General features: G+C 39.7%; 2 protein-coding genes across 2 annotated transcripts; one reads left to right on the top strand and one right to left on the bottom strand.

The window, feature by feature from the left end:
• Positions 1-28,633: 28,633 nt before the first annotated feature.
• LOC138875897 (uncharacterized) lies at positions 28,634-29,548 on the bottom strand. The gene has a single exon (XM_070154774.1). The coding sequence runs from the start codon at positions 29,546-29,548 to the stop codon at positions 28,634-28,636; it is 915 nt and encodes a 304-aa protein (XP_070010875.1).
• A 24,012-nt stretch (positions 29,549-53,560) lies between these two features.
• Positions 53,561-71,463, top strand: LOC104232186 (flowering time control protein FY). Its single transcript, XM_009785320.2, has 19 exons — positions 53,561-53,887; positions 54,408-54,693; positions 55,480-55,571; positions 56,910-56,978; positions 57,793-57,897; positions 58,837-58,932; positions 59,015-59,097; positions 59,196-59,267; positions 59,431-59,528; positions 59,899-59,958; positions 60,056-60,116; positions 60,238-60,325; positions 61,461-61,524; positions 61,959-62,037; positions 63,085-63,174; positions 66,090-66,175; positions 66,462-66,958; positions 68,112-68,348; positions 71,155-71,463. Exons 2-19 carry the CDS (start codon positions 54,465-54,467, stop codon positions 71,269-71,271), a joined length of 2,223 nt encoding a protein of 740 aa, XP_009783622.1. The 5' UTR covers positions 53,561-53,887; positions 54,408-54,464; the 3' UTR covers positions 71,272-71,463.
• The last annotated feature ends 626 nt before the right edge of the window (positions 71,464-72,089 follow it).

The following is a 72,089-nucleotide window of genomic DNA, read 5'->3' as shown; positions in this document are numbered from 1 at the left end:
TTTCAAAATAATAAAACACAATGGTTTGGTAGTCAGTGCTAAGAAGATTAAGTTATTCCAAACAACCATTAGATTCTTAGGGCACGACTTATATCAAGGTACTTATAAACCAATTTGTAGAGCCATTGAGTTCTCCTCTAAGTTTCCCGACGAAATCACAGATAAAACACAATTACAGAGGTTCTTAGGAAGCCTTAACTACGTAGCAGATTTTATTCCTAACATTAGAAAAATCTGTGAACCCCTCTACAAGCGCCTTAGAAAAAACACGGTCCCCTGGAGTCTAGAACAAACCAACACAGTCCAAAGGGTCAAGTCCATTGTTTAAAAACTCCCGTGTCTAGGGATTCCAAATCCTGAAGCATTTATGATAGTCGAAACCGACGCTTCTGATGAAGAGTACGGTGGTATTCTAAAACAACGAATTTCTTCATAATCTCCCGAACAGTTAGTTCGTTTCACTTCTGGTATCTGGAATCCGGCTCAACAGAATTATAGTATAGTCAAAAAGGAAATTTTGTCTATAGTACTATGTATTACAAAGTTTCAAGACGATTTAATAAACAAAGAATTTTTATTAAGAGTTGATTGTAAGTCAGCTAAAGAGATTTTACAAAAGGATGTTAAAAACCTTATTTCAAAACAAATTTTTGTTAGACGGCAAGCTTTACTGTCTAGTTTTGATTTTGAAATTGAATTTATAAAAGGAGAACAAAACTCTTTGCCTGATTTTCTAACCAGAGAATTCTTACAGGGAAAAAATGAGACCACAAAAGGGTCCCTTCAGGGCCTCTCCGAAAAGGGAAAATAAGTATTCTGCTCTTGCAGAATTCCCACAATTACCAGTGAGACCAATGTTACTACCACTGGTGAGACCACCTGTGAGACCACTACTAGATATAATGGTTACCCCTCCGAGAGTACCCACTACTGATAAAACCTCTGCCATGACAGTTCTTGGATCTATCCCACAAAGAACAGGTCCATTTCAACAGGCTTCCTCAAAAGCCTCCACCAGCCAAGTGGTAAAAACCTTGACAAGTGCTAATTACGAAATGAAGGTTCCAGAAACCTTCGCCCAAGCAGTTAATCCTCACACCCCCTCAAAAGCGGAAGATAAAAGACCGGTTTCCTCAGAGAAGGAAACGTTTGAGTTAATTGCAAAGGAACCAGTTAAAGTTTTAGCCCTAGATAAAGGGTATGAAAACCTTGACCTAGCAGATCTAATTCGTCCCTGTTACACAGACAGAAACTATGTTGATACTTTTGATCCCCTAAAAACAAGGAGATACTACGAATTAATTCTTACAGATACTAAGTCTGTTACTTTTGAACACACTCTCTATGATGAAAGAGATCCTACTAGTATTAGGATTTCAAAAATGACCATCAACAAAATCTTAAGCCCATTTGAATGGAATATGGATAATTTGCACACACCTATAGCTTTATCAGTCCAGTATAGGCCCCAAATCTATAATTACAGAGATTACGTAGATGCCTGGTTTAACTTTCTCTACTTACGACCAAAGACCCATACTTGGTTCGTTAAATACAGTGAGCAAGCCCAGAAATCCATATTACCCAGGTGGTTCTACGACTGGTGGAAAATCTTTGGAGGAACAGAGCAAACAATGCCTCGTAGCTTCCACAAGTACTATGAGATATTCCTAATAGAACACGAAATCTCTACCCTTCCTGACCACATAAAACTATGCAAATATTATTTTGCGAAACGAATCTCTTTTATAATTAATTGATCATTCGAAGTAGAACAGATTGACAAAGTCAAATATTTGGTAAAAATACCCAAAATCAAAGGATGGATTCCAGAAGTTAAAGAACTTAAGAAATCCAGACCAGCTCAGACAAACTCAACAACGGAATCAGGTAACTCAAAAAATGAGTTAAAAAAGAAACTACTCAGCATGCTTGCAAACATAGAATCAACGGATCCAACTCAAATACAGGCAATGCTAGATACAATCTCAAATTCATCCTCTGCAGAAAGCAGACAAAACCGAGACATGGAAGACTTAGAAGGGAAGATAGCCCTAGCCTATACTCAGTCTAATCATAAATAGCATCTTGCCCTTTCAGAAAAACAAAGGGCGAAGAAAGCGACATCTGCCCTTCAGAAAAAGCAAGGGACAATTGCCTCTTCAAAAAAGCAAAGAACAAATTACCTTTCGAGACAAAGATCTGACCATCCATTATGGACGATCAAGATCAACTCAGCTATTTCTTAGAAGTCTATATAAAGCCTTCAAATGTAATATAGAGGGCAGACCGAAAATTGCCCTTCTTTTTTCATATATGTTTTCCCTTCCCTCTCTGTAAAAGTTCCTTGTACTGCAATTTCCTATGTTCTAAATAAAAGTAAATTTCTTAAACCTGTTTTTATTTACTTTAAATTCCGCATATTTTTATCTACCTAGCTCAAGGCCCCGTCTACTTTAATTGTTATCCAAATTATTCGGTTGTCCTTCAGTGGACCTTCTTCTTCTAAACCCCCAGAGGAAAAGTATAAAAGCAATATAAGCGATAAAAGCGATGAAGAACTAATTGAAGAACTTGATAGGAAAATAAAAGGAGTAGATTTTAATAAAATTGTTCCTAAAGTAATCTATCAAAAGGGTCCTTTTATTCATAAAAGTTCATCCGCAGAAACAATAGATAGACTTGGAACTCTTAAAGAAGAAAGTAACTTCGAAAATGCTCAGTGGAAACACCCTGATAACAACATTAAAAGAAAATGGTATGTAAATGCCTATTCTTTAGATCAAAGAAAGTCTTTCAGAAATAATTGGATTAAAGATCTAAAAAGACTTAAATGTGATATAGAATTCTTTATATGGTTCGAATTAACAGGGCAGATTCCAAATCAAAAGGAAGGTCTAACTCAATAAGTGATGCTTCTTCCAGTAAAAGAATGTCCTTCAGTAGACCTTCTTCTTCTAAACCCCCGGAGGAAGGATCATTTGCACACACCTATAGCTTTATCAGTCCAGTATAGGCCCAAAACCTATAATTACAGAGATTACGTAGATGCCTGTATTTCATATCCTAGTGATAATGAGTTTAAAGTCAAGGAGAGGTTATAGGCCAGGAAGAGCCGCAGTTAGACAGGACACAACAGGACACAGTAAACACGTTCGGTACCCGATACCTAATAAAAAAGATTTATTAAAAAGAACTTAAAGCTAATATTTATAGCAAATTCGATATGAAATCAGGATTTTGGCAAATTCAAATTGCTGAAGAAGATAAATATAAAACTGCCTTTAATGTCCCATTTGGACAATATGAATGGAACGTAATGCCTTTTGGGTTAAAAAATGCCCCATCTGAATTCCAAAATGTGATGAATAATATATTTAACCCTTATAGTAACATGTCAATAGTTTATATTGACGATGTATTAGTATTCTCAGAGGACATAGATTCTCACTTTAAACACCTTAATATTTTTTTCAAAATAATAAAACACAATGGTTTGGTAGTCAGTGCTAAGAAGATTAAGTTATTCCAAACAACCATTAGATTCTTAGGGCACGACTTATATCAAGGTACTTATAAACCAATTTATAGAGCCATTGAGTTTTCCTCTAAGTTTCCCGATGAAATCACAGATAAAACACAATTACAGACGTTCTTAGGAAGCCTTAACTACGTAGCAGATTTTATTCCTAACATTAGAAAAATATGTGAACCCCTCTACAAGCACCTTAGAAAAAACACGGTCCCCTGGAGTCTAGAACAAACCAACACAGTCCAAAGGGTCAAGTCCATTGTTCAAAAACTCCCGTGTCTAGGGATTCCAAATCCTGAAGCATTTATGATAGTCGAAATCGACGCTTCTGATGAAGGGTACGGTGGTATTCTAAAACAACGAATTTCTTCAGAATCTCCCGAACAGTTAGTTCGTTTCACTTCTGGTATCTGGAATCCGGCTCAAAAGAATTATAGTACAGTCAAAAAGGAAATTTTGTCTATAGTACTATGTATTACAAAGTTTCAAGACGATTTAATAAACAAAGAATTTTTATTAAGAGTTGATTGTAAGTCAGCTAAAGAGATTTTACAAAAGGATGTTAAAAACCTTATTTCAAAACAAATTTTTGCTAGATGGCAAGCTTTACTGTCTAGTTTTGATTTTGAAATTGAATTTATAAAAGGAGAACAAAACTCTTTGCCTGATTATCTAACCAGAGAATTCTTACAGGGGAAAAATGAGACCACAAAAGGGTCCCTTCAGGGCCTCTCCGAAAAGGGAAAATAAGTATTCTGCTCTTGCAGAATTCCCACAATTACCAGTGAGACCAATGTTACTACCACCGGTGAGACCACCCGTGAGATCACTACTAGATATAATGGTTACCCCTCCGAGAGTACCCACTACTGATAAAACCTCTGCCATGACAGTTCAACCTCTACCCACAGGACAATATTTATGGAACGTAATGCCTTTTGGGTTAAAAAATGCCCCATCTGAATTCCAAAATGTGATGAATAATATATTTAACCCTTATAGTAACATGTCAATAGTTTATATTGACGATGTATTAGTATTCTCAGAGGACATAGATTCTCACTTTAAACACCTTAATATTTTTTTCAAAATAATAAAACACAATGGTTTGGTAGTCAGTGCTAAGAAGATTAAGTTATTCCAAACAACCATTAGATTCTTAGGGCACGACTTATATCAAGGTACTTATAAACCAATTTGTAGAGCCATTGAGTTCTCCTCTAAGTTTTCCGACGAAATCACAGATAAAACACAATTACAGAGGTTCTTAGGAAGCCTTAACTACGTAGCAGATTTTATTCCTAACATTAAAAAAATCTATGAACCCCTCTACAAGCGCCTTAGAAAAAACACGGTCCCCTGGAGTCTAGAACAAACCAACACAATCCAAAGGGTTAAGTCCATTGTTCAAAAACTCCCGTGTCTAGGGATTCCAAATCCTGAAGCATTTATGATAGTCGAAACCGACGCTTCTGATGAAGGGTACGGTGATATTCTAAAACAACGAATTTCTTCAGAATCTCCCGAACAGTTAGTTCGTTTCACTTCTGGTATCTGGAATCCGGCTCAAAAGAATTATAGTACAGTCAAAAGGAAATTTTGTCTATAGTACTATGTATTACAAAGTTTCAAGACGATTTAATAAACAAAGAATTTTTATTAAGAGTTGATTGTAAGTCAGCTAAAGAGATTTTACAAAAGGATGTTAAAAACCTTATTTCAAAACAAATTTTTGCTAGATGGCAAGCTTTACTGTCTAGTTTTGATTTTGAAATTGAATTTATAAAAGGAGAACAAAACTCTTTGCCTGATTTTCTAACCAGAGAATTCTTACAGGGAAGAAATGAGACCACAAAAGGGTCCCTTCAGGGCCTCTCCGAAAAGGGAAAAAAAGTATTCTGCTCTTGCAGAATTCCCATAATTACCAGTGAGACCAATGTTACTACCACCGGTGAGACCACCCGTGAGATCACTACTAGATATAATGGTTACCCCTCCGAGAGTACCCACTACTGATAAAACCTCTGTCATGATAGTTCTTGGATCTATCCCACAAAGAACAGGTCCATTTCAACAGGCTTCCTCAAAAGCCTCCACCAGCCAAGCGGTAAAAACCTTGACAAGTGCTGATTACGAAATGAAGGTTCCAGAAACCTTCGCCCAAGCAGTCTTCTGATATTACTCTAAGTGAGTTTTGGCTACACACGCAAATTGCGCCAGTACAGTTACAGTTGTCTTCTATTGAGCTATTACTGTCTGAATCATATGCGACATTGATAAGTTCATTGTCACGATCCGAATAACTATCAGTGGATGAGGATGATGAAGACGATGAACTATTATCATTATCTCCTAGAATAGCATAAAGTTTTTCTTTAGTATTTTCGTCAATTTCTAAAGAATTAAGTTTATTCCTTTTCTTTTTCGTGACCTTACAGTCACTGGCTCTATGCCCGATTTTTCCACATGACCAGCATTTATCTCCATAATTTTTCTTCCTCTTAAACCTTTTCCTTTTAGAAGTTTCGCCTTCTTTCTTTTCTTTACGCTTATGGCGTCTTCTAGGTTTATCAGAAATTTTATGTTTGTATTTCTTTGATGCTTTTTTTGAAGGAGCTGCAATTGTTTTGTAACCGAAGTCTTGGCAAAAACTACCAAGTTCAGCTTTGGATTGTAGCCTGTCTTTTTTAATAAGGCTTTTTAGCTTTAGGTCTGTACATAGTTCTAAACCTGTAACATTTATAAAGCTTATTAAATCTTCATACGTTAGATTATCATATGGAATTGAGCCACTAAATCTATCTTTAATTTTATTTCTTACCTTTTCGGCAAACAGCCTGGGTAATCCACTAATGAATCTTTCTTTCCAGAAAGGTTTATTACAGTCTTCTCTGACCATTACTTTTTCTATAAACATATCTTTATACCACCTAAAATCTGTTAATTTTGGGCAGCTAAGATTATTAAGAAGTTCAAGACTTCTATCTTGGAACAGTTTTGGTTCACCAATAAAATGTTTGTCTATACAGTAGATTAAGGTTGTTGTGGCATCTTCTTTGGCTACTTGTTCAGTTGTTTGATTATTATTTTCAATTTTTACTATAGTTGCTATGGTCGTAGCATTAAGAATTTGATTTCTGTCGTCTTTTGAAAGGTAATTATCCCACCAATTTTTTAATGTACCGGTAAAACCTGATACTACTAAGGTTGCAGCGTGTTTATCTGACGCATTTTTCATTTTATAGGCTGTTACCGCAATTCCTATTTCGTGGAGTTTTTTGTAGATTTGGCCTTCTGCTAGGCCATCAATATTCCATTCAGAAATTCCAGTTCCGTCATGACTGGAGTAGGATAGATAGACGTCTTCTTCAAATTGAACATCTGGGAATGTTGGTCTTCCATAATAATTTTTCTTATTAGGATGTCGAGGATTTCCCATTATTCTACTTACCTCAAGAGTATTAGCAGAGATAGTCTTTAATGTTACTAGAGGTTTTATCTTATTAATAGAGTTTGGGCATTCGTTAGAAGCTTTCTCTATTATTTTTAATTTTGCTTCTCTATCCGGGATGGATTCATCCTTTAGTATTGTTTCATATGTTTTATTTAATGAAGTTAACTGGTTTTGTAATTTATGAAGTTCTATAGTCTTATCTATACTATTACTAGTTTGTTCTGTATGGATTTTTGATACACTCAGTTTTGTTTTAAGTTGTTCTTCTATTTTTTTCTAGAAGTTCATTTGTAAAATCAAATTTATCTTTTAATTGCGGGAACTTTTCTTTTGAAAATTCAGGGATTTTGATAGTAGGATGTGTTTCTATAGTAGGTGCTACTGTTGATTTTGTTGGGATCCCTAATCTGTTAGTGTCTTTTAATTGATTAGCTACAACATGTAAAAGATTGTTCGTGTAGTTATTTTGAACAATTATTTTGTTCAAATCTTTATTTATTGGTTCTTTATCGAGGTGAATGCTTTCTCTTTTGAAGGGAGAAGCTGTTATGACCTCACTTTGAACTTGTATTACTATTTTATCTAAAGGCGGAATAGTGGCTTCTATTGTACCTTTATTTTTAGTATACCATTTGTTAATAATCATTTGTAAAGATTTGGGCTATCTTCCCGTCTAAGTCTTCCATGTCTCCGTTTTGTCTTCTTTCTGCAGAGGATGAATTTGAGATTGTATCTAGCATTGCCTGTATTTGAGTTGGATCCGTTGATTCTATGTTTGCAAGCATGCTGAGTAGTTTCTTTTTTAACTCATTTTTTGAGTTACCTGATTCCGTTGTTGAGTTTGTCTAAGCTGGTCTGGATTTCTTAGTTTCTTTAACTTCTGGAATCCATCCTTTGATTTTGGGTATTTTTACCAAATATTTGACTTTGTCAATCTGTTCTACTTCGAATGACCAATTAATTATAAAAGAGATTCGTTTCGCAAAATAATATTTGCATAGTTTTATGTGGTCAGGAAGGGTAGAGATTTCGTGTTCTATTAGGAATCTCTCATAGTACTTGTGGAAGCTACGAGGCATTGTTTGCTCTGTTCCTCCAAAGATTTTCCACCAGTCGTAGAACCACCTGGGTAATATAGATTTCTGGGCTTGCTCACTGTATTTAACGAACCAAGTATGGGTCTTTGGTCGTAAGTAGAGAAAGTTAAACCAGGCATCTATGTAATCTCTGTAATTATAGGTTTGGGGCCTATACTGGACTGATAAAGCTATAGGTGTGTGCAAATGATCCATATTCCATTCAAATGGGCTTAAGATTTTGTTGATGGTCATTTTTGAAATCCTAATACTAGTAGGATCTCTTTCATCATAGAGAGTGTGTTCAAAAGTAACAGACTTAGTATCTATAAGAATTAATTCGTAGTATCTCCTTGTTTTTAGGGGATCACAAGTATCAACATAGTTTCTGTCTGTGTAACAGGGACGAATTAGATCTGCTAGGTCAAGGTTTTCATAGCCTTTATCTAGGGCTAAAACTTTAACTGGTTCCTTTGCAATTAACTCAAACGTTTCCTTCTCTGAGGAAACCGATCTTTTATCTTCACTCAAACGTGGAATCATCAAAATAGGACCAAAATAAGAGGGAATAAATATATACATGGAATAGTAACTTTATATATATAATGAAATTGAAAAATAACAAAAAGTAAAAAAAATGGTAAAGTTATATACATGCCAATAGTGAAAAATAAGCATAAAGAAAAATAGTATCATCATTACAACCCAACTATCGAATCATCAAAATAGGATCACCCCCTCAAATGAAAGCTAGCATTGTCAGCAATGCTAAATAACCAAAAATAAGATCAAAAGGGGGTTTGAGAGTAAAGAAAACTCCCATGGGTCCTCTGTCTGCATGGGGTCCTGTGGTTGTGTCCCTGGATCACCTGGCTCGGGGTCCTATGGCTGGCCTGAGGCACCCCCCTCAGGATCCTCCAGCTCAATCTCCATATCATCAACCTGGGGCATCATTATCCTCCTCCTGGGGTTTCCCTCAATCTCCTGCTCTGGTATCTGCTCTGTCTGAGTTGTTGGAATCTGGTCCTGTAATAAGAGCTCCAATGGTAACTCGCCAGCTGACTTCATCTTCTCCACCTCTCCCCTTAATTGCTTCACCAACTACTTTGAGGCTCGAGTCTTTTTCAGCTTCTTTGTCTGCTTGCTTAACTCCTTAATTATTTTTATTGAACTGCAAGGGCATCCATGATAAGCTTTTGGTTGTCCAGGAGCTTCTTCTAGTTGTCCAGAAGCTCCTTGAGAGACTCCTCCACTAAAGCTGGCACCTAGGGCTGTACGGTAACTAACAGGGCTGCCACTGAACTAGATAGTATATACAGCTTAGAAGTTAATGCCTGCATCCAGTTGTTGATGCTGGAGATTATTTGGTTCAACATATGAGCAGTCAATGGCTATGCTGATGAGGAAGGCATGGAAGTAGATGGTCCGGGGGCAGGATCCGATATGGTAGTGGGAGGCTGTGAAGTAGTGACTACCACTGCTGGCTCTTCAGACTGGCCAGTAGAAGTAGTAGCTTTTCCCTTGGATTTGGGGTTACGGGGACCCTGAAGGCTGTACCATGAGAAGGGCTTCTTGGGCTTCACCTTGATATCATAATCCCCTTTCTCTACCTCCTGATCTTCCAAGTACATGGTGAGGAAGTTCGGAAAGGGGTAAGATCTATCACTCTCATTGACCACTCTAGTGATCACCCTAGACATGATATTCCTGATATTGATTGGGAATCCCGCCATGATAGCCACCACTAGAATTGCCCGGGAAAGCGGCATGTCACTATCGTGAGTAGTGGGGTCTGGTTTGCTACACACAAATGTCTCCCAACCTTTTGCCTCGAAGTTCAGGGTGTTCCTGTAGATAGGAATCCCCATTGCCAACCAAGCTGGAGTAGTATCCGGGAGAGCTAGTAGTGATGCCAACCACGGGCAGGCTGCCTCATTCATAGCCACTTTCTCTAAGTACAATGACTCATCTTCGTCATTGAATCTAAGATAATCATTCAGAGTCTTCCCATCAAACTTGACCTTCAGGTTCCGCACCTTAGTCACAAATGTGCCATTTTAGATGTGGAGGTATTGGCATAGAATTCCTTAACTAGGTGCTCATTAGCATCTGACACCTTGATAGTGAAGTATTCCCACCCCACTCTTTCATTGAAGTGTTGCTTCACATTGGGGTTGTGGGGCAGAAGATCCCGCTCTATGAACTACCGCTCATGTATGAGTGACTTTTGAGGCCACCACTTCCTGAATTTGTGATATGCCAGCTCACAGACAAACCTCTGTTGCCACACCTCTAGGTTTCTTGTCCTTTCCATACCGCTAATGGGAACCCCCTCTCCTATCATCCGGTACCTCAGCATCTACATCTATGGGATAATGTCCAGGTGAGGAAGCTGTAGGTGAGGCAGAAGTTCAGGAGGTAATACTCTCCGCTGAGTCACCAAATGACTCAGAAGAAACATGAGCAGTAGGAAATGTTGGGGGGTAGGGACGTCTATCAATCTAAATCTCCCCGGAAAGTCTGGTACATGTGTGGGCACCGAGTCACCCTCCGAGGCCTCCCAGGAAGGGACATAGTCACTTCCCTCTGAGTGGGATGCAACTCTATTTGCAGCTCTAATGTTTTTCCTCATTTGCCCGATTGATTTTTGTATTGATGGGGTTAACTTAATTTGTCCTCGTCCCCTACCCCGGGAGGACTCTGCTCTCCTCTTTTGTTTCTCACCGCCACCTCTAGATTTAACCATTGTCTCCAAACATAATCTGTAAAAAATTGTTAGTAATAGTGCTAGAAGAAGCAGTGAAGAAAAGCATAAGAATAGTTGACAGTACTTGAAAAAGTTATAGACCGATGACAGCGGATAAAGAAGCCCGGCCGCGGAATAAGTACCGCTGACCGCAGAAAATATTGCACGGCTGTGGAGGTATGGGGATCAGACTACCCACCCTCTGATTCTATGGTAACGCTAAGCGCGAAAAACTGGGCGCGGCCACGTAGGTTGCACCACTGATCGCAGAAAAACAACCACGATCACGGACCCATCTTATTTACTTCTTTGAACTTGCGCACCGCTGACCGCGAGAAATGCAGCGGGACCACTGAGGTTGGGCCGCTGTCAGTGGAAGTTGTCACCGCTGACCGTGGTCATCAATACTTCCAAACCCAGTTTTATCTCATGAACGCTGACCTTTGAAAATACCACCGCGACTGCAGAATTAAAAAATCAACTGAGCGATTCCTAGGGTTTCTATTTATCTTGCCATTAGCGGATATCATCTACGCTCTTAACCCCAACTAGCTATTAATTAATCAACCCTAACTATTTAAGCCTAATTTAATCAACATTAAAGAACCCTAAGTTTAAATTAAAAAGAAAAGAAGAAGATGAAGTAAAAACTAACAAATAAAGAGAAACAAGTACAAAATTAAAGAATAATGAAGGAGTGAAATTACTAGATGTGTAATGAGTGATGAAAAATGGACCTTAATTGTGTGTTTGAGCAGATTAGGGCTTAGATGAACAGTGCAATTATAGCTTGAGAGTGAAAAGATCGAAAAGAGTAAAATGCTTCATGATCTCATATTTATAGAAAACACCTCGGGACCCACAATATTTACTTGGCGCGGCCGCGGAAAAGAACCGCGGTCCGTGCTTTTGACATTAAAGGTATCAAATATTAATGGATCATTATATTTTTTATGTTTGAATGTCTGGGGGAACATAATACCTTATCTCAGTGGTAAAAGAGAGCTAACAGAAAGCAATTGTCAGAAATCCATTATGGGTTTTACACCAAAAATTGAAAAGGGTATGCAACATATTGAGTGTATGGTCGAGCCAAACTTTTGGAGATATCTATGAAGAACCCAAACAATTGGGGAAACAAATATTAGGGTTTGAAAAAGTCTTGGTGTTGGATTGTTCACCAGAAAAGAAAATAGAATTGAATAAAGTTAAAACGAAGTATTTTCAATATTTAGTTATAAGATTATCCGATCAGGCAGAAATCTAAGTCAAATTGGTGGGGGGGAGGGGATAAAAATACAGCATATTCCCAAAATATCACAATGTGAAGGAGGAAAAGATTAAAAATCCAAAGAATACAAGATGGAAATAAAATTTGGAGAAAAGAAAACCATGGCATTTGCAGATGTAGCAATTCAGTATTTTCATAAGATGAGTTAGCCACAGGAAGGTATAAGAAGATTAATCACTATTGGACTGTTTAAGCACTAAAGTAACATATGTGAACAGTAAAATGCTCATATCATTGCCCGCAATGGAAGAGGTAAAGAATTGTATCATTTCAATTAATCCAGAAAGTACACCGGGTTCGGATGGGTTAAATAATGCCTTTTATAAATAAAAAAAAATACTAGTCAATAATTATCAAAATGTATATAAAGTTGTAGTAGATTTCTTTAAAGAAGTAAATATCCCTATGTTTTACTTACACACATGTCTAGTTATGATTATTGATCGGCTCCAACCCTTTACCACTGTAGAATAGCAAGAGTGGTTGATGCAGCTTTTACCCGAAAGGTCTGGATCGAATTCACAGAGAGCTAATATTGGTTTGTAATTGGGTTTCTATCTAATCTAGCTATGTGCGGTGTTCTTAATTACACTTCTAATCATGCTTTGTTTTGGTTACTATTCTACTTTTAATCACTAATGAAGAATGAAAATAAGCTAAGTGTGATATTTTTGTAAAGTTTTCTCAATTGGTATAAAGGCACTAGGGAAGTGACTTAAACCTAGGTGGGTATCTAACATGATCTAAAACTTAGGGCAAACTTGTTATGATTGGGATCATGATATAACCATTGCACATAGTTACTCACTCTATACCTCTCGGTAGTTTGAGTGACTTTGCCCTAGTTGTCTTTCTCAAGCCCAATTGGGTATTTACACAATGCAAGCAAAATTGGCTCAAGTCGGGTATTATTATCTCTAGGTTTAACCCTTTAATTGAGGCTACCAATCTATTGAATGCACCCCAATTCCTTGTTAGCCTGAATTTCCTAGACTTAGTCTCTCTTTCTCAACAAGAGACTAAGTCACAAAGGCACAAATCAGTATTTGCAACCACTAATCCAACAATTAAAGCATAAGTCAAGCAAAATATCACTAACCCATAAACATTTAAGCCCTAAAATTAAAGATCCATTAAATACCCATACTAGGGTTGGGTCACAACCCTAGATAATGAGTTTAGCTACTCATAATCAAAGAAGAAATCAAAGATGGAGATGAAATATAAGCCATAGAAAGTAATTACAAGATTAAAATCTAAGATTAATTGCTAAAGAAGTTCTAAATACTCAAAAAGGCTAAAAACGGTTGTTCGCATGCTCTACAAATAACAGATGACCTAAAAATTTGATAAAGAACTATTTATGCACAGCTAAATTTTTCGAAAAAAATTGCCCCTACGGAGGTTCCGCTGGCAGCAAGAAATGGGCTACTCAGTGCTTGAACTACCGCGGCCTAGCAAAATCAAGCGCGGACCGCGGTTCTTCTCTTCTGAGTTGGTTCTGAACTTGAGTCCGCTGGGAGCGGAAAAACAACCACCTCGGCGCTCCTTCAACCGCAGCCGCAGGATATGATCGTGGACCGGGCCTTTCAATTTAAGCTCCCAACTAATGGTCTCTGATTCTTTATTCCCCTAAGGGCGACAACTTGATCGCGGCCGCGTCAGAGACGCCGCTGCCATGCAATTTCACTGCGGGCACCGGTAACTTGTTAAGCCCAAAATACAACTCTCTGAACCTTGCCACCACTTAGAGCGTAATCAAGACCACCTCAGCGGTGGACCCTCCGCGTCCACATATGTTTCTTCTTTGTTAGTGCCCTTTTGACTCAGCTTTGAACTTGTGTAAGTTTCACTCTTTTATGTGCTGGTTTTGACTTTCTTGTCTCGTTTTGACCAAACACAGCAAACAAGCACAATAAGTTAGCTTTTGGGAATACTTGTACGCACTTTTAATCCAAAACCTAAGCAAATAAGAGCATAAAATAGGTTAGAATCCCTAGTTATCAACTCCCCCAAACTTAAGCTTTTACTTGTCCTCAAGCAAACAAAGTAATTCCCACCTCCTCAAGATAAAGGAAAATTTCAGTTGTCCTAAAGTAACCTCATCAAGAATCAATTAGGACTAATAATTACCCTCAACTCAAATGCATTATTAACAATACACAACCTTTTTAGCACCATAGCTTTAGTGCGACACAAAAGCATCAAGAGTTGACTCAATTCATTAGGGAAACTCTTTCTATTACATTGGTCATTGTGGAACCCAAACTCATACTCCTCAACTCTCCATAAGTAAACCTCACTTTTAGATTGTATCACTCAGAATGAGGATTGTGGAAAACACACTCATCTCTCTCAAAAGAAGGTTACAAGTCCGTCTCTAGGTACCATAAGCTTGCCCCTTATGTGAGTCACCACTAATGTAAGCTGACTCAACTCAACATCATATAGGGATTTTGTGGGAATGTAATGAAGGATTTTGGTTCAGGGTAGGATATATAGGTCTATGAAGGTTTCAATCTTTCCTTAAGCACTTCATTTTGGCTCACATTTCCTTGACTCTTTGAGTCATTTACTTCTTCCTTAGGGGCTATAGAGACACACTGTCACTCTTTCTTGTTCATTTCAATCCTTTTTATCCTTTATAATATTTCCAAGCCTTTCATCTTTGCTTTTATTGAATCCCTTCATTTCCTCTACATTGTTCATTTTCTTTTTGACTTTTTGGCTTTTCTTTCTTTTTCTTTTTACATTCACTTTTCTTCATTTTGTACCTTTTATAACTTTTGTATTCCTCATCTCTCCCCCCAAACTTATGGTTTGCCTTGTGCTAAGGAACGATCGGGTGCCAAGAGAGGATCATTTCAAAACAGATAAAGTCTTGTATCATGGTTATTGAAAGAATAAGGGTTATGACTCAATAGGGTTGACTAGGGATATCATTCTTTGTGGGCTATGAATGTTTTCAAGTCTCAATTTGGATCAAGGAGAGCCTATAATCGCTTCTCAAGTCGAGATACACTTAGGATTTCGCCTAGACAAACATTTAGGGCAAGTTCTAGACCTATTGGTACGGGACTTGGACTTGCAAATCAATACCTCACCACTCAAGCGATAGGATTGCTAAAGAGACAGATTCGAGGGCCCACAATAACCTTGGTTAAGATTTAAGCAACGCAAATGGTTCCGAGAAACCAATCGATGATTGTTTAGTCAACACAAGAGTCTCAAGGTCATAACTATCATTATCCTATACACACCAATTTGTTTTTAACCATAAGGTCAAAGGTAAATGTGTTAGGCCCAAGTGAAGCTTTGCCTGAGGTACTATTGTTCATTAGCTACTATTTACATAAAAAGAAAAAGAAAACATACTCAAACCCTTAAGAAGGTTGTCATGCCATCCATCATCAGGAAGAGCCACCCTGTTCACACAAACTCCACCTTTGGAAAGAACCGTGGCATTAAGAAAACCAAAGGTTTATTTATCACAAAAACTTGTAAAATAAGAAGCTAACCGAAAAAGAAGCTACTAAATAAAATAAGAAGCTATGTTGTTAAGGAAAATTGCAAAAGAAGTTATGAAGTAAAATGCGAAAAATAAGACCACCCCCTCAAATGAAAGCTAGCATTGTCAGCAATGCTAAATAACCAAAAATAAGATCAAAAAGGGGTTTGAGAGTAAAGAAAACTCCCATGGGTCCTCTGTCTGCATGGGGTCCTGTGGTTGTGTCCCTGGATCACTTGGCTCGGGGTCCTATGGCTGGCCTGAGGCACCCCCCTCAGGATCCTCCAGCTCAATCTCCATATCATCAACCTGGGGCATCATTATCCTCCTCTTGGGGTCTCCCTCAGTCTACCGCTCTGGTATCTGCTTTGTCTGAGTTGTTGGAATCTGGTCCAGTAATAAGAGCTCCAATGGTAAGTCGCCAGCTGACTTCATCTTCTCCACCTCTCCCCTTAATTGCTTCACCGACTACTTTGAGGCCCGAGTCTTTTTCAACTTCTTTGTCTGCTTGCTCAACTCCTTAATTGTTTTTATTGAACTGCAAGGGCATCCATGATAAGCTTTTGGTTGTCCAGGAGCTTCTTCTGGTTGTCCAGAAGCTCCTTGAGAGACTCCTCCACTAAAGCTGGCACCTAGGGCTGTGCGGTAACTAACAGGGCTGCCACTGAACTAGATAGTATATACAACTTAAAAGTTAATGCCTGCATCCAGTTGTTGATGCTGGAGATTATTTGGTTCAACCTATGAGCAGTCAATGGATATGCTGATGAGGAAGGCATGGAAGTAGATGGTCCGGGGGCAGGATCCGATATGGTAGTGGGAGGCTGTGAAGTAGTGACTACCACTGCTGGCTCTTCAGACTGGCTAGTAGAAGTAGTAGCTTTGCCCTTGGATTTGGGGTTACGGGGACCCTGAAGGCTGTACCATGAGAAGGGCTTCTTGGGCTTCACCTTGATATCATAATCCCCTTTCTCTACCTCCTGATCTTCCAAGTACATGGTGAGGAAGTTCGGAAAGAGGTAAGATCTATCACACTCATTGACCACTCTAGTGATCACCCTAGACATGATATTCCTGATATTGATTGGGAATCCCGCCATGATAGCCGCCACTACAATCGCCCGGGAAAGCGGCATGTCACTATCGTGAGTAGTGGGGTCTGGTTTGCTACACACAAATGTCTCCCAACCTTTTGCCTCGAAGTTCAGGGTATTCCTGTAGATAGGAATCCCCGTTGCCAACCAAGCTGGAGTAGTATCCGAGAGAGCTAGTAGTGATGCCAACCACGGGCGGGCTGCCTCATTCATAGCCACTTTCTCTAAGTACAATGACTCATCTTCGTCATTGAATCTAAGATAATCATTCATAGTCTGCCCATCAAACTTGACCTTCAGGTTCCGCACCTTAGTCACAAATGTGGCATTTTAGATTTGGAGGTATTAGCATGGAATTCCTTAAATAGGTGCTCATTAGCATCCGACACCTTGCTAGTGAAGTATTCCCACCCCACTCTTTCATTGAAGTGTTGCTGCACATTGGGGTTGTGGGGCAGAAGATCCCGCTCTATGAACTGACGCTCATGTATGAGTGACTTTTGAGGCCACGACTTCCTGAATTTGTGATATGCCAGCTCACAGACAAACCTCTATTGCCACACCTCCGGGTTTCTTGTCCTTTCCATACGTCTGGTCTAGGTATCACCCTCTCTCCTGTCATCCGGTACCTCAGCATCTACATCTATGGGATAATATCCAGGTGACGAAGCTGTAGGCGAGGCAGAAGTTGAGGAGTCAATACTCTCCGCTGAGCCATCAGATGTCTCAGAAGAAACATGAGCAATAGGAAATGCTGGGGGGTAGGGACGTCTGTCAATCTAAATCTCCCCGAAAAGTCTGGTACATGTGTGGGCACCGAGTCACCCTCCGAGGCCTCCCAGGAGGGGACATAGTCATTTCCCTCTAAGTGGGATGCAGCTATATTTGCAGCTCTAATGTTTTTCCTCATTTGCCCAATTGATTTTTGTATTGATGGGGTTAACTTAATTTTTCCTCGTCCCCTACCCTGGGAGGACTCTGCTTTCCTCTTTTGTTTCTCACCGCCACCTCTAGATTTAACCATTGTCTTCAAACATAATCAGTAAAAAATTGTTAGTAATAGTGCTAGAAGAAGCAGTGAAGAAAAGCATAAGAATAGTTGACAGTGCTTGAAAAAGTTGTAGACCGATGACAGCGGATAAAGAAGCGCGGCCGCGGAATAAGTATCGCTGACCGCAGAAAATGTTGCGCGGCTGCGGAGGTATGGGGATCAGACTACCCACCCTTTAATTCTATGGTACAGCTAAGCGCGAAAAACTGGGCGCGGCCACGGAGGTTGCACCATTGATCGCATAAAAACAACCACGATCACGGACCCATCTTATTTACTTCTCTAAACTTGCGCACCGCTGACCGCGAGAAATGCAGCGGGGCCACTGAGGTTGGGCCGCTGTCAGTGGAAGCTGTCACCGATGACCGCGGTCATCAATACTTCCAAACCCAGTTTTATCTCATGAACGTTGACCGCGGAAAATACCACCGCGACTGCAGAATTAAAAAATCAACTGAGCAATTCCTAGGGTTTCTATTTTTCTTGCCATTAGCGGATATCATCTACGCTCTTAACCCCCCAAACTTTTAATTAATCAACCCTAACTATTTAAGCCTAATTTAATCAACATTAAAGAACCCTAAGTTTATATTAAAAAGAAAAGAAGAAGATGAAGTAAAAACTAACAAATAAAGAGAAACAAGTACAAAATTAAAGAATAATGAAGGAGTGAAATTACTAGATGTATAATTAGTGATGAAAAATGGACCTTAATTGTGTGTTTGTGCAGATTATAAGGCTTAGATGAACAGTGCAATTATAGCTTGAGAGTGAAAAGATCGAAAAGAGTAAAAGGCTTCATGATCTCATATTTATAGAAAACACCTCGGGACCCACAATATTTACTTGGCGCGGCCTTGGAAAAAAACCGCGGTCCGCGCTTTTGACATTAAAGGTATCAAATATTAATGGATCATTATATTTTTTATGTTTGAATTTCTGGGGGAACATAATACCTTATCTCAGTAGTAAAAGAGAGCTAACAGAAAGCAGTTGTCGGAAATCCACTATGGGTTTTACACCAAAAATTGAAAAGGGTATGCAACAGATTGAGTGTATGGTCGAGGCAAACTTTTGGAGATATCTATGAAGAACCCAAACAATTGGGGAAACAAATATTAGGGTTTGAATAAGTCTTGGTGTTGGATTGTTCACCAGAAAAGAAAATAGAATTGAATAAAGTTAAAACGAAGTATTTTCAATATTTAGTTATAAGATTATCCGATCAGGCAGAAATCTAAGTCAAATTGGTGAGGGGAGGGGATAAAAATACAGCATATTCCCAAAATATCATAATGTGAAGGAGGAAAAGATTAAAAATCCAAAGAATACAAGATGGAAATAAAATTTGGAGAAAAGAAAGCCATGGCATTTGCAGATGTAGCAATTCAGTACTTTCATAAGATGAGTTAACCATAGGAAGGTATAAGAAGATTAATCACTATTGGACTGTTTAAGCACTAAAGTAACATATGTGAACAGTAAAATGCTCATATCATTTCCCGCAATGGAAGACGTAAAGAATAGTATCTTTTCAATTAATCCAGAAAGTACACCGGGCTCGGATGGGTTAAATAATGCCTTTTATAAATAAAAAAAAGTACTAGTCAATAATTATCAAAATGTATATAAAGTTGTAGTAGATTTCTTTAAAGAAGTAAATATCCTTATTTTTTACTTACACACATGTCTAGTTATGATTATTGATCGGCTCCAACCCTATACCACTATAGAATGGCAAGAGTGGTTGATGCAGCTTTTACCCGAAAGGTCTGGATCGAATTCACAGAGAGCTAATATTGGTTTGGAATTGGGTTTCTATCTAATCTAGCTATGTGCGGTGTTCTTAATTACACTTCTAATCATGCTTTGTTTTGGTTACTATTCTACTTTTAATCACTAATGAAGAATGAAAATAAGCTAAGTGTGATATTTTTGTAAAGTTTTCTCAATTGGTATAAAGGCACTAGGGAAGTGACTTAAACCCAGGTGGGTATCTAACATGGTCTAAAACATAGGGCAAACTTGTTATGATTGGGATCATGATATAACCATTGCACATAGTTACTCACTCTATACCTCTCGGTAGTTTGAGTGACTTTGCCCTAGTTGTCTTTCTCAAGCCCAATTGGGTGTTTACACAATGCAAGCAAAATTGGCTCAAGTCGGGTATTATTATCTCTAAGTTTAACCCTTTAATTGAGGCTACCAATCTATTGAATGCACCCCAATTCCTTGTTAGCCTGAATTTCCTAGACTTAGTCTCTCTTTCTCAATAAGAGACTAAGTCACAAAGGCACAAATCAGTATTTGCAACCACTAATTCAACAATTAAAGCATAAGTCAAGCAAAATATCACTAACCCATAAACATTTAAGCCCTAAAATTAAAGATCCATTAAATACCCACACTAGGGTTGGGTCACAACCCTAGATAATGAGTTTAGATACTCATAATCAAAGAAGAAATCAAAGATGGAGATGAAATATAAGCCATAGAAAGTAATTACAAGATTAAAATCTAAGATTAATTGCTAAAGAAGTTCTAAAATTACTCAAAAAGGCTAAAAACGGTTGTTCGCGTGCTCTACAAATAACAGATGACCTAAAAATTTGAAAAAGAACTATTTATGCACAGCTAAATTTTTCGAACAAATTGCCCCTACGGAGGTTCCGCTGGCAGCAAGAAATGGGCTACTCAGCGCTTGAACTACCATGGCCTAGCAAAAGCAAGCGCGGACCGCGGTTCTTCTCTTCTGAGTTGGTTCTGAACTTGAGTCTGCTGGGAGCGGAAAAACAACCGCCTCGGCGCTCCTTCAACCGCGGCCGCAGGATATGATCGTCGACCGGGCCTTTCAATTTAAGCTCCCAACTAATGGTCTTTGATTCTTTATTCCGCTGAGGGCGACAACTTGATCGCGGCCGCGTCAGAGACACCTCTGCCGCGCAATTTCACTCCGGGCACCGATAACTTGTTAAGCCCAAAATACAACTCTCTGAACCTTGCCACCGCTTAGAGCGTAATCAAGACCGCCTCAGCGGTTGACCCTCCGCGTCGACATATGTTTCTTCGTTGTCAGTGCCCTTTTGACTCAGCTTTGAACTTCTGTAGGTTTCACTCTTTTATGTGCTGGTTTTGACTTTCTTGTCTCGTTTTGACCAAACACAGCAAACAAGCACAATAAGTTAGCTTTTGGGAATACTTGTACGCACTTTTAATCCAAAACCTAAGCAAATAAGAGCATAAAATAGGTTAGAATCCCTAGTTATCAACTCCCCCAAACTTAAGCTTTTGCTTGTCCTCAAGCAAACAAAGTAATTCCCACCTCCTCAAGATAAAGGAAAATTTCAGTTGTCCTAAAGTAACCCCATCAAGAATCAATTAGGACTAATAATTACCCTCAACTCAAATGCATTATTAACAATACACAACCTTTTTAGCACCATAGCTTTAGTTCGACACAAAAACATCAAGAGTTGACTCAACTCATTAGGGAAACTCTTTCTATTACATTGGTCATTGTGGAACCCAAACTCATACTCTTCAACTCTCCATAAGTAAACCTCACTTTTAGATTGTATCACTCAGAACGAGGATTGTGTAAAACACACTCATCTCTCTCAAAAGAAGGTTACAAGTCCGGCTCTAGGTACCATAAGCTTACCCCTTATGTGAGTCACCACTAATGTAAGCTGACTCAACTCAAGATCATATAGGGCTTTTGTGGGAATGTAATGAAGGATTTTGGTTCAGGGTAGGATATATAGGTCTATGAAGGTTTCAATCTTTCCTTAAGCACTTCATTTTGACTCACATTTCCTTGACTCTTTGAGTCATTTACTTCTTCCTTAGGGGCTAGAGAGACACACTGTCACTCTTTCTTGTTCATTTCAATCCTTTTTATCCTTTATAATATTTCCAAGCCTTTCATCTTTGCTTTTATTGAATCCCTTCATTTCCTCTACATTGTTCATTTTCTTTTTGACTTTTTGGCTTTTCTTTCTTTTTCTTTTTACATTCACTTTTCTTCATTTTGTACCTTTTATCACTTTTGTATTCCTCATCTCTCCCCCCAAACTTATGGTTTTGCCTTGTGCTAAGGAACGATCGGGTGCCAAGAGAGGATCATTTCAAAACAGATAAAGGTTTGCATCATGGTTATTGAAAGAATAAGGATTATGGCTCAATAGGGATAACTAGGGATATCATTCTTTGTGGGCTATGGATGTTTTCAAGTCTCAATTTGGATCAAGGAGACCCTATAATCGCTTCTCAAGTCGAGCTACACTTAAGATTTCGCCTAGACAAACATTTAGGGCAAGTTCTAGACCTATTGGTACGGGAATTGGACTTGCAAATCAATACCTCACCACTCAAGCGATAGGATTGCTAAAGAGACATATTCGAGGGCCCACAATAACCTTGGCTAAGATTTAAGCAACACAAATGGTTCCGAGAAACCAATCGATGATTGTTTAGTCAACACAAGAGTCTCAAGGTCACAACTATCACTATCCTATACACACCAATTTGTTTTTAACCATAAGGTCAAAGGTAAATGTGTTAGGCCCAAGTGAAGCTTTGCCTGAGGTACTATTGTTCATTAGCTACTATTTACATATAAACAAAAAGAAAACAGACTCAAACCCTTAAGAAGGTTGTCATGCCATCCATCATTAGGAAGAGCCACCCTGTTCACACAAACTCCACCTTTGGAAAGAACCATGGCATTAAGAAAACCAAAGGCTTATTTATCACAAAAACATGGGTCCTCTGTCTGCATGGGGTCCTGTGGTTGTGTCCCTGGATCACCTGGCTCGGGGTCCTATGGCTGGCCTAAGGCACCCCCCTCAGGATCCTCCAGCTCAATCTCCACATCATCAACCTGAGGCATCATTATCCTCCTCCTGGGGTCAACCTCAGTCTCCCGCTCTAGTATCTGCTCTGTCTGAGTTGTTGGAATCTGGTCCTGTAATAAGAGCTCCAATGGTAAGTCGCCAGCTGACTTCATCTTCTCCACCTCTCCCCTTAATTGCTTCACCGACTACTTTGAGGCCCGAGTCTTTTTCAGTTTCTTTGTCTGCTTTCTCAACTCCTTAATTGTTTTTATTGAACTGCAAGGGCATCCATGATAAGCTTTTGGTTGTCCAGGAGCTTATTCTGGTTGTCCAAAAGCTCCTTGAGAGACTCCTCCACTAAAGCTGGCACCTAGGGCTGTGCGGTAACTAATAGGGTTGCCACTGAACTAGATAGTATATACAGCTTAGAAGTTAATGCCTGCATCCAGTTGTTGATGCTGGAGATTATTTGGTTCAACCTATGAGTAGTTAACGGATATGCTGATGAGGAAGGCATGGAAGTAGATAGTCCGGGGGCAGGATCCGATATGGTAGTGGGAGGCTGTGAAGTAGTGACTACCACTGCTGGCTCTTCAGACTGGCCAGTAGAAGTAGTAGCTTTGCCCTTGGATTTGGGGTTACGGGGACCCTGAAGGCTGTACCATGATAAGGGCTTCTTGGGCTTCACCTTGATATCATAATCCCCTTTCTCTACCTCCTGATCTTCCAAGTACATGGTGAGGAAGTTTGGAAAGGGGTAAGATCTATCACACTCATTGACCACTCTAGTGATCACCCTAGACATGATATTCCTGATATTGATTGGGAATCCCGCCATGATAGCCACCACTACAATCGCCCGGGAAAGCGGCATGTCACTATCGTGAGTAGTGGGGTCTGGTTTGCTACACACAAATGTCTCCCAACCTTTTGCCTCGAAGTTTAGGGTGTTCCTGTAGATAGGAATCCCCGTTGCCAACCAAGCTGGAGTAGTATCCGGGAGAGCTAGTAGTGATGCCAACCACGGGCGGGCTACCTCATTCATAGCCACTTTCTCTAAGTACAATGACTCATCTTCGTCATTGAATCTAAGATAATCATTCAGAGTCTTCCCATCAAACTTGACCTTCAGGTTCCACACCTTAGTCACAAATATGCCATTTTAGATGTGGAGGTATTGGCATAGAATTCCTTAACTAGGTGCTCATTAGCATCCGACACCTTGCTAGTAAAGTATTCCCACCCCACTCTTTCATTGAAGTGTTGCTGCACATTGGGGTTGTGGGGCAGAAGATCCCACTCTATGAACTGACGCTCATGTATGAGTGACTTTTGAGGCCATCACTTCCTGAATTTGTGATATGCCAGCTCATAGACAAACCTCTGTTGCCACACCTCCGGGTTTCTTGTCCTTTCCATACCTCTGGTCTAGATATCACCCCCTCTCCTGTCATCCGGTACCTCAGCATCTACATCTATGGGATAATGTCCAGGTGACGAAGCTGTAGGTGAGGCAGAAGTTGAGGAGTCAATACTCTCCGTTGAGCCATCAGATGGCTCAGAAGAAACATGAGCAGTAGGAAATGCTGGGGGTAGGGACGTCTATCAATCTAAATCTCCCCGGAAAGTCTGGTACATGTGTGGGCACCGAGTCACCCTCCGAGGCCTCCCAGGAAGGGACATAGTCACTTCCCTCTGAGTGGGATGCAACTCTATTTGCAGCTCTAATGTTTTTCCTCATTTGCCCGATTGATTTTTGTATTGATGGGGTTAACTTAATTTGTCCTCGTCCCCTACCCCGGGAGGACTCTGCTCTCCTCTTTTGTTTCTCACCGCCACCTCTAGATTTAACCATTGTCTCCAAACATAATCTGTAAAAAATTGTTAGTAATAGTGCTAGAAGAAGCAGTGAAGAAAAGCATAAGAATAGTTGACAGTACTTGAAAAAGTTATAGACCGATGACAGCGGATAAAGAAGCCCGGCCGCGGAATAAGTACCGCTGACCGCAGAAAATATTGCACGGCTGTGGAGGTATGGGGATCAGACTACCCACCCTCTGATTCTATGGTACCGCTAAGCGCGAAAAACTAGGCGCGGCCACGTAGGTTGCACCACTGATCGCAGAAAAACAACCACGATCACGGACCCATCTTATTTACTTCTTTGAACTTGCGCACCGCTGACCGCGAGAAATGCAGCGGGACCACTGAGGTTGGGCCGCTGTCAGTGGAAGTTGTCACCGCTGACCGTGGTCATCAATACTTCCAAACCCAGTTTTATCTCATGAACGCTGACCTTTGAAAATACCACCGCGACTGCAGAATTAAAAAATCAACTGAGCGATTCCTAGGGTTTCTATTTATCTTGCCATTAGCGGATATCATCTACGCTCTTAACCCCAACTAGCTATTAATTAATCAACCCTAACTATTTAAGCCTAATTTAATCAACATTAAAGAACCCTAAGTTTAAATTAAAAAGAAAAGAAGAAGATGAAGTAAAAACTAACAAATAAAGATAAACAAGTACAAAATTAAAGAATAATGAAGGAGTGAAATTACTAGATGTATAATGAGTGTTGAAAAATGGACCTTAATTGTGTGTTTGTGCAGATTAGGGCTTAGATGAACAGTGCAGTTATAGCTTGAGAGTGAAAAGATCGAAAAGAGTAAAAGGCTTCATGATCTCATATTTATAGAAAACACCTCGGGACCCACAATATTTACTTGGCGCGGCCGCGGAAAAGAACCGCGGTCCGCGCTTTTGACGAACAAAAGGGCTGCCTTATTGAGACTACCACTGAGAACGGAAAATGGTACGTAGCCGCGGAAAGGAATCGCTCACCGCGAAAAATGCACCGGGGAAGCGAATGAAACTTCAGAGAAGTCTCATTTTGGACTTTTCAATCCCGCGTCCACCGCCAATTTCCGCCTCCATGTTATGGACACCACTGACCGCAGAAAAATGGAGCACTGTCAGTGGTCTAACTACAGACTGTGTCAAATTTTTCCAGCTTTTTCCTGCACTGCATCAAACATTGCCACACAAATCTCGCAACTAGTTAGTCAAAAACAAATCCTACACTAAGAAGAAAAACACATGGGTTGCCTCCCAAGAAGCGTCTGATTTAACGTTGCAGCACGACGCAGGTTACCATCAATCATTTGAGATGGATCATTACCACCACGTGGCTGTCATCAAACTTGCCAATATAGTGATTCACTTTGTGCCCATTAACTCTGAAGATTTCACCATTTTTGTTTTTCATATCAAGAGCACCAAACAAAGTTACAAGCACCAACTCAAAAGGTCTACTTCATTTTGACTTGAGCTTTCCCGGGAACAGTCGTAATCGGGAGTTGAATAAGAGAACCAAGTCACCTTCCTTGAATTCCTTACTACGGGCATACTTGTCATGTAAGTACTTTATCTTGTCCTTATATAAGGACGAGCTGTAATATGCATGAAACCAGAACTCATCAAGCTTATTAAGTTGCTCTACCCGGAGATTTGCTGCAACACCCATTCAAGATTTAACTTTCTCAAAGCCTATATGGCCTTGCGCTCTAACTCAAATGGTATATGGCAAGCCTTCCCAAACACCAACCAGTATAGAGACATACCAATCAGAGTCTTGTAAGCAGTTCTGTTAGCCCACAAAGCATCATCCAGTTTCTTTGACCAATCAATCCTATTTGCATTGACAGACTTTGACAATATGCTCTTAATCTCCCTGTTGGAGACCTCAACTTACCCACTAGCCTGAGGATGGTAAGGGGTTGAAACCTTGTGATTGATACCATACTTTGCAAGCAAAGTGTCAAATGTCTTATTGCAGAAATGAGAGCCCCCATCACTGATGGTTGCTCTAGGAGTGCCACACCGAGTAAAGATATTCTTCTTTAGAAAAGCCACCACACTTCGGGCCTCGTTGTTGAGTTAAGCCACAGCCTCAACCCATTTGGAAACATAATCAACGACTACTAGAATGTATGTGTTGCCACATGAACTCACAAAGGGTCCCATGAAGTCAATGCCCCACACGTCAAATATGTCAACCTCAAGAATAGTGGTGAGAGGCATTTCATCCTTCTTTGAAATTCCACCTGCTCTCTGACACTCATCACATCTCTTCACAAGCTCACCCGCATCCTTGTACAATGTAGGCAAATAAAAGCTACAGGTAAGCACCATTGAAGTTGTCCTCTCCCCACCATGATGACCACCGTAGGAAGAGGAATGACATGCATCCAGAATACTCATTTGCTCCTCTTCCGGAACACATCTCTGGATCGCACCATCATTACAGATTTTGAACAAGTAAGGCTCATCCCAATAGAAGTCCAAGCTATCCTGTTTAAGCTTCTTCCTTTGGTTAGAAGAGAGCTCACACGGAACAATACCGGTCACAAGAAAGTTGGCAATATCCGTGAACCAAGGCATGCTATTCACAGATATAGAGAGGAGTTTCTCATCTAGGAATGAATCATTAATTTCGAGGCCATCACGGGGCCACCCATCCTCCTCCAAGCGAGACAAGTGGTCCGCCACTTGGTTTTCACTCCCTTTTCGATCAACAATCTCAAGGTCAAACTCTTGAAGCAACAGAACCCATCTTATTAGCCAAGCCTTAGAATCCATCTTTGTCATCAAGTAGTGGAGTGCTGCTTGGTTAGTATGAACTAACACCTTGGCACCCATGAGATAAGGCCTAAACTTCTCCATTGCAAACACAATTTCTAGCAACTCTTTTTCTGTCACCGTATAATTCACTTGAGCATCATTCATTGTTTTGCTTGCATAATACACTGGGTGAAACATCTTATTTACTCTTTGACCCAAGACCGCTTCTACTACAACATCACTTGCATCACACATGAGCTCAAAAGGTAAGCTCTAATTGGGTGCGGTAATAATGAGAGTGGTTGTCAATTTGTACTTGAGAAGTTAAAAAGTTTTCATGCCTTCCTCATTAAACACAAACTTAGCATCCTTTTCCAATAATTTGCACAAAGGATTCACTACCTTATAGAAGTCTTTGATGAATCTTCAGTAGAACCTCGCATGCCCAAGAAAACTCCTAACCCCCTTGACTGAAGTAGGAGGAGGAAGATTTGAAATCACTTCAATTTTCTCCTTGTCCACCTCTATTCTGTTCTTTGAGATCTTATGGCCAAGGACAATGCCCTCCTCGACCATAAAGTGGCATTTTTCCCAGTTAAACACAAGATTTGTCTCTTCACACCGGGCTAGAACTTTGTCAAGATTCTTCAAACACTCATCAAAGGAGTCACCCACAACACTAAAATCATCCATGAACACTTCCAAGAATTCCTTCACCATGTCGGTAAATATAGTCATCATACACCGCAAAAAGGTAGCCGGTGCATTACACAAACCAAATGGCATCCTAGAAAATTCAAAGGTGCCACACAAACCAAATGGCATCCTATAAAAGGTAGTCGGTGGTTTTTAAAGGTGCCAAAAAATAGTAGAAGGCACGCCCAGCAAGTCTATCTAGCATCTGGTCAAGAAAGGGCAAAGGAAAGTGATCTTTGCGGGTCACTTTATTCAGCTTACGGTAGTCCATGCATACCCTCCATCTGGTGACAGTCCTGGTGGGAATCAACTCATTTTGCTCATTGGTAACCACAGTCATATCACCCTTCTTCGGCACATATTGCACCGGCGAAGTCCAAGAACTATCTGATATGGGGTACACAACCCCTGCATTAAGACACTTGATCACCTTCTTTTTGACAAACTCCTGCATAGCCTCGTTCAACCTCCTTTGATGTCCCACGGAAATCATCTTCAAGTATAATCGTGTTCATGCAAAAGGCGGGGGCTTATTCCTCGAATATTAGTTAAAGTCCATCCAATTACCTTCTTCCTCCTTTGGAGCACCTCCAGTGTTGCATCTACCTACACGTTAGTAAGACAAGACAAAAGAATAACAGGTAAAGTTGAACTAGAGCCCAAGAATTCATACCTGAGGTGTGAGGGCAAAGGCTTCAATTCCAAAACTGGAGGTTTCTCAATTTAGGGCTTTATTGACAGAGTTTTTCTGTTCTCAAGATCCAAAGAAAGCTTACGGGGCTCATAAGAATAAGAACCCATTTCATGCAAAGCGTTGACACACTCTACCCTACCTTCATCCTCATTCACATCAAGGTTCAACAATACCGCTTCTAAAGGATCCTCCACATTGACCATGGCACTAGTATCATCAACTATCACCTCCGTGACAAGATCCACAAAAGAGCAAACTTTAGTACTATTCATATGTCTCATTGATTTGCACACATGAAAGACAAAATTTTTGTCACCCACTCGAAAGGTGAGCTCCCCTGATTCCACATCAACCAATGCCTTCCCAGTTGTTAGGAAATGCCTTCCCAATATTATCGGCACCTCATAGTCGACTTCACAGTTCAGAATCACAAAGTCATCAGGCAGGATAAACTTTTCCACCCGGACAAGAACATCATTAATAATACCAAGCGGCCTCTTCATTGTTCTATCTGCAATTTGCAATCTCATTGAAGTAGCTCTTGATTGACCAATACCCAAAGTTTTGAACACGGAGTAAGGCATCAAGTTTATGTTTGCTCCCAAATCACACAATGCCTTTGCAAGAACCTGCACTCCTAATGGTATATGGAATGGTGAAAGCGTCGGGATCTTCGAGTTTTGGTCGAGTGCACAATTGCACTTACTTGATGAGTCATTTTGATGGTCACAATCCATAGATCTCTTTTTTGTCACCAACTTTTTCATAAACTTGGTGTAACCCGACATTTGCTCAAGAGCTTCCACCAAAGGAACATTGATCGACAATCTTTTTATCATCTCAATAAACTTCTTAAATTGGTTTACATTCTTTTGCTTCGCAAGTCTTTGAGTGTAAGGTGGAGGAGGCCTTGGCAAGATAGCCTTAGCCTTGGGCACTACCATTTTCGGTATGTCTATTACGTATTCCCTAGACGGGTTCATGTCATCTTGAGTCTCCACCTCATTATCATGAATATCAATTCTCACTTCTGCATTGTGTACGGTAAATTCGGGGGCCCAGATTCCCCGACATAGGGCTATCTCGCGGTCATGACCTTCTAAGTTTGTAGATAAGGTCAAGACTCACCCTCAGGGTTCGCTTCAAACTGATCTGGAAAGTGTTGCATTTCGACTAATATAACAGGCTGTAACAAGCAAGGGGGAAGTTCCCGCATCACACGACTCGACCTGACAAAGGCCGGCCTATCCAGAGCCTGTGCTGAGGCATCACATCAAGCCATCCCATCTCCATACTTTACGTTTTGTCTCCACACGTTTATGATCGAGTCTCTCCTCCTATATAAAGGGGGCTCGCCCTACCTTGTAAAGCAGGTTGCTCCATTTCTCCACAAGTGCAATAATATCTTTCTCTCTCTCTTTTCCTCTAAGTCATTTGTTCTTATTGGCCTGAGCCCACCTCGCATCTATTGTTTTCTTATTTGTTCTGCCCATCTAGCTATACATTGGCCATAAAGAGCCTTACTTAATCCTATTTCTGCTTGTTATACCTTCCCCGACTGTCCTTGATAGCTCGATCTCGGCTCAAGCCTCGGCCCCGAGGCCTCTATCAATTTGCTCCGCGCTTGGGCAACAGGCCCCTTCGGTTTGCTTACTGCTTCGTCTTAACTCGTATCTTATCTTTACACTTAGAATTTCTGGCATCGACTGCCCTAAAACCTAGCTCGGGAATAGATCACATATTTTTAGAATCCCATTTACAAATTTAATTGTTGTTACCATTTTCAAGGTAAACAATTTGGCGCCCACCGTGGTGCTAAAAATAATAGTGATTATTTTCTTGCTAGTTTCATCACCCAAACGCACGTTATCTCTCACGCTTCTTCTTGCCCGAGATCTTCGCTTTCAGGGCAGAACGCCCGGCCCAGCTGGTAAAGATGGAAAACTGAGACCTCAAAAGCCACAGGGAAATGGACACGATCAATCCAAAGTTCGAGGCAACCTCGGGTTCAATTCAAGCGAAATGGAGGGGCCCCCAACATAGCGTCCACATGATTATCGGAGGAACTAGCGACCTCCAAGGACCCTGTGTCCAAACGAACAAAAATATCCGCTACAGAAGAGGGATCAGCCCGAAAACGCTTATCCAAAGAAACCCTCATATTCGTCGAGGAAGACCTCGAGGCCATGGGGGAACCACACAATGACGCGCTGGTGATCTTATTTCTCTTAAACAATACAAGGATAAAGCGCGTGCTTGTGGACCCGGGCAGTTCGGCTAACATAATTAGGTCAAAAGTAGTAGAAAAGCTGGGGCTACTCAAGCAAGTCATCCCCATCCCCTAAGTCCTCCACGGTTTCAACATGGTCGGGGAAGAAACGAAAGGAGAAATCCTCCCAATCAACATGTCTGGCATGACCCAGAGCACCGAGTTTTAGGTCATCGATGGCAACATGAGGTACAACGCATTACTTGGCAGACCTTTGATACACAACATAAAGGTAGATCCCTCGACCTTGCACCAAGTAATAAGGTTCCCCACAAGAGATGGCATCACAACGTTACACGAAAATCAACGGCCAGCAAGGGAGATGTTCGCGGTCCACCATGAGACGCCGACCCCCACGCACTCGGTCTCAAACGAGGAAAGCAGCGCGCAGACTCTAGGACACGACGAGGAAGATTTCTTCGCCCCCGAACTTTCGTCGCCCCTGAAGAATCAGATGTGACCAAGTCGACGATCGAGGAGCTAGAGCAGACTGTTCTGACCGAGAACCTCCCATATCGCAAGGTATACCTGGGAACGGGGCTGACCCCCCAAACTCAGGACAAGGTTTATTCAATTTCTTAGTAATAACATCGACTGTTTTGCCTGGTCCCACCTAGACATGACAGGTATCCCTCCAAAAACACCTCTCATCGGCTGAGCGTCGACCCCAAATTCAAACCCGTAAAGCAGAAGAGGAGACCACAGTCCGAGGTAAAGCACGCCTTCATCAAAGAGGAGGTAGTGAAACTTCTTAAAATTGGATCCATCAGGTAGGTAAAGTATCCCGAGTGGCTAGCTAACGTAGTAGTAGTACCAAAAGAGGGGAATAAGCTAAGAGTGTGCGTAGATTATAAAGATTTAGATAAAGCATGCCCAAAAGATTCCTTCTCGTTGCCTAATATCGATCGTCTGATCGATTCCACAGCCTGCCACGAGACCCTCACCTTTCTCGATGCCTGCTCGGGGTATAATCAGATCCAGATGAACCTCGAGGATAGGAAAAAAACCTTGTTCATCATGAAATATGGTACATACTGCTATAATGTAATGCCTTTCGGGCTAAAAAACGCAGGAGTGACGTACCAATTCCTAGTTAATAAAATGTTTGAGTATCAAATAGGTAAGTCAATGGAAGTATACATTGATGATATGCTAGTTAAAACCCTATGCGCAGAGGACCATCTGACCCATTTGCAGGAAACTTTCAACATCCTCAGAATCTACAACATGAAGCTAAATTCGAAAAGTGCACCTTCGGCGTAGGCTCGGGCAAATTCCTGGGTTTCATGGTCTTAAATAGTGGGATCGAGATCAACCCTGACAAAATAAAGGCCATCAAAGAAATCACAGTAGTAAACAACGTAAAAGGCGTCCAATGACTGACTGGGTGGATCGCGGCCCTGGGCAGATTCATATCAAGGTCGTCAGACAAAAGTCATCACTTCTTTGCCCTATTCAAAAGAAAGAGCAACTTTGAATGAACTCCGGAATGCCAACGCACCCTGAAAGAACTGAAACGGTACCTGTCTAGCCCGTCTTTGCTGCACACACCCAAGGAGAGTGAAATGTTGTATTTGTACCTAGCCGTGTCCGAAATAGCGGTGAGCGATGTATTAGTCTGAGAAGAGCAAGGTACTCAATTTCATGTGTATTATGTAAGTCGAACCTTGAGGGACGCCGAAACCCGGTACCCCCATCTAGAAAAATTGGCACCCGCACTAATAAGCTCTTCGCTCAAGCTAAAGCCTTACTTTCAGTGCCACCGCATTTTCGTCCTATCAACCTATCCCCTCCGGAGCGTACTACACAAACCTGAGTTGTCAGGTCGACTGGCCAAATAGGCCATTGAGCTCGTAGTGTATGATATCAAGTATCAACCTCGGACGGCCATTAAATCCTAGATCCTAGCGAATTTTGTGGCCGATTTTTTGCCATCGCTTGTCCCCGAGGTAGAGAAGGAACTTTTACCAAAGTCAGGCACATCCTTTGAGTTGTGGACCCTGTTCACAAACGGTGCCACGAACATCAGAGGATCCGGACTTGGTATAGTCCTAAAATCGCCCATCGGCGGCATCATGCGACAATCTATAAAAAATTGCAATGCTAATTAACAACGAAGTCGAGTATGAGGCTATGATTGCAGGTTTGGAGTTGGCCAAGGGCTTGGGGGCTGAGGTTATCGAGGCAAAATGCGATTCGCTTCTCGTGGTAAGTCAGGTAAACGGGAGCTATGAAGCCCGGGAAGACAGAATGTAGAGGTACCTGGATAAGATCCAAGTCACCTTGCGCCGCTTCAAGGAATGGACCTTAATCCATGTACCCCGATAGCAGAATAGCGAGGTCGATGCCCTGGCGAACTTGGGATCGTCCGCCGAGGAGGAAGACCTACTCCCCAGGGCTATGGTCCAGTTAATCAAGTCTGTGGTTGAGGAAGGTCACGCGGAAATCAACTTCACCATCCTGATATGGGATTGGAGAAACAGATACATCGCTTATCTGAAGGACGAGAAACTGCCCGCTGACCCAAAAGAATCAAGAGCCTTACGAACCAGAGCTGCCTGGTTCTCGCTCGACGAAAATGGGGCCCTGTACAAGAGAATGTTCGATGGCCCCCTAGCAGTATGTCTAGGACCAGGTGACACGGATTATGTGCTTTGAGAGATCCACGAAGGCACCTATGGAAACCACTCCGGGGCAGACTCCCTAGTCAGAAAGGTAATCAGAGCAGGTTACTACTGGGATAGTATGGAGAGGGACGCGAAGGAGTTCGTCCAGAGATGCGACAAGTGTCAAAGATTCGCCCCCATGATTCACAAACCCGGTGAACAACTACATTTCGTCCTATTCCATGGCCATTTATGAAATAGGGAATGGACATCGTTGGCCCTTTGCCAATGGCACCAGGTAAAGCTAGATTCATTCTGTTTATGACTGATTACTTTTCAAAATGGGTAGAAGTGCAGGCCTTCGAAAAAATAAGAGAGAAGGAAGTCATCAACTTTATATGGAAACACATCATATGCCGGTTCAGAACCCCGTCCGAAATAACATGCGACAACGGGAGATAATTCATTGGGAGTAAGGTAACACAGTTCCTTGAGGACAACAAAATCAAAAGGATCGTTTCAACGCCATACCATCCGTGCGCGAACGGCCAGACCGAATCCACAAATAAAACCATCATTCAAAACCTGAAGAAGAAATTAGAAAGCACCAAGGGAAAATGGCGAGAAACTCTACTCGAGATACTGTGGGCATATCAGACGACTTCAAAATCAAGCACAGGGGAAACACCTTTCTCTCTAGTATACGACACTGAAGCATTAATACTAGTAGAGGTCGGGGAACCGAGCGCTGGATTTCGGCACGCCAGCGAAGGGTCAAATCACGAGGCCATGGCAACAGCCCTCGAACTGCTCGACGAGAGATGGGAGGCCTCGCTGGTTCGGATGGCCGCCCAGAAGCAGAAAATCGAAAGATACTACAACAGGAGAACGAACCTCCGATACTTCGGCATCGGAGACTTGTTCCTAAGGAAGGTTACTCCCGACACCCGAAATCCCAATAAAGGGAAACTAGGCCAGAATTGGGAAGGGCCGTGTCGTGTCCTCGGGATAGTTGGCAAAGGCTCCTATAAGCTTGGCACCATGGAAGGCGAGCAGCTCCCGAGCAACTGGAACGTGTCGATGCTCAAGCGATATTACTATTGTAAGCACGTGATTTTTACCCTATATGAGAATTACTCCCAAAAAATTCAAAAATAAAATAATTTTCCTTGGTGTGCAATTTTGTGATATTTTGAATAATTATTTGTATTTGTCTGTGCATGTTTATTTGCTAAATTATTAAAAAGTACAAAAATATGTCGCATTTTGCATATAGGATTTGATTCTACAATTTGTTAGTAATTAAGTTTGTTTACAAAAAATAAAAATTTACAAAAATAGGCATCGTTTGCATTTTTAGCATTTAATGTCCAAATATACAATTTTATGCTTAATTATTACTTAATTGTGCGTTTATTGTTATTTGGAATTAAATTGCGCTTTTATAACTTAATTTAGTTCTTAATAATAAGTTAAGTATTTTTATAATTTAGTTTTAGAGAAATAAAAGAAGAAAAGAGAGCGAAAATATAAAGAAAGTCGGAATTGGGCCTCTTCTTCGATTTCAAGCCACAGGCCCAAAAAATGGCCCAATCTTCCCAAACGACCCAGTCCATTTCGAACTGGGTCGACCCAGTCCATAACCCAAAAGACCCAAACCCCCTTTGTCTTTCATTTTTTACAAAACAAAAACAAAACAAAAACAAAAAAGAAGAAGAAAACCCTAAAACTATACTAACCAATCCGCCACCCCTCCTATCTTCTTCTTCTTCCTCAAGCTTCCTCAAGCACACAACCATGGATGCCCTCGACCCCACTCCCTCACGTCCAAACACCATTAACAAATAGCTCGTCACACTCACACACACATACACAACAAAACACACACGCACACACGCAGCAACCCGTCCATGGCTGCTGCTTCTCCTTCTTCCTCGACCTCACCATCGTGAACGTCCACCATTGACGCAGCCAACAACTGCTCCAGCTCCTCCATGCTGCTGTTGTTTCCTCGTCACAGCTGCTGCCCATAAATCGACCTTCGAATGGACCCAACTGCTGCTGCGTCAAGCTCGCGTTGTTGCTCCATTGTTTCTCATAGCTGCTGAACGCAGCAGCAAGTAGACGACCACTGCTTCTTTTACTCCATTGATGCTGCGTCGACCAGCTGTTTCTTCTTCGCTACATCTAGTCGTCGATGACGAACAGCCCGTCATATGGGTCTGAACTGTCCGTCATATGGGTCTGTACTTCCCCGTCGTCGTGTTGTTGCTCGAGCAGCGTTTCTGCCGCGTCAACTACTGTTGCTGCTTCGGCGCGGCTTCATTTGTTCATGTTCGTCATCGTTTGGTCGAGCTTTGGTCCAGGTTTGTCGAAACAGTCCGTACATATTTCGTTCATTCCGGTTAGTAGATATTTGATTTTTTGGTTTTGTTCATGTATTTTGATTGAATTAATTTTCAGATTTCAAATGGAAAGTTAATTAGTGGTTTTTCATGTTTATTTCATGTTTGTTTTATTGTTTAGGTAAAAATTTGTTAGTTTAATGTTTGTTAGAGTCAAATTGAAAATTAATTAATTATTTTTTCAATTTGTTTCATGTTGTTATGTATTTTCCAGAAAATTATTAATGTTGTTTGAGTCATTTAACCTGTCACGTTTGTTGTGTTAAAATAGATTTAATTCATGTTCATACTTTGTTTGGTTGATCTTGAATCCGAAATTTGTATAGTTTGATTTCTTGTTTATCACCTATGATTATTTCTTGAATTTGTCTCATAATCTTATTTAAAGTTTAATATAGGAATTGTTTGTTGTAATGTTGTTAGAGTTGATTTTAAGTTCAATATTATTGAATTTAGAAATCTAAATATACTTGTTTGATTGTTGTTGTTGAATCTGAAAATAGATTTGTTTGTTGCTAAAAATATTGTTCAATCAAATTTTAGTTGTTCTTTGTTGTTCAATTTGTGTTCATGTGATTTGTTGTTGAAATGTTGAAGAAATCATGTTCATGAGATTTGTTGTTTGAATTTATGTAGAAATTGGTCATATTGGCTATATTTTGGTTGAGTGTGATTAATTGATTTGTTATAGTTGATGGGGTATTTTGGTAATTTGTAGTACGTTCAGGGGTAAAATGGTAATTGCAATAAGGTCGGAGGGGTAGTTTGGTAATTGTACATTTTGTAATTTTTTATGTGAAACATGGGGGACAAAATGTAATAGGGTGGGTTTTTGATATAATTGTTTAATTTAATGTGGGACAAGACAAATTTTAGTGTGGGGGAATCTTGTATTTGTTTATGTTAGGCATGGGGGACAAAATATAATGGGGTGGTGTGATATATTTATTTAATGTAATGGGGATGAGTGGGAAGATAATGGGTTTGGTAGAGAAAATGGGTTGATTTTAATTGATTAAAAGATTTATGGGATGTGATATATAGAGGTCCTGAATCTGATTTATGGGACACACACAGATAGAGAGAAGAAGAGAATAACAGAGAGGAACGAATCTGAAGAAAAAAAGAACAGATAGACAGAACAGAATAACACAAACAGAGAAAAAAAAGAGCTGAATATTTAAGAGAGAGAAGAATTCCGAAAAATATTCAAACCTTCAAATAAAAAAAACAAAAAAAATATTCTGCTTTCTTTCATTGTTTGAAATCAGCATTAATTGTTGTTGTTTCATAAAAGTTGGAAGCATTTGTTTTGGGATTACTACTCCACCGGTCTGTTACTGGGTTGTTACTGTTGCTGGGCTGTTGTTGCTGTGTTGTACTGTTATTACTGCTGCTGATTCTCATCTTCATTTTCTTTTGCTTCCAATATCAGGTACACAACTGAAAAGCTGGTTATTGTAATCCGAATATGAAGCATGAATACGAAAAATGAAGAGTTGAAATTCTGAATTAGCTTTAATTATATTCTGAATTTTATTTGTATCTATAATTTATTTAGTTTGCAAAAAATCAGAATCGTGTAGCTATTTAATACATATAGTAGAACATCTGACGATAGCTTAACGGTTGAACTATCTATATATTGCCAAAAAATAAATAAATGGCGTAGTAACTCCGTCAAGTAAAAATCAAACGAATAGGCCATCTAGTAGGAACTTGGTAGAAATATTGTTTAGTTAAATAATATTGGTTAATTTCAGCATGTAAATGGTCTAGGATTAAAATTAGATTGCTAGTTTTTTTTTTAATTTGACAAACTGATAGCATGCCTAGTATAATGTAATTAGGTAATAACATGTGAATAAGACGGCCCAGGTTTAGTTTTATGTCATACACGTTGGGCCTGGGCCTGCAGTGACAACGGACTGTCATGTTTGCATCATTTTCAGATTTTATGAATCATATTCAAAATTCATCTATAACAACTCAAGCGTGTAAATAAATTAAGATATTTTTTCTTTTATTTTGTAGAGACAGATTTCAATAGAAAAATGTAGGTATTTTAGGACTGTCCTTTTAAAAATAAAATGAGACGAGCCTCGCTTAATAAAATGTATAGATTGCGGGGCCCTCATAAAATGTTTAATTAAAATTAATTAGACTTTGGGATGAACCGTTTAGCAAAATTCCACGGCCTTACCCAGAAATAATAACACGCTAATTGCTTTAGGCGCGCATTTTAATAAGCTTACTTTCTTAAATTCGGGTGTGCATTTTATGCGACCCAAATCCAAATCCCAAAACATTGAATAAAAATACGTTCCGGATCGCGGGTGCATTTTATGTGACGCAATCCAAAGACATATTTTTAAACGATGTTCCCATTATTATTTTTTAAAAAAATATAATGATAAAAGCGGTAAAAAGATAAAATTTGCACATGAGCTCATAATTGTATAAAACTCAGATATTTAAGCCAAATATGACAGTTGAGCGACCGTGCTAGAACCACGGAACTCGGGAATGCCTAACACCTTCTCCCGGGTTAACAGAATTCCTTATCCGGATTTCTGGTGCGCATACTGTAATACAGAGTCATTCTTTTCCTCGATTCGGGATTAAAATTGGTGACTTGGGACACCTTAAATCTCCCAAGTGGCGACTCTAAAATAAATAAACAAATCCCGTTTCGACTGTCCTTTAATTGCAAAAACTCATGTACCCCCGCGGGGGCGGAAGAAGGAGGTGTGACAACTATTAGGGCCTCCGATCATGAAACCCCCACGGGCGCCCCGAGCAAGCATCGCCCTCTCTTCCCTACGAACAGACTTTTATCCCGAAATGGGTTTCTTGCTGACAGGACTTTTCTAACAAGACAACACACCATGCCAAGCAGTCTAAGGAGCCATGCCCATGCAGGCCGAGCTCATTGCAACGAGACAACATGTATTTACAGCATGTATCTATGCCAAGCAATAAAGAATATTTTTTCGGCATTTCGCACTTCGAGAAAGACTATTCCGATGCATTCGCGGCAAAAGCATCTCCATCAAATGGGTCCCGAAATACTCGGAGACTTAATTCGGCAACTTGCATGGCCCCAGGGTCGGAACTCCGGGCTCATCGAGCCCCTAGAAGGCAATTTCGAGCTCACGAGAAGCTGTCTTCAAGCTTAAACAAACTCGATGACTTAGAGGCTGCTATCAATCGCCATACAACAGGCATGACAAAACTGTAGGACCTCAACAAACATGACAAAACTGTAAGACCTCAACGAGCATGGCAAAACTGTAAGACCTCCACAGGCATGACAAAAACTGTAAGACCTCAACATGCATGAAAATCCCGATATTTAGGCTATACATCGCATTTGTAAGAATCCCTAAAGGGCATACCTTATATGTAGACGCCTAAACTATTACTAGGGATCGAAAATGGCTACGGCCAAATGCATACGATCCGATCGAAACGGCTGATACAACCTAGATAACGCAACTCGGGGATGCCCGACTGTTGCTAAAAAATCGCAGGCCATTACTCCGATATACTTCAGAAAGAACCGGTTAAAACAGGCTTCCCTCCACAAGCAAAAACGAGCTTCGACAAAGTCGGCTCCAAAATGCAAGGGCGTCGATCTACTCGACTTACGAGCTATGAACCTTACAAGGTGCTCGAAACACCGCCGAAAATGACTTGAAATCGAGGTTCCTTTGGAACCGACGACCGGTCAGTAAAAAATACTACAAAAGACCTTAATGAGCGGATACAAAGCCCACATGCAAAAAAACAGCATAAGAGCCATTGTCGCCAGCTAAGCAAGCCTACGGGCTACATATTGAAAGGTCTCTACGACCAAACAGCATAAGAGCCATCGTTGCCAGCTAAAGAATATTGACAACTTGAGGATTAAATAAGCTCGAATCGTAACCCGATTCGGAGACCGGATCCAAAATAGTTAACTATGCAAGCCTACGGGCCACAAATTAAAAGGTCTCTATGACCAAACGACATAAGTACCACCGTCGCCAGAAACTCAATAGGGTCGATTACAGCTCGAATCGCAATGCGACTCGGAGACTGGACCCAGAAAATGCAGCATGCCAAAGGGCACGACGTAAGTACCATTATCGCCGCCTGAAGACTGGGCCCAAAAATTGCCAAACGCCCAAGGGCGGGAAATGATAAGACACTATCGCCAACCAAAAATTTAAGGTAATTTGAGGGTCAATTACAGCTTGGATCGCAACGCGACCCGGAGACTGGGCCCGAAAATTGCCAAACGCCCAAGGGCGAGAAATGAGAAGACACTATTGCCAACCAGAAATTTAAGGTAATTCGAGGACCAATTACAGCTTAGATCGCAACGCGACCCGAAGACTAGGCCCGAAAATTATAATATGCCTAAGGGCACGTCATAAATGCCACTATCACCGACCAGGGAATCAAGAAAACTCAAGGGTCGATTATAGCTCGAATCGCGACGCGACTCGAAGACTGGACCCGAAAATCATTGAGCTACAAAAAGCCTAAGGGCACGGCATAAATGCCATATCGACTGGCCTAAGCAGGCCGCAAAATAACACAACGAGTCTAATATTCACTCGCCAAAAAGGGGGGATAAAGCCACAAGGTTCTTCCCTATACATATGCCAAAATAAAAGTGTTGTATACAGATAGGGAGATCAACAGGAAAAAACAACATAGTCTAAATCGATCACCAGATCGGCAGCCTCAAAGGTTGCATCCAGGCGGTCACAGATCCTCTATCGGTCCCTTATCGACAGCATCCCCTCTCTCAGGGGACTCACCCCTATTTTTAACACCACTCGAGCTACCTTCCAACGTGCCCTCGATGGTCAACCTTCGAAGGTTCGGCCGAACACGGTCCGCGGCTCGGGGAAAACTGGGTCTGCCCCCTCAAGGGTCCTCTCAACACAAGAATCTTCAGCGACCGCTCCCTCTCCGTTTAAAGATATAAGCACCTCGGCCTCGGCTCTAATCCGAAGTAGTACATCCACCAGCCCGGAACAAAGACTCATGTACTTGCAACTATCCTCCATTGCATCCTGAAGCTGAAGTTCAATCGAGGTGACTCTCCTCCTATGGCTATCCCTTTCCGGGACCATCCCGTCTACACGACGACCGAGCTCAAAGATTTCAGCATCCTTTGCCTGAAGCTCCCCCCTCAGTAAAAGCTTCTCCTTCTCAAACTGCAGGAATCAGGGCCCAAGGGGTTAGAAACAATAAAATCCCGCAGAAACTCAAATAGTAATCAAAATGGAGGATGAATAACCTGTTCGGTTAAGAAGGCTTTCTCATGTTCTCGGTAGCTCACCTCATCCTGATACTGGGCAAAGGCTTGATTATAAAGTGCTTCGGCCTATAATCACGTGAAAAGGTCAAGAGAATGAAGATCGGAACGGCCTAGAACAACAAATAAAGACAAGTTACAGGAGAAGTTACCCGCTCACAAAGCCTTCCCATGTAGCCAAAATAAAGGAGGCGGTGACACCTGAGCTACCTTCTACAATAGTCGCTGGTCTCCCGTGGGCGTCTTCGCCTTCGATCAGTGCTCCCTCCTCGGAAAGACCCCGACGAGGCTCATCTTGCAATCCGGGGGATGGAAGCACTTCCCCCTCTAAAGAATCAACAATAACCCCCGGGCTTGTAGGGTCAGGCAGAATTTCCACCCCTCGCTCATCCCGGTTCTCCAATCGAGGCTCCTCCATATCGCCTGCTGAGGGCGTCCCAGCTCAAGAAAGATTCTGGCCACCCGCCGAGTCAAGGCCAGTACCTGATAGCCCATCCATTACCTTGCCACCATAAGGACGGGTCGCGTTAGCATCAAACTCCTATCCAGAAGCATTTGTCCCTTCGGCCCAAGGGGCAACCAATCTCGAAAGACCTTCGAGGGGTACCGAGAAGCTGCTTTCCCCCTCACCTTCATCACAGGAATTTTTTATCGCCTCAGAGGACGGGACTGGTGAATCCACTTTGGACTTCTCCACTTTGGACCTTTTGATCTTCGGTGACTCGGCCGACATGCCCCTTTGCCTTTTCTTCTCCTTTCCAGGCACCAGGACGTCCCCTCCAATGGGCGGCACCTCCCTTGTCAGTAAAATTCCTCCCAGGCCTGCATAGATGTGGAGGTCAAATGCTCAGAAAGGACAGAGCCACTGGAAGCAAGCTACACTAAAAAATGCGAATGCATCAAAGCTCGGAACTCACCATGGTCTTTTACTTCCCACCGGGCCCGAGATAAATCCTACCATGTGCTATCATTGTACGGGCAGACTGAGTACAAATGGCCAACCCAACTCTGAAGATCCGGCACCTCTCCAGGATAGATCGCTATGGCTGAAAAAACAGAGGGAAAGAAATAACGGAATAAGGGACATAAAGAGAAAACATCAAAGGGAAACAAAGGCGCGGCGTTCCACTTCTCAGGGAACGACATCCCTTCCACCGGGATCAAATCAGACATCCTCACCTGGACGAACCGATTCAACCATTCATCATCCTCAAATTCCTCAGTACATGGAAAAAGGGATCTCGGGGCTCGACAGCGAAGCCTGATTAATCCCCCGCGAAGGAGACGAGGACTATACATCTGGATCAAATGATTTAGAGTGAAGTGCATTCCCTCCACCATGCCCGAGTAATGCCTAATCATATATACCACGCGCCAAAACGAAGGATGAATCTGACCCAAAGTCACCTGGTAACTCCGACAAAATTCAAGAATCACCGGGTTAATCGAGGGCAAAGACGGTCCCGCCGGCCCCAAAGTGAATGGATAGGTGTACATGCTCAAAAAACCAACCCTGTGAGCAGTGATGTCTTCATCCTGAGCAAGAACATCCACAAGCACGGCATCCCACCAGCAACAATCAGCCCTCACTCTTTCGACATCCGTTATTGAGCAGACATATCGAGTTACCGGCTCGCGGCTCACTGACTTCAAGGAGGGTCTCTCAACCCTAAAATCTGATGTCATGGCAAAAGGCCCTAGGACATATTCCAAGACGTGAGGCGGAGCAGTCACTTCACCTTGGGAGAGGAATGAAGAAGACGAGCTCGCGATCTCCTGAGAAACAATAGTTGAAGTATTCGCCATCCTTGAGAAAGTCCAAGAGAAGAAGAAAGGGAGGGGAGTCATGCTCCTAAAAAGAGAAGCGAAAGGCAAGGGAAAATAAACTTCACTAAAGGGTTCTGGATGCAAGATAAGACTCGAAAGGGGAGAGGCAAATATTTATAAGAACATCGTGGGTACATTAAAGGAGGCCAACCACCGCGGTCAACGCTGAAATCTGCAATAATGACACGTATTGCACGCCCTGGTGGCCCATAGCCGCTCGCAAAGACGTCGAAAGAAGAAAGAGTTCAAAACCGTTTCTTATCGCTTTGCGTCGCCCTTACTCTAAAAACGCGGTGACTATCTGTGTACGGTAAATTTGGGGGCCCGGATTCCCCGACATAGGGCTATCTCGCGGTCATGACCTTCTAGGCTCGAATATAAGGTCAAGACTCACCCTCGGGGTTCGCCTCAAACTGATCCAGAAAGTGTTGCATTTCGACTAATATAACAGGCTATAACAAGCAAGGGGGAAATTCCTGAATCACAGGACTCGACCTGACAAAGGCCGGCCTATCCAGAGCCTGTGCTGAGGCATCACATCAAGCCATCCCATCTCCGTACTTTATGTTTGGTCTTCACACGTTTATGATCGAGTCTCGCCTCCTATATAAAAGGGGCTCTCCCTACCTTATAAAGCAGGTTGCTCCATTTCTCCACAAGTGCAATAATATATTTCTCTCTCTTTTATTCTAAATCATTTGTTCTTATTGCCCGAGGCCACCTCGCATCTATTGTTTTCTTATTTGTTCTGCCCGTCTAGCTATACATTGTCCATAAAGAGCCTTACTTAATCATATTTCTGCTTGTTATCCCTTCCTGGACTGTCCTCGATAGCTTGATCTCGGCTCAAGCCTCGACCTCGAGGCCTCTATCGATCTACTCTGCGCTCGGGCAACAGGCCCTTTCGGTTTGCTTACTGCTTCGTCTTAGCTCATATCTTATCTTTACACTTAGAATTTCTAGCATCGACTGCTCTAAAAACTAGCTCAGGAATAGATCACGTATTTTTAGAATCCCATTTATAAATTTAATTGTTGTTACCATTTTCATGGTAAAAATGCATTCAAATTCTCTTCACTCACTTGCTCATCAACTATAGGAACATCATCATTTTGCACTTCAACCTCACCACTCATAACTTTATTTTGCTTGGAGGTATTCACATCACCACCTCGACTGCTTCTAGTGATCACCGCCATTGCATGCCTGGTATTGTTCCCACCCTTCGGGTTTACTACCGTATCACTAGGTAGAGCCCCCTTAGGGCGAGTGTTCAAAGATTGCAAAATCTGGCCAAGTTGAACCTCCAAGTTTCGGATTGAAGTATTATGGGATGCCAACTGGGCATCAGAGTCGACATTCTTTTTTATCATTTGTTCAAACATCATATCGATCCTTCCCATCTTATTGTTTGACGAGCTAGGATCTTGGGACGGAAATGGAGGCGGGTTATTTGGTTGTTGATATATCGGAGGTCTTGAAAGCCTTGCCCCCGATTACCTTGATTGCTATTATTCCAACCCCCTTGGTTGTTGTTACCTCCCCAATTGTTGTTGTTGCCTCCAGTTGCCCTGGTTGTTCTGGTTGCCCCAATTCTGATTGTTGTTCCCCCAATTGCTATTTCCCTGTTGGTTTTGATTCCCTTAGTTTCCTTGGGATCTCCACTGTTGTTGTTGGTTAGGAGCATTGCCCCTTTGTCCTTGGTAATTGTTCCCATATTGGACTTCCTCACTTTGTTCATCATACCTATCATCTTGGTTGAAACCACCATTACCCTACTCATATTGATCCGGACTACCTTGACCTTGTTGATCTCTTTGTCGCCTCTTGTTGACCAACATGTTGACACCTTCCAAAGCATTTACTTGTCTCGGTGCTTGAACTTGTTACAATTGAGCTTTTGCCAATTGGTTCATTATTGTAGTTAACTCTACTATTGCCTGGCCATGGTCGTGGAGCTCTTTGTGCAGGTGAACGACAGTGGGATCACCCTGTGGCATATTAGCTCGACTTTGCCAAGCTGAGGAAGTATCTGCCATCTCATCCAAGATCTCACACGCCTTAGCATAAGGTTTGTTTATAAAATTTCCCCCTGCTAGCTGGTTTACTACACACTGATTGGTCGTGTTAATGCCACGGTAGAATGATTGTTGGATCATTGTTTCGGTCATGTCATTGTTCGGACATTCTTTCACCATTGTCCGATATCTCTCCTAGATCTCATGAAGTGGTTCATTAGGTTCCTGTTTGAAGGCCAAAATCTCATCCCTCAATATCGACATATGCCCTGGTGAGAAAAATTTAGCTATAAACTTGTCCGCCAACTCATCCCACGTAGTGATGGAATGGTTGGGAAGCCTTTCGAGCCAGTCCAAAGCTTCCCCTTTAAGTGAAAAAGGGAACAATCTCAATCTCAATGCATCCTCCAATACATTTGTCTGTTTGCTTTCCCAGCAGGTATCCACAAAGCCTTTAAGATGTTTATATGCATTCCGATGGGGAGCGCATGTGAAGTACCCTCGCTGCTCCAATAAAGTCAACATCACATTTGTAATTTGGAAATTGCCTTCTTGGATCCAGGGTGGAACAATTGTACTTGTGTATCCTTCATTTGGAAGCACCCGAGGAGCGACTCTTGGAGGACCTGGAGGAGGGTCTGGAATGTTTTCATTGTCCTGGCGTCCTCTTCTTTGTCCTTGAGGTACTAGAGGCACCTCATCTTCACCATTATCATCTACCTCCTCCACCGGGAGAACATTTCCAAGAATAACATTGTTAGCCATGTTGTACCTGAATCAATTGGCTCATACAAATTAGTAAAACAGAAGGAAAGAAAAACAAGACACAAAACTAGTCAGATAGATAGCTAAAACAGTTTAGCTCCCCGACAATGGTGCCAAAAAGTGATCGACTCCAACCCTATACCACTATAGAATGACAAGAGTGGTTGATGCAGCTTTTATCCAAAAGATCGGGATCGAATCCACAGAGAGCTAATATTGGTTTGGAATTGGGTTTCTATCTAATCTAGCTATGTGCGATGTTCTTAATTACACTTCTAATCATGCTTTGTTTTGATTATTATTCTACTTTTAATCACTAATGAAGAATGAAAATAAGCTAAATATGATATTTTTGTAAAGTTTTCTCAATTGGTATAAAGGCACTAGGGAAGTGACTTACACCTAGTGGGTATCTAACGGGGTCTAAAACTTAGGGCAAACTTGTTATGATTGAGATCATGATATAACCATTGCACATAGTTACTCACTCTATACCTCTCGGTAGTTTGAGTGACTTTGCCCTAATTGGCTTTCTCAAGCCCAAATGGGTGTTTACACAATGCAAGCAAAATTGGCTCAAGTCGGGTATTACTATCTCTAGGTTTAACCCTTTAATTGGGGCTATCAATCTCTTGAATGCACCCCAATTCCTTGTTAGCCTGAATTTCCTAGACTTAGTCTCTCTTTATCAACAAGAGACTAAGTCACAAAGGCACAAATCAGTATTTGCAACCACCAATTTAACAATTAAAGAATAAATCAAGCTAAATATCATTAACCCATAAACATTTAAGCCCTAAAATTGAAGACCCATTAAATACCCACACTAAGGTTGGGTCATAACCCCAGATAATGGTTTTAGCTACTCATAATCAAAGAAGAAATCAAAGATAGAGATGAAATATAAGCCATAGAAAGTAATTACAAGATTAAAATCTAAGATTAATTGCTAAAGAAGTTCTAAAATTACTCAAAAATGCTAAAAACGGCTGTTCATGTGCTCTATAAAATAACAGGTGACCTAAAAATCTGAAAAAGAACTATTTATACATAGCTAAATTTTCCGGATAAAATTGCCCCTACGGAGGTTCCGCTGACGGCGAAAAATGAGTCGCCTCAGCGCTTGGACTACCGCGGCCGCGCAAAAGCAAGCGCGGACTGCAATTCTTCTCTTCTGAGTTGGTTCTAAACTTGAGTCCGCTGGGAGCGGAAAAACAACTACCTCAGCACTCCTTCAACCGCGGCCGTGAGATATGGTTGCAGAACGCGCCTTTCAATTTAAGCTCCCAACTAATGGTCTCTGATTCTTCATTCCGCTGAGGGCGACAACTTGACCGCGACCGCGTCAGATACACCGCTGCCGCGCAATTTCACCACGGGCAGTGGTAACTTGTTAAGCCCAAAATACAACTCTCTGAACCCTGCCACCGCTGAGAGCATAATCAAGACCGCCTCAGCGGTGGACCCTCTGCGTCTATTTCTTTGTTGTCAGTACCCTTTTGACTCAACTTTGAACTTGTGCAGGTTTCACTCCTTTATGAGCTGGTTTTGACTTTCTTGTCTCTTTTTGACCAAACAATGCAAACAAGCATAATAAGTTAGCTTTCGGGAATACTTGTACGCACTTTTAATCCAAAACCTAAGCAAAAAAGAGCATAAAATAAGTTAGAATCCCTAGTTATCAATTATAAAAGTGAATTTCCCACATCAACTAAATAATCTTCGGCTAGTCAGTGTGTGTAATGTCCTAAATAAATTTTTTTAAAAGATCTTTAATGAAAGGTCGACTCGAAATCTTCCTAAAGACATATCCCACAATAAATCAAGGTTCAATAAGAACGGTTGATCTCCAAAAGAATATTACTAGCACAGAAAATTATTAAAGACAAAGAACCCACAGAAAATCGGCAATGTTGTAATGAAACTTGGTATAACAAAGGCGTATAATAGGATGACATGGCCATACCTGTGTAAGAAATGAGAAGATTGTTAGAAGATTGATCTAATCTAACATTCATACATATCTCAAATAACTGGTATTCATTAATTGTGAATGGGCAAAGCATGGTTTTGTCAAGTCGCAAAATAGTTTGCGACAAAGAGACCGATTATCTCTTCCTTATATGGTTTCAATAATGATGAATGAGATCCGGCAAAGGAGAAGATATGTTGGCTTTCACATGAATAGACATGGACCGCATGTCAACCGCATAGCATTTACAGATGACATATTTCTTTACATCAGTGGAAATTGGAGAACTTTGAAGATGAAAGTGAGAACACTGGCCAAGTATGAGAGAATCTCAGGGCAAAAAGTGAACAAAACCAAGAGTTATGTGATTTTAGTTCTATAAGTGTCTATTAATTTAATTGACAAGGTCACGAAATACACTGGCATGCAACCGAAAAAGTTTCCAGTTAAATATCTAGATTGTCCACTATTGTTGTAAGACGAAAAATAGCTTACTTGTTGGAGCTAATTAACAAGTGCCAATCAAGATTAGAGGATGGAAGACAATCTTCTTGTCACTAGGGGCAAAATAATTCTGATAAAGTATGTATTGTAGGGCGTCCCCACTCATATGATGTCAACAATGCATTCTTCTACAGGAGTATCAAAATCATATAGAGAAGATCTTGATCAGTTTCTTTTGGAGGGAAACAAATGAAAATGTGAGATATTGTTAGACCTTATGGGAGTTCCTATGTTACCCATACCAAGAAGGTGGAGCCCCAATTTAGAAGATACATGACACATATAAGGCTTTCACAATTAAATCTTGGTGGAATATCTGAAAGTGTTACTCATATAGAGGGACTTCATGATAGCAAAGTATGGTAGACGAGCACACCTCCCAGTTACTTAATGGCACACAAGGTAATTACATCACTTAAAAATATTTTACAAGATTAAGTTAGAGGCAGAAAATGAGAATAGTATGAATACCTATAGATGAGACTCTATCTTTTTGGTATGACAACCGGGCAGGAAAGGGTGCTTTAATAAGACACCTAGGGGAAGATCAATACCAAAAGATGCGTCTCTAACTAATTTCTATAAAAGTGAATATTGAAAAATGGAGTCCTTGGACATAGATATACCAAACTCTGTTAAAGATGAGGTCTTGCAGCAAAGTATTCAACTCATGCCACGAGTATCAGATAAAGTGATCCAGACATCAAATGATAGTGGCTCTTTCGGGATAGAAGAAAGAATAGTCCTTAGTGCACTCTAAAATTTGACATAAACAAATACCATTCAAGATGATATTTATAACTTGGAGGGCGATTCACAATATAATACCGACAAATAAGAAAATGTGTCAAATTTGTTTATAACCTGGTGGTTAGATGTCATTGTTGCTCTCCTCCTACTTCTGAACTGTTGATTAGATGTCATTGTTGCTCTCCTCCTACTTCTGAACTGTTGATAATCTATTTGGCTCTAGTAGCTTTGACCAAGCCATTTAAACAAGATTGCTGGTTTGTTTGGTATCAAATCTGGATAGATATTAGGGGCGAATACTACTGCAATAGTGGAGCCACAAAAAGTTAACACAATATCCTCCTATATAGTCAAGATACCTTTCATTATCACATGAGAATTATGGAGGTCAAAATGTGTGGTAAGGTATAGCTCTAAGCCTCTATCATTACACAAATCAATGATACTGATATCCTAAACACTCTTTTGATTAGTAGAGCAAATATTTGGCAAGCTATATTTGTAATACTCATAAAAACATATGCAATACCTAGTAGAGCTTCCAATGAATCACAGGTCCTATAAGATAATGAGATGGACCAAGCCACATTCATACTATTATAAGTTGAACACGTATGAGAGCTGTCAAGGGGGACAATTGTGGAGACAAAGGAATAACAAGGGATGTCAATGGCGAATTTCATTCTGCTTTACTCCTTATTTCTTAGACCATGGGCTAGCAACTAGGCTGAGAGTAAGTCCATGCTCATCGGATTGCGACAATGTGAAATATATGGCAGGAGCAACATTATTGAAGAGGCAAATTCAATAATTCTTGCAACTAGTGCTAATGGATGGGTTATTACTTCATATAGGATGATACAAATTGTGGAGGAAATTAAACAGATTATAGAAAGGAAGAGTCCTAAAAATGTTTCAACGACAAGTAGATGTAAATCACCTAGTTTATTTTTCAGCTTGGCCAGATAAGTTGGACACTGCTTCTTATGATACCCGGGCTGCTTGTAGTGATAACACTTGCCCTTAGCCTTTTTCACACCAGCAGTCGCGCCACCAACAGAGGGTTTTTGAGCCTTTTTCTTTTTTTGCCCGCCTCTCGGCTTAGAAGAAGAACCTGCCTCAAAATTCAATACCACGGGAGGAGCTTGAGACTTGATAATAGTCTCTGCCGACTGCAGCTCATTCAACAATTTCGCAAGGGACAAATCCATTTTGTTCATGTTATAATTCAGGCGAAATTGCTGAAAACTGTCAGGCAAAGTCTGCAGGATCATTTCAACCTGCGTGTCCTTATCAATGTTAGCTCCAAGGACCTCCAGTTCATTCAGAAGACTCATCATCTTCAGAACATGGTCCCTGACCGATGAACCTTCAACCATTTTGGTATTCAGAAGGGCTTTCATGGCAGTCTGCTTAGCCGCACGATTCTGATCTTCGAACATTTCTTTGAGATTTTCCAGAATGTCATAAGCAGAGAGCATTGGACGGCGGTTAAACATATAATCAAGTACCTGAAAAGGACTAGGGATTACATGTTGATCTACCAATCGGATGACCTGGTACCTATTGGGTATACTGATTCGGATTTCCAATCAGACAGAGATTCTAGAAAGTCTACCTCAGGTAATGTGTTTACTCTTGGAGGTGGAGCCATAAGTTGGAGGAGTATCAAGCAAACTTGTGTTGCTGATTCCACCATGGAAGCCGAATATGTGGCAGCCTCTGAGGCAGCCAAAGAGGCAGTTTGGCTCGGTAACTTCCTGAGAGAGTTGGGTGTGGTTCCTTCGATTCAAGCGCCAATTACGCTTTACTGTGATAATAGTGGTGCGGTTGCAAATTCAAAGGAGCCACGAAGCCATAAGAGGGCAAAGCACATTGAGCGTAAATATCATTTAATTCGTGATATAGTGCAGAGAGGGGATGTAGTGGTCACCAAGATTGCGTCAGAGAACAACTTGGCAGATCCGTTTACTAAGAGCTTACCACAGAAGACTTTTGATAAGCATGTAGAAGGAATGGGTGTCAAAATTGTAGACGCATGGTTATTAGTCTAAGTGGGAGATTGTTAGAATATACTATAAGCCATGCGTATTGTTATAGTATTCTTTATGAACAATTATTTATTTACTTGTTTAAATTCAATAAAGTTTCATTTTAAATAGATCATGTGTTGGTTTGTGCGTCCATTGCTTACATAGTAGATGATTTAGTGTATAGAGTTTAGCTTATACACGGAAGATTAAATCATCGGTTCTTGTAAGACATAAAAGTTAATGTTCACAATCTAATGATGGAATTGGACAAATCATCGGAATGATTGTAGCACAAGATTAAATATAATTTATCTTGATTATGGGAATGGTTTAATTCCAACTTCTTGTGCTAGTACATTTTGTATGTATTGAACGGATCAAGTAGAGATGAGTATTTTATACTGACTTTATAAAATAATTTCTCTAGTCCATTTAATGTACTTATACTCTTAATCCTGATATAATTATTATTAGCTGTGTATGTCACTTGTTGTTTTGATTTATTAAAAGGTGAGATTCTTTCGCGAGTCAATAAGCCTGGTAAATTGGATAACAATGATATACATTGGCGAAGTAATAATTAGTTGATGGAATCTATGTCTCGATTTTGGGATTGATGATACTCCTTTATGAAAGCTTATAAGTTTTCATGTGTAAACCCGGCCGGTAGATTTTGTATCCGACACATGAAATAAGTTAAGTGTAAGTCTAAAGGAAGTAATCAATAAATTAAATAGTCAGTAATTTAATTTGATTGATTAGTATCTGAATCTTAACATGAGGAGTTAAATAAGGTTTTATGGAAGAATTTCGAAATTGAACTAAGGAGTGCAATTACGAATTTTTAGTGGAATAATTCGTAATTTATTATGATGGAAATTAGTTTCAGAATTTCGAAATTAATATCATAATAGGAAGCCTTGTTAATTAAATTCTGTGGTCCCTACTGTGCCTAAATAATAGAAAATAGTGGAAACTGTTACTTAGTGGGAAAGAAAACGTGGAAACCGTCCCTTAGTGGGAGAAGGAAACCTAACAGGTTTTGAAAACGGTTTTGACCTAAAAAACGCAGCTATATATATGGATATAAGGGCTGGACGTTTTTTGACATGATTCTGACTGCGGTTTCTACTAGAATTTTGCCCACCCAAAATTCTCTATTTTCGGTTATTGTTTGGGTAACACAGTAGAAGACTGTGGAAATCTGCTGGTGTGTTTTCAACTGAGGAACTGGAGAACGACATAGATTTGTTGTGTTTACGCTTCAAGAGGTAATCCTAAAATCTCCATACGTGCTAGTTGTTTAGATTACACGTGAATAAGATTCTGTTATTGCTTCTGCTGTGGTATATATTCCTACAACTCTGACAGTCCAACATTGCTAAAGCGAGGAAAAAAAGCAGAAGATAGACTAGCGTCACTCAGTCACACTCGTCAACAATAGCTTCTTGTTACCAACTTTGACTAGCTGCCAAGATTGGTTATAGGCTTAATCCAACTAGACAAATGAGAAGTGCTTCTATCAGAATAAGACAAGTGTAGGCATCAAAATTTTGCTTTGATCCATGTTGACTGTATAGATTGAATTATTCTTTGTTCAGCAACAAGTAGCATAGACAAAATAATTTAGACGATGATATGCCATGCTTCTCTAACAGTAAGAGGGAGTACGCTACCTCAATATATATTTATTTTCATACCAGTAACAAAAAAAAGTTGAATGCCAAAACATTTATGCAATTTAAAAACTACTTCCAAATAAAATAGCTTCAGAAAGATATGAAATTAGTTGGAAAAATGAAGAAGAAAGGAGAAAAAACTTTCTTCGCCAACTTCACAAGTTACAAGAGCCCAACTAATAAATACAATTTCTCAATTGATTTGATATTAGTGCTTGATCAAAAGTGGAAGACTATTGTGATGATTGACGCTCGAAGGAGGGAGAAGATTCGGAAGAAAAAGGCACCACCTTTGAATAAGAAGATAGCCAAGCTTAAAGATATTTTAGTCCAAAATTCTTTTATTACACTTAAAAAAAAAATCTGTTAAATGTCGAAAGTAAGGACAAAATTTAAATACAAGCACAAAAATATCCTATTTGTGTAAATCACCCGCCTAGAGGTGACTCCCTTTTTGGTCCAAAAGAGAATTTGAGAAGGCCAAATAAGATATAAATTGAAATTTAACTGAACTGGAATTAGAAAAAATATAATTGTAAATGAATTTTTGAGCAGCAATTAATGCTCGACCAAGCTTTTAAAAAATATTTTTAAGTATTTTTCTCGAAAATACTTTTCAAAAAGTATTTTTAAAGAAAATTTATTTTTTTATTCTTAAAAATTGCATTTGTTTCTATTCAAAACTTTTTTTCTTCTTCTAAAAGTTGGCTCAAATACCTTGTAAAATGGCAGATTGCCTTGTAATAATCGGGTGTGGGCCTTAAGATTTCAGATGGATTCCACAAATTAGTCCAATATCAAGTTTATTTCAAAATGAGCCCAGAAAAAGTGTTCTTCCCTCTTCATCACCAAACCTATCCAGCTGCTGCTCCGCTACTCCTTCTGGTCTCAAGTAACTGAGTTTTTTTTCTCTCTTTCCAAAATCCAAAAATTTGAGCGAAACAAAACGAAAAGAACGTCCCTTTTCAAACGTATGTTTCCTCCAAGGATTGAGAAAATTAGGGTTTTAACTTTGAAAGGAAGCTTTTGATTTTAGTTGCCGCTAATTCCTCCCGCCAGTCACCGTACCACTCACCGACGGGCCTTCTCTGCCGGAGTTCCAAGTTCGTTGTTGCTGGTTTATTCTCGTTCCTGTAAACTGGTACACTAGCTCCTTCAGTCGTTATCCTTCAGTCAAACTATGTTCTAAGAATTTACATTGGCATAATATTTCTAAGAATTTCAGTCTCTCATTATTATATGATTTGATACCAGCGCTGCTTTCCTTAATTTATTTTGGTTGAAAGTTGATATTCAAAAATATAAATTTAGAATGTAAGCTCCTCAATTGGATGTGGAGTGTAAGCTCTCTATGGGGTATTTTTCATAGGAGGAGTGGCCTGAGCCATTCAGCGCGTTAAGAAGAAAAGTTAGACACTGGTCTTTTCTATTAAGAAACTTGAATAACGAGCTTGTTGCGTTTTGTGTGTACCTAATAATGCGATCATTGATTGTTTTCAAACAGGAGAAGTCATTGAGGCCAAATGTAATGGTGATGTTTATATATATGTTTTTGTGTTTAGCTGATTGTTAACTTTTGAAATTTGAAATATGTATTGAATGTTGATACCTGTTGCTCAGTCTGGTTATTATTGTGTATTAACTTGAGGTCACTGTTCTAGAACTCTGAATCGTGAACCCATTAAGTCTAAATCTTGGATCCACCTCTGTCCTCAACTATGATGACGAGTGGTGATCCTCATCAACATCAGCATCAGCAGCACCAGCCGATGCCACCGCAACAATTCCAGCACCAACACCAGCAACAACATCCTCCACATTTTGGAGAGTTTCCAAGGGGTCCTCAACCTCCACCAGGTCCACCTCCCATGATGCGGCAGCCATCTGCATCCTCCACTACTCTTAATGCTCAGCCACCTGGACCTACTCCTCATCCTTCTTATGATGGTATGTCTTGTTTACCAATGTTTCATCTGCTCTTTTACTTCTCATATTTGAATTGACATGTTTTTTAGCATAGCGTACGACTGGCAGGACGTATTTGGAATCTTGTTGTTATGAACTTAATTTACCGTTGGAAAAAAGAACTACAACAAGTTTTCTTTTTTCTTTTATTTATTTGACCAGTTACCAAAATGCCATTGTGTAATTGATTAATCTGAAAATAAAAATCTTTAAGGGGTAGAAACAGAAATTTGTAAATTGGAAGTAATTTGAAAGGGACAAAGGGAGAGACTAATGTTTAGTGTTCTTTGGGAACAACCTCTTTAGTTGTTATTTGATATAGTTTCTATCTAGTTGGAGAAGAAAGAAAATTTTCAACTCACAGATCACGTTGAACCATTATACCAATTATCATTTTCACTTTGTAAGAGAAGCAAGATAAAGGCAGAATGTTGGAAGCAGTAAGAAGGTTAATAGGCAATTTCCTCATCACTTCTCTGTTTCTTGTTATCTGATTCAGCAGCAAATTTTGATGTCCTTTTCAAATCTTACCCACAAAACGACTGATAACAACTATGAGGCTATGATTGTCTCATATGATCAAATCCACATAGGACCTGCCATTTCTTATTGTTTGGGTAAGTGTAGGTCGAATCCTCTTTTTGATAATAGTTGAAGAGAGGATGAATGTTACCTTGGTTCTTAGGGACTTACTTTTGCTTTGATGAGACATTACTGGACTGAATTCTGATGGGTACTAATTTTTTATTCTTTTCCTTATATTTGCAGCTCATGCTGACAGTTTTGCTGCAAAGAGAATGAGAAAAATTGGTCAAAGAAGAGCAGTTGATTACACTAGTACAGTTTTAAGATATATGCAGGTAATAACTGTTGAATGTGGTCTTTTATCCAGAGACCTTCTTATGGAATGTGGTGCAGTAAATGTTCTTCTATATAGTACTACTATATAAATTAGCGCGGGGTTAGATTCATTAGCTGTTGTCCTGTAACAATACGGAATTACGGCAAGTGCAGGCTCATTTCCTCTTTTCTTTCTTTCAAGGGGATAGAACCACGAGCTGTTGTCCAGTCACAATTACGAAAAGTTAGCAAGATTCTTTGTAATCAATTTTAGTCTTGTTGCTATTGACTATATGGATGATTTGCTTCCATTATGTTATGTGCTTAGTTAATTTCATATTGATTCCAAGAGATTATGATTTTAGGTCTACCTCGTTCTATTTTAACAAGTTCAATCATCGTAGGTGTTGCACCTATGGGTTGATGCACTTGATGCGACCTTCTCTTATTTTATTCCTGTTTTTTTGAGATGGAGCTTTCCTTCTCTTATTTTATTCCTATTTGCACTTTCCTTTGAATGTGATCATCTTGAATCCTGTCCATTTCTTGTATGATCACATATCTATCTTAACATCCTCTATGACGCTCAACTCAGGGATATGTTGGGCCTTAAAGACACAACAATCATCCCATATCACATTGTTGGTATCACATTGATTCTATGGCATGAGTTTCTATGTGTTAGGTTCTATGGAACTCCGGCGATATGATTGTATAAATTTTGAAAGGAAGATACGTAGTACTACAATACTTATCATACATTGCTCTTCCAATGGTTAGAGTAGAAAGAGGATGGGATGTATAGTGTTTCGTTAGTACTAGTTCTCAAGTAGCAGTAAATATAGCATGTAGAGTGGTTTATTTGTCTAGTACTAGTATTAATCATACACTCAGGGACATTATAGAGCTTTGCGCTAATTATCTTTCCAGAAGCTGAAATGCCACATATTTTTTGAAGGACTCCAACCTCTTTCCTAGTTCCAGCTCCACAAGAACCAATTACATGGTTCTAATTTGCAGTAGCTAGCACCTGTATGAGCTTTATGTTCTGATATATTATAAGTTGCTGCACTCTTTGGTTGCAATAGCTCTAGGTAATTAGATCTTGTATCTTAAAAATAGGAAAAGAAGTGAGAGCAGGAATTAAAAAGAAGAGAAATTCTTCTAAAAAAAATTTTCTCTCAAAAAGAGGTAGAAAAATGAGAATGAGAAACCAAACTCGTCTTGATTATTTTGTCCATTAATAACTCCAGTTTTGGTCTTTTCTGTGGGCTCGACAACTTGGCAATGGTACTCATAATATTCTTCAACTTCTAAGGTTATCTGGTCCAAAGTTAAGAACCATTGCTTTCCTGCAGATCCGCATGTGGCAGCGCGACTCGAGGGATAGGACAGTGTTACAACCTAGTCCAGCAGCAGCAGTTGATGTCAGTTTGCTCCACTTACAATTTGGTCTTTGATTCTGCATAATTTACTTTAGTTTGTATGATTATATGTTGTGATCTTCCATTACTGATGATATCTATGATAAACTTTTCCTGGGTGAGAAGTAAAAAGAGAAAACCACCCCAACTATATAGTCCTTCAGTTCTTGGTTTGTGCAAAATTCTACCCCAAAGCTATAGTGAACTGCCATTAAAGTAGCAGGAGCCAAAGAAATTGGCTAAAGTTTTGTAGGTTTCAATATGCTTATGTTAAATTATTCAAACTTGTTATTCTGTATTCACAAACATTGTTTTTGAAATAAAAAGAGCATGTGCCATGAGAATAGCATGTCTTTGGAGAACATTTCCCTTATCTGAGGAAAGTTTGAAGAATTGTAATCAGGCAATCTTGAGGAAAGTTAACCATAACATACTTGTAGTCTAGGAAGGTGATCATAGTTCAGTTTTACCTGCATATAATGCTAGTTATAGACTCCAAGAACTCAAGAAGATTCTAGTACCACCTAGTGGACAAAGTTAATTGTTAAGTTTGCAACTTAGATTTCCAAAAAAGTACCAAACTAACACTTAAAGATAATTTGTGTATTCCACATATAATTAGAAGTTTGAAGTCTCCTACCGCTGAACATACTATTACAGCTATTCTCCTGAAACCAGCAAAATAAATGCTAATGGTTCTACAGAAATTCCTGAAAATGTGTTTCTGGTTGCACAAATATAAAAAAAATAAGCAAGATTACATGTTCTTCTAATTTATTTCTTTTAATTATGATTTTTTGTTTGTTCATGGGTGCAGGTATTGCCAGCAGTTGCCTATTTGGATAATCCCTCCACAAGTTTTGCTGCTAAATTTGTTCATACATCTCTAAATAAAAACCGTTGTTCAATCAATTGTGTTGCGGTGAGTTGAAGGATTCTTTTTGGCCCTCTATCATTCGTTTGTACTTTTGTTGTGTATATCTTTGGTTCCGTGTTGGCAATTGAATTACTATATCCAGCAGCACGCATGCACCTATCTACATATGCCCATGAGCTACTTGATACTCCTCCCGTCCCTATTAATGTGACACTTTCTCCTTTTTACGACGTCCAAAATGTTTGACACTGTTCCATTTCTATACAACTCTCAAAACTGTTCAGAATTCAAACTTGTTAAATTTATCAAAGTTTAAATTTTGATGTTAATATCTTTCTATCAAACTGGCTTTTCCAACATTACTTGTAAATACTCTGTTCCTCCTTCGCTAATATATAAGTCAAATAAACATATTAAACTGCATGTCGAATCAAACACCGCCATAGTAAAATGGAATGGAGGGAGTAATATTTATTAGTAAAATCGTTCAATCATGGTTTTTTCTTCAAAGCATCAAGTGTCTGAAATATTCACGTAGTTCCAAGGCCTTGATTAATTGCATGAATCGGGATCCTTGAAACATGATTTGTGCTATCCAACTCTTTTTGGGATGATTTTGTTTTTCACTGGGAAGTACTAGTTTCTTATCTTGGTAGAGCTCTTTGTATTTGGTTTATTCTGACAAGCAACTCTCTGGGAAGTAAATGGATAAAAAAACATGGAAGGATTTATCTTGTCACATGTTGTAGTTTGAATTCTAATAGCCTCTTGGGGCCGCTTTTATGCCATTATCACTCTAAAGCAACTGTTAATAGAATTAAAGCAGATCCAGCTAGCATTATGACACAAGATGTAGAACTAAAGTTTTCCGAGTCTCTCTCTCTCTCTCTCTCTCTCTCTCTCGGTTGTGTCACACCCTCTGTGCATTTCTTCTTCTAAATTTTTATTCTCTTATTCAAACATTTTCTCTTGAATCACATAAAGTGGACTCCTAGTGGGCGGCGCCTCATTACTGGATCTCATAGTGGTGAATTCACACTCTGGAATGGGCAGTCGTTTAACTTTGAAATGATACTTCAGGTATGAATCTGGGGTTGTGAATTTCAGATGTTAGTACGTGACAACCGAATTGGATGGACAATGTAACATGTTTCATGTGCAGGCTCATGATCAAGCAGTTAGGTCAATGATATGGAGCCACAATGATAACTGGATGGTCACTGGTGATGATGGGGGCACAATAAAGTAAATAAATGCTTGGAACAATCTGCATTTCACACTGTCAGTATCTATGTTGTGTTTTTCTTTCCCTTCTGTGAATTTGCGTCTGTATCATGTGGCAGGTATTGGCAAACCAATATGAATAATGTCAAAGCCAATAAGAATGCACATAAAGAATCAGTACGGGGATTAAGGTAATTATTCTAAATGATGTGACTTGGTTTTAAAAGATTTTATGTATAACTTGGGGTTTAATTACTTTTTAGTTTTCTCTATCAACACATTTGCATCAGTAAATGTATTTTTAGGGTATATATGATGTTAGGTGGCTTGCTAAGTCTTATCTTTTTTGAACAGCTTCTGTAGTACAGATTTAAAATTCTGCTCCTGTTCTGATGACACAACTGTTAAAGTATGGGACTTTGCAAGGTGCCAAGAAGAGCGCTCATTATCTGGTAATGTCCCTCAAGCTGTTTATTAAAAAGATTGCAGATTCAAGCTGAAAGTGATGGTTGACTGCGTATCAGTGATACTATGCTAAAGCGACATTTTTGGTTTTCTAAATAATAATAACATGCATACTGCTGTAATGCTTTTACCTGTCAGATGGCGCTCTGCCTTCCATTACTTCTTGCTTCTGTAATCACTGTTATGACATGTTTAAACATGTGTTCTGGTAAAAGTTTACTATTAATGGGAAATTTTGTTCCAAAGAATGCACTAGCAATAACTCTTCAATTTTGCCATCAACACTTACTTATGTACCAGTTAACTTAAGCGTGAGTGGCCTAAGAATAGTTCCTCATGTCACTTGAACTCAGGCAGGCCATGGTTGGGATGTGAAGAGTGTTGATTGGCACCCTACAAAGTCTCTATTAGTCTCAGGTATATGCATTTTACTTCTCTTCTTTTCTTTGGAACTGTTCTGAGCAGTTACTGACTTACAGTCGCTCTATGATTCATTGTTTTGTCCTGCTTGCAGGTGGAAAAGATAATCTTGTTAAACTTTGGGATGCCAAGTCAGGGAAGGAGCTTTCGTCATTGTCAGTCAAAAACTGCTCTCCTTAAATCTGCAATGTTACTATTTCTATCCACTTGGGACTTCATAAAAAAGAAGAGCTATAATTTTTTAGCAATAACATGGATGCTGTGTTCTGTTTGCAGTCACGGGCATAAGAATACTGTTCTGTGTGTAAAGTGGAATCAAAACGGTAACTGGGTCCTTACTGCTTCCAAAGATCAAATTATCAAGGTAGGTTGTTCCATTTCTTCCTTTCCCAGGAGGTGCTAATGCAGTTAAAGCAATTACGATGAGATATTTTAATGGCTGGTTTGTGAATGATATAGATCTTTTTTTCTGATTTGCACGCAATGATGTGTGGTATAAATTGGTTGCTCATGAGCATATATCTCAAACTTTGTTTCACAAATTCATTATTCTGAAATTGCATGGCAATTGACAAAAGTATTAAGCATATACTTGTTCCATAAATAGATTTGTATGTATAGCTACTTCAGTCTCACATTTGAATTTCTCTTACATTCTACGTTCCCGAAATGGATCCTGTCAAATATTTCACATTTTCTATGATTATCTCTATTTCAGGTATTTGGGGAATCCTCCTTAATAGACTAAATATTCCTATTATGTCAATGCCAATAATCAATGTTATTATCTATGAATTTGAGCTTTTTGGTATTTTCTGTTTCTTCGGATGATATGATGGGTCAACCATTGAGGGTCTCCTATCCCTCTCATTCCAGATTGTCCCTGAAAAAAAAAAAGACTTTGCAGCACTATATTTGAGTCGTAGTTGATCTCGAAAAGTTTTACTCTTTGTTTCTCATTTTAAGATTACAAATCAAATCTCATTTTCTCCCCCCTAAATCTTGATTTTGTTAGGTTTCACTTACTGGTAAGAGTCTTGCCACAAGAATAAGCATCAACCTGAAGTTGCTGATTTCAGTTGAAATGTTTATTTTGTTTTTTTTTTCCTTCTATTGAGTTGTGCTCTGAGGTATTTGAAGTTTTAGGGTCGTGTGATTTTTAGCAGTGTTCAGTCAGTTTCTTTAAATCTGTAACTTTGGGATTTGAGAAGGCTTGCTAAAATTTCTTTTTAGAGTGTCGGCAGCAACCAACTAGCATTTCTAGCTTAGTTTTTAGCTGCAACTACTTCTTCACAGCAAGTGTATTGCTACTTATTACTTCTCTGGTTCTGGCCGCAGTAGTCATTTTCTTATTTGGTTAGGAAGGAAGAACAAAGCTGACATTCATATGAATGTTAATCACGTGCTAACGAGAAAACCTGCAAATGGTGTAGATTATTATCATGTCAATGTGTGCAAGGGATTGTATTTTGTCGTCGTAACATTCTGTTTCATTTCAGCTTTATGACATAAGGGCTATGAAGGAGCTTGAATCATTCCGGGGACATCAGAAGGATGTGACATGTAAGAATTACCTTTTTGTTTATGTGTATATATCTTATGCCATGCTTACAGCACGAGCATGTCAAGTAGCGACCAGGTTATGGACTCGGATGAAAAATTTGTAGTTAGTATGCTGGTATTATTCAGTAAATTTCACCAAGGTATTATTAGAAAAAGAAATTTTAGATCACGTCGACTAAAAGCAAATAATATAATTGGGGATAGTTGCTGAATTGTTTTTTCTGGATAAAAATCTGGGTTGTTAATCGCGTTTAGTTTTTCCTACTATCTATGTCATGCAGAAATCTTTGTGCTTCTTTATTTTGTCCCTTCAGATAATAATCACTCTTATTGTTCCACTTATTGTCTTGTTCCTCCACCATGCTTCCATGGTCGACTTTCAACTGTTTGTGATACTTGCTAATTGCCTGTTTATTTTCATGTAACTGTGACAGCATTGGCCTGGCATCCGTTTCATGAAGAGTATTTCGTTAGCGGAAGCTTTGATGGTTCAATATTTCATTGGCTTGTGGGGTAAGTTCCTTGAAAATTCTTTCACTATCATCTATAAATTAGTTGTGCTGGCTCCTTTAGTTTTTGGGCATCTCTTGTGCGTTCAAAATATCGTTATATGACCTGGTTTAGAACATTAATCTTGATATTTTTTACTTCTGTCAACTGTGCGCCATTGGAATGACAGTTTTTATTTGATGAAGTGACAGGATAGCTATAGATCAGAGGAAGTGTTACTAATTGCTGTGCCATAACATTAACCTTTTCTTTGTGCACTTTTGGCACCATTTAATAAAACTGAAGTTTGGTACTCCTCGCACTTTTTGGCTGGATTTCAAGTTGGGAAGAATGACAAATGACGATTCAGAATGAATGTTATTGCTAATAGCCTAGACTAGTCAAGGAAACTTATGAGATGAAAAATTCTCTGTTATTCTTGGCAAAAAGAAGTGGACATCGGAGATAAGATAGGGAACCTAGTTTTCTCTTTCAATTGCTCCTCTTAGCATGTGTATCTTTACTTCATCGAGCTGTCATAACTTATAAAAACCAAAAAATCGACATGCATGGTTGTTCTATGTGAAGTTGGTAGAATGGTTATTCTCTTGTTTTCCTTTCTCCTCGGAAAGTGTCAGATCTGTGTCCCGAACTTGTGCGCTCTGGGAAGAATCATCTCCCTTCACTCAAATCCTTTTTATTTGCTATTCCCATAAGAGATGGACTTGCATATTTTTTGTCATATGAATGTTGCTCGATTTTTATTGAATAAACAGGCTTCTTTCGCTTCAAATCAAAAAATTCTTTCTACCCAGTATTGAGTCAGTGCAGGATCATCCTGCAGTTTCTGTAAAATGTGGGGAATAAATGAGCCATCTGGGCTACTTAGTCTGTCAACCTCAACCAAACATGTGATGAGATAGTTTGGAATGTGATTTCTCACTTATAATATGAACCCATGAAGACAATTAACTTTTATTATTCTGATCCCACCATTTCCCCCTATTATCAGTGATTCAGATAGCTTCTAATAATTTTGTCTCTCTTGGCTTTTTGATGCTCTACCCACAGGCATGAAGCTCCTCAAGTTGAAATTACAAATGCACATGAAACTGGTGTTTGGGATCTTGCATGGCACCCCATTGGCTATCTCCTTTGCAGGTTATACTGCATTTTCTTAAACGGCAGCTCTGTTGTTAAGTGCCGTTTATTACGTTTGTACTTGTCTCCACTTGAACAAAACAATTTTCTAAAATGCTAATTGTTAGAATTCTTCTCATAAACTGGTGTGCTTTTCTTCTATGCCTTGCATATTTAGACATCTGGTCGATCCATTGTGGTTGTTACTGGATATTGTTTTGAAGTTTTTTGTGTTAGTGTTGCTTGGACCTATGGTGCTGAATCTGCTTCTTACTATGACAAAAATAAGCTGAAGCTGATTTCGAGAACATGTTATATTTTACCCTGCAATTCTATGCTCCTGTAAAAAACGGAAGCATTCCCGAAATTTTGCTCTTTTTTCGTTTTCTTATAGAAGAGGTTCTTTAAATTCTGTTTTATTTTCTCTTTTCATCTCTGATAAGCTACTTGTAATCTTATACTATGCTTGTTCTTTCCACCTAATGTCTATTAGTTTTGAATTGTCCTTTTACTGTGGATAGACCACGTGTTTGTGAGTAATTATAGTTGTACATCTGACTTTGTCTTTTATCCGCACTAAGAAGTTTATCGGTCAGAGGCTGTGGGGATGACGGCTTCTGCTGTTGTAGTTCTTAAGTGTTTGTGCGGGCTCTCAACTTTCTTTCTCCATTAATTTCATGTTTCCAACAAGGTGACTCTGATGCAGATATAAGTCTGAAGTTATATTGGTTGTGTGTATGTAATTTAGTTGTGTGTTCGACTATGGCCTTCGCTTATGTAGTAACTTCCTTTTGCTCTCGTGTATCTTGGCTTTAACTCCCATCTAGGGAACTTATCAAGCATATGTACAATTAGGAATAGCTTATATTAGGCAAAATGGTTTAATGGCCCCTAAACTTGCACCGTATTTTAAAGCCGGCATATCAACTCCTGATTCTTCCATTTGACACCTCAAGCCAATCGATTGCATATAAATAAACGCCTCTTACTGTTGAATATGCTTATGTGGCATTGGTCCAGATGGTGTGGCTAAAGTGCGTGCAATTCAGAATTAAAAGGAGCGTGAGTGTGATATTTTTTATTTTAAAAAGGTTAAAATTAGGGGAAAAAATTATACATAGCAAGAAAAGATAAGAAAATAAAAAGAAAAGAAAAAACTTGCCCTCTCCCCTACCCCTCACCTGTTTATGTTTCTTTTCCCTTCCCCATTCTCATCCGCCCCCAACCTCACCCAATTTTTTCTCTCTCCAACTCCTATCTTCCCCCCACCCCTTTTCTTCTCGTTCCATCACCAATGATATTAACGCCACTCACTACTACCGCTAACAAAACTCCTCTATAAAACCCAGGCAACAAAGAAAAATAACGAGGTTTGTCCGGAAATTTCTCTGTCAATTCTCTCTCACATCAAGTCCCCTCTCTCATTTCTGTATCCATCTCAGACCGGAAAATTGTCGAGTTTTGGCTGGAAAATTCCTATGTTTCAGTCCTTCCTCTTCTTAATTTATTTTGGGTATTCTCGCTTTCTCTTTCTCTTGAACATTAATGGATCCAAGTTCTTGAATTCCCTCTGCTTGAATCACTGCAAGTTGGATGCTTTTGTTGTTTTAAGGAACAGTACTTTGATAGCAAATCTCAATGGGTTTATAGTGGTTGTATTCTCTCTATTTTATTAACTACTATTAGTACTAAAAGGTTGGATTTTCCTATTTGTAGCTGAGATTAGTCTTGTGGTGGCTGAGATTTTTTATTTCGCGATGCTGGCTGAGAATTGAGATTAGAGGTGAAAGGTCGTTTCCAGTGGTGGCATGGTTTACTGTGTATAGGTGAAAGGGGTAGAAGAAATAGTGAAGGAAATTAACAAAGAAGAAATTAAAATTTTGATAACTTAATTTTTGCAAAACAGGACTCACAAATGACAAATGTCAAGTATAATGGTCTAAGCATATGACCTGTACTTCATGTCTGGCAATTGAGCTACACGCTCTGAAGAAGGGGTTTATTATGTGTAGTTTTATTGAGCTGAGGTGTTAAAATGGGAAAGTCGAGAGTTGATAAACCGGCCTTTTAAAATTGGTGCAAGTTTAAGGGGCAATTAGGCCATTCTGCCCTTTTATTATAGTGTGTCAAATTTGAGGCACTTATAGTTACGCTGAAAATAGTTTTGTTGGAAGATGTTAGAAAAGGTGGTAAGATATGTATATTGGTTTATCTAATGTCATTTTATTGAGTAAAATTTATCATATATCCAAAGTAGCAATTATTTCATACGGTAAAGGTCTTCTTTCCAGAGCAGCCCCCCCCCCCCCCCATGTCACCCTGTTTCTGCCTCAGTCTCAAAGAAAAATATAAACTAAAAGAGTAGGGAAAGGTTATCTTAAGTGCAACATGAATTGAGAATAACTGAACGTTTTCTTTTTCTTGTTAAAGGGTGAAGTCGTGGTTTGTATTGTACACCATTTTTCTAGTACAGAATCGATGTTGAATTCTGATATGAAAGTGCATTATTGACTATTGATATCACATTTGTTGAAAAAATATTTCATTATTATCGTAGAGGTTAATAGATTCTCCTAAGTGAACTATCTCATTTAGATTTTGTATCAACCTTTCTTGGGCAGGTAGCTTTATGTGTGCTTACTTGTATTTAGCTTTTTAGGCCTGATCATGTTTATATTTATTTAAATCTTGCAGAACCTCCCTCCAGTGGAGTTATATTTTCTCCCTTCCTCTATCTACGTGTATGCCGAATTGCATGTCACTGTCTTTCAGTGGCTGTTTCAAGCTTTTCTTGCTGTGTTCTTTCCTTTATCATTCTCGTTAGAACTAAGGAGGTCCTTAAGCTTCTCCATTATATAGTATTCTGCATCTCCACCAACAATAAAACATCTTACTGAAGTAGCCTAAGCAGCTAATCGGTCTTGTTGCTGATGCAGTGGCAGCAATGATCAGACAACAAAGTTCTGGTGCAGAAATAGGCCTGGGGATCCAGCTCGTGATAAATTCAATTTGGGACAACAAGGTTTTTACTAGTTCCTGTCCGTGTTAATGTTATCTTTAATTTTTTTATGCTACTGTTTTATTGTGCTTCAGATTGTGTACCAGTTTGTTGTACATATATCGAGATTCGAGAGCATAGGGCTTTGTAGTAGTGGGGTAAAATCAGCTTGATTTTAAAGAAATTCTTGAAATATTATAATCTTTCTTTTTCTGTAGTCATAGTTAATATTCTTAGTTTGACTATCACTTTCAACTACCAAAGTATACTTCTTAAATAGCCTCAGCACAGGTTTTGTGGTTGATTTCAGGTTTGGGTGATCAAAACAATGTTCTTGGTCGCATGCCTGGTAATTTTCCAGGTCCTGAGCCCCCATCAACTCCTGGAGCATTTGCCTCTGGCTTGTTACGAACTGAGGGTACAATACCTGGAGTTGGAGCTGCATTGCCACTATCGCTTGATTCATCTCAAGGAGAACATAAGTCTTCCATGCCAGTTTCAATGCCTATAGGAGCTCCCCCTCTTCCTCCTGGTCCACATCCATCTCTTCTTGCGGGTAATCAGCAGCAAGCATATCAACAAAACATGCAGCAAGCTCAGCACCCGCAGTCACTACCTCAACAAATGACTTCTCATCCTTTGCAACCATCCAATTTGCCACAGCTACAGCCTCCACATATGCCTCTAATGCCACATCCTCATTTGCCTCGGCCACCACACCAACTACAACAAGTAAACATGCCTGGCCTTCCGTCTTCAATGCCAGGTTCTGGACCCATCCAAGCAATGCCTATCCCTGGTCCAATGGTATGTATCATATTTCTGTGCGTCTTTGTGTCTATTTGCAGATGCATCTTCTTCCCCTTTTTTTCCTGTAGATGTGCCGTGCATATCTTGATTCATCACCTCCTTGGTGCATCTTTAAGTGTAATGCTCTTTCTAATCAAATGGAAATAAATAAGCGTTTAGTGTATTTTTCGTGTAACATGCATTCTGATTGGTATCTCTGTATTTATGTTTGCTTATCTTGATAGATTCTGAATTCATCTTCATTCGAACTCCCCCCTTTTAGTGAGAAGCCTCTTCTTCTCTGTATATTTTCCAGATTCAAAGGGCAGCCTGGTGCACAAAGCATCCGGCATTCACGCAGGGTCGGGAAAGGGCCGCACCCCCAGGGGTGTGATGTAGACAGCCTACCCTAATGCAAGCGTTAGTGGCTAATTCCACGGCGCGAACTAGTGATTGGTCACACAGAAACTAAAAAGAATTCGATATTTTGTGTAGATTTTCCAGATTCATTTTGTGCGAAGTGCTTATAAAAATTTGATATTATAAAATTAGTGTTATGAAACAGAGATTATCTTTTATAGGATTCCAGCTTTATTTTACTGATATTCTAGGTTAAGGCCATAATAATTTCCGAGCCATTAGTCATGCATTTGTATTGAGATGGGAGTTGTAGCCAAATGGGTACAATTTTTCTTTGCACCTGTTGCAGATATAAAATAAATTAGTAAAAGTGTCCCCTATCTGAGAGTTTAAACTTTTAAATTAGACAGTTCACACAGTTCAATGTGGTATTAGAAAAGGCAGAGGGTCCTCAAGTCTTGCCGCCATCGATCTACAAATATTTTCATGTGCTTGGCTCGAGGGGAAAAAATCAGGGTTGCATGTGAGAGGGCAAGGTTTAGTGACATAAGATACATTAATACATGTGTCATTTTTCTAACTACTAAAGTTTTACACGAGACGGTTCACACTTTTCAATTTGCAGGGATCAAATTTCACTAGCATCTTCGTCTCTTCTTGAATAGAGCGGAATTGGTAGCAACTCCGACTACTTTGGAATTGTGGCATATATTTGATTGATTGATACGAAGTGCATTTGCTTGAAGGAAATACATCGAGAGGATCAAGAGGTTATTTCAGCATCACTGATTGGCTGTCTTCTTATTTTCAGGGGATACAAGGTAACATGAATCAGATGGTTCCTCCAATGCCTCAAGGTCATTTTGTGGGCATGCCTTCTGGATCTGGACCACAGGGAAATGTTCCTCCAGGTGGAATGCCAAATGGACTGCCAAACATGCAAGGCCCTCAAAACCCAGGAGGTAATCAGATGTTTCCACCAGGACGAGGCTTCAACAGGCAACAAGCTGGAAAAATGCCGCTCATGCCTGGACATAATCCTTATCAGGTGAGTGGCATGTAAATTGCTTTAACAGACCTAAGAGTGCAGATGTATCAAACCTTTTAGTTAATCATTAGCTATTTATTACCTAGGTTTCCTATTTATTGTTGATTTAAGTTGGGTAGTCGATAGCTGGATTCAAGAGATATTTACAGTCTAAAACTTGTTAGCAATTGTTGTCAGTACTTTCCTAAGCTATTCTCAAAACAAGAAGTCTAGACTGCAACTTCAACTTATGCTAGGGAACTGCAGTTTATATCCATTTCTATAAAAGGACTAAAGGTGGCCGCTGGGTGTGAAGACAAGTAACCCCAGTGAGAATAAGACAAGTAACCCTAGTGAGAGTAAGTCAATGATGTCGTGTTTGGAGATGATTTAGTGCTGGTACTTGTAATACTACTATGATGCCCAGCATATCAAATGCGGGAGGAGTTCTGGGTGATATGAAATATTCTTTGCCGTAAAAAAGTTAGGTATCTATACCTGTCGGCATGGTCGGATCTAGGCGGGCGGAAGGGGGTTGGAACGAACCCCCTTTGCCGGAAAATTATACTGTATATATAGTGTTAAATTTGTTTTCATGGCTATGTATTATATGTTGCATGACTTGCATCTGCTGGCACAAGCCAAAATCTTAGCTCAGTGGTCAAGGGGGTTCAAGTTTTCTATAAGGTTGCATGTTTGATTCCCACAGTGCAGGAATTTTTCTTTCTACTATTTTGCACGGGGTTTTTGTTGGTGTCTGCCTACAGTCAACTTAAGCACACAGTAACTCGTGTAGGTTTTAACCTGGCTATTGTAAAAAAATTAAAGGTCAAAAATAATTTTTTTATGTGTATATATTATATGTTGAATTCCCTTGACACAACCCAATAGTAACCCATATATTTTTCTTTTTGTGTGTGTATTAGTAATAGGAAAAAATAGTTGGTGCTTTGTTATGTTTTGGTTGAAAATTTGTATCTGAACATCTTCCACATCAAGTATACTGTTTTAATACTTTTAGTTAGGATTATTTATTTATTAGTTATTTCTGCAATCATCTTTAGTTCATTTTTTGTTTATTATATTATGACCTTTTTTTTTTTGCTTTTTATTCCTAAAAATGCATTTTACTTTTTTCTTTTGAAAAAGATTCCTTCAAAACAACATACTTCCGCATTAGTTTTGATCCAACATATTTTTAGTTACATTTTTAACGGTAGTGTAGTTTAGGTGTGGATTTAAATTTTTTTGATGAACTCATTTGACGAAATATTCTACTGTTCACTTCTTTAAAATGTTGAACCCCTTGCTCAGAATCATGGATCCGCCACTGCCTGTGGGCTTGCGCAAGCGGCACATAATGGAGTAATAAGAATGGGTCTGACTGAATTTGCTGAAGATAACATCTTCTCATAGTTATTTTGCTCTTCTTGTAGTTGTGATCGATTGCTGGGAATGTTAAAATGTATTTTTTAAGAAGGTGCTGCGAATTATTCAATTTTGTGCCAAAACTGGGATAGTTATGCATAAGAGGGAGAAGCTTTGGTGTTTAAAATGCACATATTTAAGTAACTGTATATTTTTTTAAGGGCATTTTTATACTTCTGGTGAGATAGTTGGGTGGATGAATAATGAATTAGCTCATCTTCGACCTTATGGACTGTATGGCTACTGATGTAATCATGCTTCTTGCACCATCTTTTGTACTTTTCACCACCTCTGTGGTACTCTTCTTATTGAAATTATTTTACCTTTTAAAAAGTTCTTTCAAGGTCATTTTCTGAGCATGAATGCGGATTGCCCTACTTTTCTACGATTTTTACTCAATTAATTTAATCTGGTAGACAGAGTTTTGATTTGTTTCTTCTATTTTTAGGGGGGGTGGACCGGGGCAGTGGAGAGGGCTTGGGGGTAGGCGATGTTATATTCTTTTTGGTGGGGAGACTTCAACTATCATTTGGAGTGGCTGTCTGGTTTAAGACCTTCAGACCAGATGTGTAAAACCATTGTGGCTTTCGCATGACCATCTCTGTCAACTAAAACTGGGAGAGAGAAGGTTATTTTAGTGAGGTGCCTATTCAAACTGCCCACAGTGCTTTGGGCTAGTAGTAAGAGTGCAGCGCGTGCTGTATGATTAGACTCACGAGTTCGAATTATGCCACGAATAAAAGCCTGATAATTAAGTGGAGAAGGGTAGAGGGGAGGGTCCACTGTGCACCAAGTTTCGGCCTTGCCCCAGCTGGCCCTTTGGGATTTCTAGATTATGAATAAATATATATAGCCTGCTCAAACTATCCTGTAAAGTGAAAAGACTTTACTGTAGAATGTATTTACCGGGGAAGCCCAGCAGTTAACGACACTTCTTTAAATAATTTCGCTCTTCCTGCTAGAACTCAATTCATAAGATTGTCCATACTGAGACCTGAAACTCGAGGTCTACCCATTTTTCTCTTCAAACCAGCTGTTTCTTTGCTTGTTTTTCTCACCCTATCTCCCGATACACTGCTCAAAAGCCAACAAAGATAATGATATGAAGGAATGTATCCTATTGTGCATGTGAAATGTTGAAACCTGAGGAGGATTAATGTGTACTTTGATGAGCTTCTATCCTGCATAAATTCTCTCTTTTTTCTTGGTACTACTTGTTAGTACTTAACCTGTGGGATAATTTATTTTCTGTCTCTTAGCTGCGTATATGTTTTAACCGACTCTAATGTGAAATATTTGTTGACTTTTGAAACTTGAAAATTTGCTTTTTGGGCTGTTTGATTTGATGAATTCTCCAGTTACATGTCATTTCCTTTATTTTTCTTTTTTCTCTTTCCAGCAATCCGGAAATCCAAATACACCTGGAATGCACATGCAGTCAAACTTCGGTCTTCAATCTGGAATGCCTCCGCCATTGCCACCGGGGCCGCCTCCACATAATCAAGGACATCAATAGGCCATTGTTTATAGGCTCTTTCGAGTGTAACGAGCTTTGTTCAAGTTGTCTGTTGAAAATATCTTCTCTGCACTAGTTTGAATTTCATTTGAGACTATTAGACTGCATCTCTGTATTTTCTTAGATGTATTTTTAGATAATTTACTGAATTTTTAATTCGGTGAAATATTTTGAGCACTTTAACTTTACAAATTCTTTGTGATGCTTGGGTTAACATTTTCACACTTTAGTATTCTCTGTTAATCATTACCTGCCCAAAAAAAATAAAATTCCGTCAACATATATAAATATATGATAAATATACATGTACAAAGGTACTGCCAAGCAATCTTTTGAAGCACGATACAGTGTTGTTAAAAGTGTGGGAAAGATACTCCGAGAGCTTCTTTCAGTCTATAAAGAACTTTGACATGACATACATTATACATAGCGTCTTTCAATATTTCATTCAGCTGCCCAGACATTCTTTTCAGGTTATGTTGAGCATACTCGTTGAGTCGTTATTAAGTTGTATAAAATAATTCAAATCAAACTGCCTTTTCACAAATATGGTATTAGTAATTATCAAAACTCATATACTTCTTTAAAGTCTTCTTACTCAGAAAATTTCAAGGCTTTCAACTGATCTGAAATTGCAAATAGTATCTTCTGAATAGCTTGTATGCTTAAAACGAGTTATAAATAGAGTAGTTTGTGGCTATTCAGGACTGGAACTTTTGAATTTTTGTATGTGGTAGCGGATGGTGAGACGAGAGATTTAAATCCCATCTTGAATGCATACACCACTGCAAGGAGGGCGGGACTAAACCAAGAGTTAG

The sequence above is a fragment of the Nicotiana sylvestris genome, chromosome 8 (genome assembly GCF_000393655.2).
Source record: "Nicotiana sylvestris chromosome 8, ASM39365v2, whole genome shotgun sequence".
In the NCBI taxonomy this organism is placed as follows: Eukaryota; Viridiplantae; Streptophyta; class Magnoliopsida; order Solanales; family Solanaceae; genus Nicotiana; species Nicotiana sylvestris.
Note: the sequence above shows the minus strand (reverse complement) of the source record. Positions and strands in the feature narration are given on the sequence as shown.

Excerpts from the sequence above, each read along its gene's own strand:
- LOC138875897 (XM_070154774.1), bottom strand. The coding sequence starts at position 29,548 with ATGGTAGTGCCCAAGGCTAAGGCTATCTTGCCAAGGCCTCCTCCACCT.
- LOC104232186 (XM_009785320.2), top strand. The coding sequence starts at position 54,465 with ATGATGACGAGTGGTGATCCTCATCAACATCAGCATCAGCAGCACCAG. Across the intron at positions 59,268-59,430 it reads GAATCAGTACGGGGATTAAG|CTTCTGTAGTACAGATTTAA; the intron begins GTAATTATTCTA and ends TTTTTTGAACAG. Across the intron at positions 59,959-60,055 it reads AAAGTCTCTATTAGTCTCAG|GTGGAAAAGATAATCTTGTT; the intron begins GTATATGCATTT and ends TCCTGCTTGCAG.